This window comes from Amblyomma americanum, chromosome 8, assembly GCF_052857255.1.
Source record: "Amblyomma americanum isolate KBUSLIRL-KWMA chromosome 8, ASM5285725v1, whole genome shotgun sequence".
In the NCBI taxonomy this organism is placed as follows: domain Eukaryota; kingdom Metazoa; phylum Arthropoda; class Arachnida; order Ixodida; family Ixodidae; genus Amblyomma; species Amblyomma americanum.
In genome coordinates this window covers 65,240,812-65,312,715 of record NC_135504.1, presented here as the reverse complement: position 1 = coordinate 65,312,715, position 71,904 = coordinate 65,240,812, and the positions used below count along the sequence as shown (strand labels likewise).

General features: G+C 46.1%; 3 protein-coding genes and 1 non-coding gene across 4 annotated transcripts in view; 2 read left to right on the top strand and 2 right to left on the bottom strand.

The window, feature by feature from the left end:
• LOC144102453 (uncharacterized) overlaps positions 1 to 3,968 on the top strand; it is a 10,356-nt gene extending 6,388 nt beyond the window's left edge. Inside the window, exon 3 of the mRNA XM_077635720.1 lies at positions 3,891 to 3,968. Within this exon, the coding sequence (XP_077491846.1) occupies positions 3,891 to 3,968 (78 nt within the window). The remainder of the gene's footprint in view (positions 1 to 3,890) is intronic.
• Positions 2,554 to 2,627, bottom strand: TRNAS-GCU (transfer RNA serine (anticodon GCU)). The gene has a single exon. It is a non-coding gene; the product is annotated as a tRNA-Ser (tRNA).
• Positions 3,969 to 11,511: 7,543 nt separating the features above from the next.
• On the top strand, positions 11,512 to 56,550 carry LOC144101805 (cytochrome P450 3A8-like). The gene is made up of 14 exons (XM_077635020.1): positions 11,512 to 11,671; positions 24,433 to 24,529; positions 32,353 to 32,405; positions 32,539 to 32,635; positions 33,690 to 33,815; positions 41,328 to 41,565; positions 42,534 to 42,664; positions 44,587 to 44,653; positions 45,598 to 45,670; positions 46,569 to 46,677; positions 48,233 to 48,324; positions 50,773 to 50,913; positions 51,920 to 52,082; positions 56,090 to 56,550. The coding sequence occupies exons 1-14, from the start codon at positions 11,580 to 11,582 to the stop codon at positions 56,165 to 56,167; spliced, it is 1,557 nt and encodes a 518-aa protein (XP_077491146.1). The 5' UTR covers positions 11,512 to 11,579; the 3' UTR covers positions 56,168 to 56,550.
• A 6,071-nt stretch (positions 56,551 to 62,621) lies between these two features.
• On the bottom strand, positions 62,622 to 66,261 carry LOC144100391 (uncharacterized). The gene is made up of 2 exons (XM_077633354.1): positions 66,124 to 66,261; positions 62,622 to 63,132 (listed from the first exon to the last, which is right to left on the bottom strand). Exons 1-2 carry the CDS (start codon positions 66,236 to 66,238, stop codon positions 62,633 to 62,635), a joined length of 615 nt encoding a protein of 204 aa, XP_077489480.1. The 5' UTR covers positions 66,239 to 66,261; the 3' UTR covers positions 62,622 to 62,632.
• Positions 66,262 to 71,904: the final 5,643 nt, after the last annotated feature.

The following is a 71,904-nucleotide window of genomic DNA, read 5'->3' as shown; positions in this document are numbered from 1 at the left end:
GCTTTTGTCAAAAGGCCGCCATTGGTAACAAGTAACCAAAAGGCGGCCTTGGTCGATTGTCACGTAATCACGGACGGTTTATCAGCTTTCAAGGAAAGTTATTTCTGTTATGTTAAAAGAACTAACGGGCGTCCAGCTCGGTCTGAGCCCCGGTACAGTGCATTAGGTCACTGCTCGATGATTATGAAGGTTGCTGTCAAAAAATGCTATCGATTCACATGCCTCTAGAAACAGTTAAAGGTGTCGAGATTCAGACATAAGTGCAGCAAGACTCGTTCATACCCAATATTACGGTCTTCAGAGCTGCAGCACTTTATCACTGCCCGAAGAGAGGCAGGGACATGACCTGTAACATCAACACACCGATAATGACGAGAATAAAATGACTGTCAGGTTCTAGCCAGTCCGGGGATCGAAACCAGGTCCGGGGTTCGAAACCGGGACCACCGCTTCATCACCGCAGCAGTCGCTCTGCCAGCTGAGCTAACCGGGACGGCAAGCGTATGGTAGGGCGAGAGCGAATTGATCAAAAAGTCGAAGTGGGAACACTGTTGGTCAAATGTTTCGCCAACACTGTTCTCACTTCCAGTAATTGATAATTCGCTCTCGCCCTGCCATAAGCTTGCCGTCCCGGTTAGCTCATTTGGTAGAGGTGGTCCCGGGTTCGAACCCCGGACAAGGACGAATTTTTCTTTAACTGCGAAGTTTCCGAGATAGCTGTATAGCTTTTCTTATAGCTGTATGTCTGCGCTTGGGTGGATGCCAATGAATTCTTATTACAAAACTACTCCACATTGGGGGTTTCCTCTTAATTATATGACCACAACTACTGTACAAGACGCTTAGGTCAGGTTACGCAAACAGGCTTTCAGGTAGCGACAGCAAGTGTACGCACCTGTCATGTGCAGCGTTGTGGGGCAAAAATTTTGAAAATTAGAAAATTGTGAGGAACTGTCATGGAAATATTGAAAGTAATAGTCCATTCTCCTGATATGTAGCAAAATTTTTATTTTACAGCGTTTCCACCTATTGCATCGAACAGTAAAGTCTGCCACAGAAAACCAGTGGGCGACGCTTTTCACGATAGCAAAAACGTTAATAGAGAAAAAAATGCAAGAATACGTCCGGTGATCCGCGGATACTTATAGATTGTTATAGTGACATCTAAAATTGAAAAAAAATTGCGTTCACAAACGGTTTCGCGCTCAAGCATGTTTTTGACCAGAATTGTTGAGCATGTCTACAGTTTCAATACTGAAACACACAGGCTAAAATAAAACCACATGAAGTGCTTTCTTCGGCGGTCAGTGACGATTGAAGTGTCAATCTTTGCAGCTTTATTCTCATCAGAGCATCACTGCTGTTAACTTGCGGGATGTCAGAGAAGGAATGTGTTTTAATTTTGCCCAAAAGTTTTTTTCTGTTTCAGTTTACTAGCGCACTATAAGGATAAAAGTAAAAAAGAAAACACAACGTGCTTGCAGCAGCCGCCAAGTTGTGAGAAAATTTTATAGTCCTTGTTCGTCAGTAAGCATAATGTACTTGAAGAACGAAATCATTGAAAGCATACTAGTTTCGGCCGTAGCTCTTCCCATACTTTCGTTTACAATTGCTGCTTACATTTATGATGCCACTGCATTTAACTGATCCACATGCATGTAACATGAGCAAGCACCACCCGAAATTAAAAACCGAGATATAGCCCTAAGTGTTCAGCAAAATAATAAAACATTTCAGATTCTGCCCTGTGTTTCAAAATCTCCACCCATGTGTTAGTGTTGTGTTCGCTTATTTTAAAGGTCTTTCCTCAAAGTTTGGAACATATTTTTAAATTCACCGACGGCATTGTACAGAAATGCATATTCCGGAGCGGAGGCCATCCAAAGAAACATAGCATGTATTTTGGAATTTGTCACCACTCCTTTAATGCCTTCTGCTCTGATTGTTAAATAAACAAAATAAAAATAATGAATACCTCCTGCGCGGTCCCTCGCAGACAAAAGAAACGCCTATTAGGAGAGCAATTCGTGCAATAATTTGATAAAAAATATTACAGGACTATAACTGAAGCTGAGGCGAGAAAGCTGTGATAGCATTTCGATTTATCTTCGATGATTTCTTTGATCCCGTTACTCTTATGAATGACCTTACTCTGAGGCTTCACGCGCACGACAGAATTTTTCAGGAGGGCGATTATGGGCAGAGGAGGATGGCTGTACTGGACGATTGTGGAGGTTGGTTTCGGTAAGATATGGTTAGTGGGTGGTGCTTCTAGCGGGGGATGCCTTGTAGGGGGCGGAGATAGGAGGGTTGGTTATGGGTGGCGGCTCTAGAAGGTAAATTTGGCTAGGTTGGTAGTGGATGGCGGTTTTGGAAGGTGTAAACGGGTGATTGGTTTATGGTTTATGGGAGTTTAACGTCCCAAAGCGACTCAGGCTACGAGAGACGCCGTAGTGAAGGGCTCCGGGAATTTCGACCACCTGGGGTTCTTTAAGGTGCACTGACATCGCACAGCACACGGGCCTCTAGAATTTCGCCTCCATCGAAATTCGACCGCCGCAGCGGGGATCGAACCCGCGACTTTCGGGCCAGCAGCCGAACGCCATAACCACTCAGCCACCGCGGCGGCTGTGTAAACGAGTGAGGGTGGGTTTTGGAGGTTAATGGTGAGTGCTAAGGCTTTCATTTGGGCTAGTTGGTTGAAGCAGTGAAGCATATTGACTAGCGCAAACACAGACAGGGACCAAAGTAAAAGTAAGAGACAAGAATAAGAGACAGGTAAATACCGTCTTTCAAGTAAAAGATCCAGTTGCAAGTCTAGCGTGTGTCCTGCCTCTTACTCTTACTTTGGTCTCTGTCTGTGTTTGCGCTAGTCAATATGTCTCACTAATGGTGAGTGTCGAGAGTTGTGCGCGGGCACTCGCCTGGCTGTGCGGTGGTGGTTCGTGGGACAAGCTTTCGAAGCGTAGAGGGTTCACTGGCCGAGGCTTCACACAGATAACGCCGCTATTTTGTAGCGATGGCATTTCGAGCCTTCAGTGTGGCGGCGCCGCCACCGCCACGGCGCCGCCACGCTGTCACGTGGTTGGTCACGTGGTGCGGAGCAGCTGCCGGCGGCGCGGCGCCGTGACTGATCCCGTGGTTGGTCACGTGACCAAGTTCCACTCGGCCAGCTGTAGCTATCGCGTCACTCCAGGTTTAACCAGAGCTAAACCACCGCCAATTTTTTTTCCCAAGTACCGCGCTTACTGCTACCGCACAAAACAAGCATGAAGTTAAATACGCGTAAACTTTACATAACAAAGAAAATCGCTCGGGTTCAACGTGATTTGAACCCATTTATACGAGCAAAAAGGCCTGTTAAGAATGGTCTCCACTGTCTCAAATCAAACTTCAAGATCAAGGTCAAAGGTCAAGGTCAGATACCCAATGGTCATAGCTGTGTGATAACGTGGTTTTACTACCATAGCTTGAGCTATACCGCCACGCAGTTAAGTTCGGTTTGAATTTGTGAGGCGTTGAAGGTCATTGTCGATGTGGTGCGCACTGTCTCAATTCAAATGTCGAGGCCAAAGGTCAAGGTCAGGTGCCTAATGGTCATAGTCATATGATCACGTGGTCATACTACCATAGACTGGGTCATACAACCACGCAGTTAAGTTCTGTTTGACCTTGTGAGGTACTGAAGGTCACTGCCTCATCAACATCGAAATCTAAAGAGGACGAGAATTAGAGCTCTCACTCAAACTATAAACCAATGCGTACAGTAGCATTAGAGCTATTACCAATGAAGGCAAGATTACTGCTCTGTTGCATGATACACGCACTATGGGAGTGAGTCTTCGATGATGAAGCAACATTTTCTCGTTCACGTTTTTCTCCTTTTTCAGGACCGCATGATCATGAGCTACTATGCCATGGTCTCCTCACCAGGCGACGGTCCGTACATCATGTTCCACCGGCTGTGACCCGACCACATACGCATCGCGAGAAAAGGGGATCACTTGTACAAGCGACCTGAGTTGGAGCCAGTTGAAAGTATTTATCGTTAGGACGGACGTCACTCATCACTCATAAACTGAATGGCAGTTTTCCTTTCGAATTCCTCGAAACATGCGCGAAAAAGTTAAAAGCGGAGCCTTAGTAGAAACGTCTCTCTAAACGTGCGAAGAACTCCATAGCATTGCTACACCGAAAAGACAAGTGGCACATGAAAGGAAGAAAAAAGCGCGCAGTGTTGCCCTGAACTTACTCAGCCAGTGCACTTTTGCGGCTTTGCCGTAATATTGCATTGCACAAAACTAGCCATACTTTCGGCATTTAGGTATAGAGAACAACGCGCTACTCGTGGCTCTGAGACCATCTGGGTCACTCCTGGCTCTCAGGTCTGACTTACTGATTGACAGTTTACTGCATCGTATTGTTCGCCTTTACACCGATGAAGAGAACGATTAAGATAAAGGGGAGTTTCAAAATCAAAAGGTTTCGATTTCAAGTCTCTAACTGAGCTTCCGCACACGGACTTTAAAGCGCGTGTAACTGCCCAATGAAAAAAGACAAACTTGCAGTCGACTTAGGTCCACACTCAGTAATTATGTCTTCTTCTTCTCAGCTGCTTCGACTAAAGTAGTTCATACATTTTTCGCCCTTACCGGTGTGTCTGGACATACGGTGTGCGAAATAGCAGCTTATATTGCATGATTCCATTTAATATGGCTGTATTTGTAAAAAAAAAAAACGTAAAATTATCCAATATGAGTGTCCGCTCACGCATACCTTCCAATATCGGCGACTCCAGTAGACTTCGTCAATAGGCCTAGGAAATGTTAATTCTACGGAGGCAACATAAAAGCTAAGCTTGCCACATGTTTTTGCCTGGTTACCGAGACAACTTTAAGCTAATCGAAACATTGTAACACCATTGCCGTAAAGAAAGCGTAACCCGGCGTGGATACGCCGGTGCTGAAAATTTATAGTGAAGTGAATACAGTCGAGCCCGGATATATCGAACCTGGTTATATTTAATTATTTTTATATGGGATAGTCAGAACATCCCCTTGAAGATCTCATGCAAAAGCATGGCACTGTTCTTCGCGTATATCAAAGTCGCGTTCGGCGGAGCTATCGATGTATTATAGAACTGTGCGCCACTCTCCTGAAATGCTGCTTCTTGTAACGGCACTCTCTGAACCATTTTTACACGCTGAGACGAATCGATTTCGCAATCTTGGGCTGCTGCTTTGAAACCTTGGGCAGTCTGAGGTCAGTGCGAAAAATATGCCAAATGTAAACTACAGACAGCGAACACCGCACGAGACACACAAGGCGCACTAACAACTGGCCGGTTATTTCGTGCTGCGCATAATGCTTGCAAGCGATAAACATACATAAAATATATGCCGACTTGCACGCCAGACAAAAAACCGGCCATACAGCACACTTTTATGTTTACGCACTGAACCTGCGGAGCCGTGTTTGTCTCGCCCCGTTTTCCTTTTATCTCCGTATTTCGCTCTGTAGAATTATAGAATCGAAACAACTTGCCCAAATTTGTACTCAAAGTACGCCAGCTCCGTCGCCAATAGACATTTTGGGATCGATGGCACATCATTCACCACGCGTTTCTGCTTCCAAGGCCTGTAATATTTTTCTCGTTAACTGATTCTCAGCCCTTTCCAGAACGGAAGTGTTTAGTCTGGTGCCCATTTATGTGCCCCACAGTGGGTACTTACGTTTCCCGAAAGTTGAATTTCATTTTTGTAACAATGCTCATACCACCAGTCATTTAAATATTTGCCTGGTTTTTTTTTCCAGCGTAGGTTGTGCCACATGTCAGCGGAGCTGAATAAATTGCTTTCTTTACGGAGCTAACATGCTTCTGGCCGAGTTTCTCAACACAAATCTGTTTTCTTTTTTTACGTTATGAGCTCAACTTTGCAAGCATCATTCCAAGACAGTTCGGAGCGGACAATAAAACTGCGACGCCAGCTTGTGCTCCCACCTTTTTTAAATCGTGGGATATGGAATGAATGTAGGGAACGCCAGAAAATTTGGTCCCAGACGTGCTTGCTTGTAAAGGATCAACGCTTTTGGGCTCCTTGAGTTTTCTGAGCAATATCCTTACCATGGCAACATCTCTCGCAGGGGAAACGCCCAGAATGCTCAAGGAACACGAACTTAGAATAAATTATAACCTTCTGCTCGTGTCAAACTAAATTGTACACATAATGACGTCGGCGAAGTATTTCGCAGAATGGAAGATGACGAGAACCGCAAATGTGCCATGGTAGAGCGGTCTTCCTCATCATCATCATCAGCCTGACTGCACCCACTGCAGTATAATGGCTTCTAACATGTCTCTCCAAATAACCCTTTCTTTCGCCAGTGACGCCCACCCTATGCCCGCAAACTTCTTAATCTCATCCGCCCACCTAGCCTTCTGCCGCCCCCTGCTACGCTAGCCTTCTCACGGAATCCACTCAAAAAATATGCCAAACTTGAAAAAATATGCGCCCGCTGAGTGTTATACTTTACGCATGCATACACAGTTGATGTACTTATGCGCGATGTCAAAATCAGTTAGCCCCGGGCTGTCGCCAGTATGACCGTTTTGTAAGCAGGGCGGAGAACCCTCCACGACTACAATGCATTTGACGGCACAGAAGCAGCCACATAACACACACAGTGTTCTGTGTTCAGCGCTTCTTGTGTCGTGTCTCTTTTTCTTGTGCCTTCTTCTGTGCTGTCAAATGCGCTTGAGTTATGGAAGTCGAAAACCTATTCGCCCAACGGATTGTATCGAAGAATACGGCTGGCTTTTTCTGACCTTTTTTCATGACAGGTGTGCTCCTTAGAACCTATCTGCTTAAATAAAAAGGTGTTGGGAGAGGTCACTTGTGTGTCGGGTGTACAAGAATCGGGGTTTGTGCCTTTTTTTTTCCTCTGTATACTCAAGGAGGACATTGTCTATTCTTGTAATTTGCCATACTGATCATTACATAATAAAATAGTTATTCTCTGTTCTTCAATTCAGACAAAGCAACAGAATTTCGGTCACCATTCTTCGCCCCTGTTGAGAATGGCGATACTGTTGAAATATTGAAATTTCGTTTTAAGCATTCTTGTCCAGCCGCATGGCTGTTTCCCCGGAACCAGTATCACTCTGATCAAATGGAGTATAATGGTTGGTTTTCTCCGCAATGCCCGTTTCACCTCTTGAGTAGGGCAATGGTGTGGAACCCCGAGGATTTTGTCAATAATTTCCTACTGCTGAAATTCGCCAAATGCTGCACCTACCCAGGCTTTTTCGCGGCTGTGTGATTTACCTCTGCAAAGCGGGACGTCACAGCTGTCGGATGACGTCCGCGACGGATGCACTAGAATAAAAGATGTCGGTGTAGATGGGTGCTCTGTACTACACCAAACGTCACCAGGAATAATGACAGGAACTCCCATTGATACTTGATATCCAAGTGGCTGTTATTTAGATTGATTGGCAATAGCTGTTGACAAAGTGACTAATAATTTTTCTTTGCAGTCTTGAAGAGCACAAACACTGGTTATATATTGCTTAAAGGCACAGCACTATGTTACAAAACGTCCACTGCAAGACGGATCGTTTCTATAAAAAGCTTACCAAACCTATTCCGCTTAAATAATCGGTTAGACAGGGCAGCCCGCTTTCGCCTTTGTTATTCGCGTTTTATCTTGAGCTCCTATGCCTGAGTACCAAAAAAACACAATTGTTGACTTCTGACTATCGCAATGTGAAATCAAAATTTTGGCTTATGCTGATGACGTTGCCGTTTTCTCTTCTGATAAAACAAATGTGCTCGAGATTTTGCATGTAACTGAGCAGTTTTTTGGTAGTTTGAGTGGGGCTCTTAACCTTGTTAAATCAAAGGTGTTTTGGCTAGAATACTAGAGCACGAAATCATGCCTTTTTGTGTTATCAGGCGCGACTCCGAAGACACAGTATTTGGGCTTTCCCTTGGAACAGTATCGCAATAGTGTGCCTCACTGGGATTATGAAGTATCGTCCTTCAGACGACAAACACAGCTCATCTACGTAATGCAAATGTTTGTCCATCAGCTTATTTTAAGGCTCTTTTTTTAACACGGCAAACCATTCCGTTCTCGTAGTTGTGCTTAACAGAAGAATAGGTGCCCACTTGACTATTAGGGGCCTTAGTGAGGTTTTCTAAAGAAAGTTGAAATAAATTGGTTTTTGGGGGAAGGAAATGGCGCAGTATCTGTCTCACATATCGGCGGACACCTGAACGGCACCGTAAGGGAAGAGATCAAGGAGGGAATTAGAGAGGAAAGGAAGAAGAGGGGTCGTAGTGGAGGTATCCGGATAATTTCGACCACCTGGGGATCTTTAACGTGCACTGACATCGCACAGCACACGGCCGCCTTAGCGTTTCGCTTCCATCGAAACGCGACCACCGTGGTCGGCTTCAAACCCGGGTACTCCGGATTAGTAGCCGAGTGCTCAAACCACTGAGCCACCGCGGCGGCTAAGAAAGTTGCCGACGCATTCCATATCCTGACTGCATGTTTTCCCCCAAAGTACCCGTACATTTCCTCCAGAAGACAGATGACACAAGCTCTGATTGAGAGGTTATTTCCTGTACCGAAGTATTGGCAACATTACCTCACCACTTTAGACAACATCGTGTCGAAGTAGGTGCCACAGAACTGTGTTCAATCGGTTGCGGACACTATTTTTTAAACTTCACACGTCGACCTTAGCTCTGAGAACGCAACTTCGTGCTCAGTGAACGCCTGTGATAGGGTTCATTGAACAGCCACCTGTGTCAGCAGCAAGAGGCTATTGATAATTGCGTTGTGTTTTGTCCTGATGCGGTGTCCTTTCGAGGCATTCATCAACAGACTTTCGAAAAGGACATTAAGTTCACGCCCTATACATAAGATTCTTGCCGGCAGTGGAAGGTTCTAAAGTTTCATGTGATCTTTTTGTGCTCATGGGCCCTCTTTTCCTGTGAAAGAGCCACAGACAACTCTACGCGGAGCCGCCATGTGCTCGAAGTCTCTATTCAGAGGGCATTGTGCGCTGCCTTTACTCGATGCATGTGTGTGCATCTTTAAATTTTGATATCTGGTAGGGTGATAGCAGGATGTTGGTGCGACTACGTATAACTGATTCGCAAGATACGGCCTGTATTAAGTAAGGCTAGAAGCCTGTCAGCTGCCGCGGTGGTTCAGTAGTTATGGCGCTCGGCTGCTGACCCGAAAAAGCAGGTTCGATCGCGGCCGCGGCATTCGCATTTTGATTGAGGCGAAATGCTAAACACCCGTGCACTACGCGATGTCAGTGCACGTTAAAGAACCTTAGCTGCTCGAAATTTCCGGAGCCCTTCACTACGGCGTCTCTCATAGCCTGAGTCGCTTTGGGAAGTTAAACTTTATAAACCAAACCAGAACCCTCTCAGTGCTGTACCTCCACGAAATGAAGAAAGAAAAAAAGAGGGGGGGGGGGGTCTTCATGGGCTATAGACAGCGTGCCCGTCTCGCAATCCGAAGGTCCCGGGCTAAATTCCCACCCGAACCCAAATCTTCCCAATTTTTTCCAGGCCAGTTTTATGAATCTTTTCCTTCCATCGGGATTTTTCACTAACGGCTAACGACGACTCTGATTTTGCTGCAGCGCAGGATTCTTGACAGCGTCGCGTCAAAAATCGTACGTTCCCCTCAACATAACTGTTGGCAGAGCGATAGTATTAGTAGCTTTTTATGCATTTATAATGATGTCAGTTTCTTCTCGCCGATATAAATTATCCGATCCGGTAACGTCACTTCCCTTCCCTTTTATGACCAACGTCTGCTGTCAAGGCTCTGGCCCTCACCCATCGCACCCTTCCCACGCATTCTTACAGCTGTTCAGGTGCCTCGACCAGTCCCAGCCTACCGGTGCCACTGACAGCAGCAAGAGCCCACTGACAGCAGCCCGCTTCAGACGTCATAGCGCGACACTGCCATGAAGGCACAGGTTCTTGCGTCCGGCCTAACTCCAAGGTTGTGTCCCCTCGGGTGATCCTTCAGGCGGGCCTTCGCCAGATAACGCATGTAGTGCGACGTTTCTTCTGTTATTTTCGCACGGGTATCAGCTTCTTTTCGAAAAAGGCTCAATATATCGATGCGTAATAAAAAGATTGCATGTAGGGGCTCCAAGATAGAGCTACTGAGGGAGCCAAGAGAATGCGGCTGAGGGCGTAAGCCAGGTAGAGGGCAATGCGTCTTTTATGTCCTCCTTAATGAAACGAAGCACACTTTAGATTTAAAATATATCAGCGCACTCAGGCACGGGATAGCCACTTATCTAGGAACGCAGTAGCATAAGAGTTCGATTGTTATCCTACCACATTTCTATTCTTTTCTTCCGTTGTCATTGGCTGAAGTGACAGCCCTATGCCAAGCTCCCGCTAGAGTAGAATGCAAGCTGAACAACTTTCATGAGCCGAAACCGCGACAAAAACTCAAAAGACAGCAGAACAAAGAAAAAGCGCTTATGTATCGAAACAACGCACTGAAACCCACTGAGCACTATGTAGAAGAGCAAGCGTAAATTGCACATACTACGTGTGCAACAAGAATACCTCCCCCCCCCCGGACCGCCGCACAATGGGGTCGAAGTTATCATTTCAGTATCTGAAGACTCTGCCTTTCTGTCTTCATTTTTGGGCAAGCTCGCTGTTTCTGCTGCAATAGTGTTTAGCTAGGAAAAAAAAACATTAATAAAAACGCAGAAATGTTGAAGATATTTCCTGGTCGCAGAAACTGCCACCTGTTACTTGAAGAACTCATCAGTAGCCGGCAGAAATAAAAGAATATTACTATTACGCGCAAGGATTCCATCCACGCATTCACTCAAATTGAGTAGAATTGAAGATAACTATGCGCTCCGTTGTCGAGTCGGAATTTCAGTCTCTATACTATCAGGGAAAAAAGATTGCGGGACGCGACTTCTTGGACAAACGCTTAATTTAGCTCCACCTCGCTACCCAGTTGCCTGATATAGTTGGCAGAGGAAGGAGCGTTTGAGCCTTTAATGCTTTCACACATTATCAGGTGACTGGGTTGCGAGATGGAGCTACAATAAACGTTTTTTCAAGAACTCGCGTCCCGCAAACTTTTGTCCCCGATAGTACGCAGAATTCACTGTAGTGTATTGCATACACCATGAAAACCTTCTGTGGTATGTCTGGCACAAACAAAGAACACCACACCTTAGACAGTCGGCGTGCTGTGTCTGGAACGGCAGCAAACCTTGACACAATAGACGGCGCGCTCTGTTGAAACTGTGGGCACATACAGTTGCTATCAGTCAGATCTTATCAGGGTGAATACGACGCTACCGGCTGCCGGAGCGAGTAATCGAAGGCTAACGGTGTATGCTCATGGCGATAGGAAGAAGCCATAGAAATACAAATAATAAGGACAAAATGCGGAGAAACAGATAAAACGCCTTGTCAGTTAAAGCACGCAGGTCGAGAGAGACCGCGCATATTATCGATTCACTTCCACTCTTTCTCCGCAGTCGGATCGAAACGGTAGACATGGCTGAGCAGATCCTCCTGTTCAACTTCCAGACGTATGTCTGGACGGCGTCTGTGGCTCTCATCGTCTGCGTGCTCTTCAAGCTCGTCAGGTATGTGTTTGCTGTATGGGCAGGCGAAAGTGTGCACAGCCGTGTCTAACGTCGTCGAGCTGTGAAGTTCATGCGAAGGTGCTGCTAAGTCTTTGAGGCTCCAGTACCCTCTGAATGCAAACTGTGTGTAATTTTTTTGGCTGTGATATAAATAAAGAATAACTGTTAGGCTCCGAGGCAGCGCTACGCGCTATGGGGCACGTCGTAGTGGATGGTTTACAGTATGTGGCAAAAAAAAACGCAGTAAGCACTGAGCCTCCAAGCCAGGTCTTCTGAGGCTGTAGCCATTCTGATGAGCGGTTAGCGGAAGGCTAGAACAGGTTCCTGATTACGGTGACCGATATTATTGCTTAAAACTGTGCCCTCGTCCCATGCCGCTTCACTCTATTCATCTAATAAATATTGATAATGGCCTAGCCCTGATAGGCCAGGATATACGTAGCGTAAGCGCGGCGACATCTGGTTCGGAAGAGTTAATATATGAAAGGCGCGTATTCACTCATCATCATCATCATCGCCATCATAACCATCATCAGCCCGACTACGCCCACTGCAGGGCAAAGGCCTACGATGTCTCTGCAATTAAGCCTGTCCTTTGCCAGTGGCATCCACCCTATGCCTGCAAACTTCCTCATCGCATCCGCCAACCTAACCTTCTGCCGTTCCCTGCTACGCTTGCCTTCTCTTGGAATCCACACCGTTGCCCTTGAGGACCAGCCGTTATCTTGCCTTCGTATCACATGCCCTGCCCAAGCTCATTTCGTCCTCTTGATTTTGACTATGATGTCATTAAAACGCGTTTGTTCCCTCAACCACTCGGCCCGCTTCCGGCCTTTTAACGTTTCACCTATCATTTTCATTTCCATGGCTCGCTGCATTTGCTGTCCTTAACTTAAGAGCCATTTTCGTTAGCCTCCACGTTTTTGCCCCGTAAGTGAGTACCGGTAGGATACAGCTGTTTTACACTTTTCACTTGAGGAATATTGGTAACCTGCTTTTCATGATCTGAGAGAACCTACCATATGCGCTTCACCCCCATTCGGCTACTTCGGCTACTTTAACTATCTTATCCATATTGCTAATGACATTGCCATCATTTTCTCTTAACGCATACATCTGGTTTTTTTTACTATGCCTAGTTTCCTCTTTACCGCTTTTAACTACCTCCGTTCCTTAGAGCATGCTCGATTCTGTTCATATTAAACTTCCTCATGTCGGATACCTTGCGCTTATTTATTTTGCGCCTTTATTCACGGTTAAAAATTAAACACGGTTAAACGATTAAAGGGGGTCTTTCTTTGCCACACTTGCACCTAAGGCAGGTGCTGTCAAGATTTGTTTCTTCGAGATCAACGCGATCCTTTCCTGCTGACTTTTATTCAAATGAGACTTTCTCCGGCTTTGCCAAACTATGTTATTTCCACTGTAGACGGGATGCGACACAATGCAAGTAGAGTTTTTAAAGAAGTGGTCTTTGCTTTCCGGTTCCTAAATGCTCGGTTCAGTTTGGAATACCTTTCAAATGTCACGCGTAAGAAGTTGCTAAAAGTTTTGCTTGACTGTGTCTTCCCTGAGCCAATATATCGATCTCTGTCAAGTGGAGGCCAAGGAGGAAATGTTTTAAAAGAGTAAGGAAAATGGTGGTGCCAGCGGGTTTGAAGACGTTTTTCTTCAAGTTGCACACTGGTACGTTTCCGATTAAACCATGGATGGAGGAGAAGGGATTGTTTTTACCATGTGGTGCTGACTGCTTGTAATGTCACAAACCAGAGTCGATAGAACACGTCTTTATTGATTGCTGGGATGCGCTGCTCTTTTGGGACGTGCTCCAGCGTACAATAAAGACTTACCCGGGACGCCGTATGGGATACGATTCCGGGACGTTGAGCCGGATCTTTAGAAATACGATGTAGTTTTCCTTCTTGGCCTGCACAGCATTTGGCGAAGCAGGATGGCTTTACGACACTGCGGTGAAGATGCGCGCTCTTTCCGAGATTACTTCAAAGAAAACATATTTAAGCTGCGTGAATTGTGTACAAGAAGCTATGTCTTGAAGATGAAGTTATCGAGTTGATGGGGGAGTTGTGTTCTTTGAAACAGTTTTGATTTTCTCACGCGAGTGAAACGCGTGTCCGCTCTTGATGTTTGAGAATGTAGCGCAGAACATGTTCGTGATCTGTTGTAAACTGTCGAAACAGGCAATAAAGACAAAAAAACGCCGTCGTGGTGGAGTGGTAGCGTCTACACCTCTAACGCCAAAGGCCCTGGTTCGACACAGGGTTTTTTTAAATTCATCTTTGTGACGTCACTGCTCTTCGCGCAAGCGCAGGACGGCTCTCCAGGATGCACGCGAAACTGGTCAAACTCGGCCAGTGTAGCTTACGCTATAATATTTCTGAATTGCACTGTCACATCTGCCAGGACTATTTTGGACTCGCAAAAATCTCACAGCTAGTGAGAATGTAAAGATGGGCCATGAGTTCGGTCATTTTGAAGTGAAAGCTACACTGGCCACTAACTCGCATTTCCACCGTGGTCGCACCGCACCACGTGACCAACCGCGTTACGAACCAAGGGACCAGCCACGGCACCGGAAGCTGCTCCGCACCACGTGACCAATCGCGTGGTCGGTGGCGGGAGCCACTGAAACCCCCGCACACTACCTGCATAAGAAACCCTATGTCGAGGCTGAGAATGGAACCAGGGCCTTTAAGGCGGAGACGCTACCACTGCGCCACGACGGCGCATCTAGCGAATGCACGGGTTTCACATCCCCCCCACTCCGCCCCCCCCCCCCCCCCGTCAGAAATCTTCAAGCCACAGCGTTCAATTCTCGAGAAATGATCGAATGTCACAAAAATGTTCTTTGTAGAGGATAATTCAAAGCACAAGTTAAGCAGAAATCTTCTCTATCACGAGAGTAAACCTTCTGCTAGCATTGCAAGGCTCTTTGGTCTTTAATGGTGCCCTGATGGCAGCATTATGTGCCTCAGGCGAAAAGGCTTTGGCCTGAAGACTTCTGACCAAGTCTGTGCCGCGCAAGATGTCCGAAAGTATCCCGAAGTCACCTGCAGCGTGGCTGGTTGTCGCCTTTCATCAGACTGCTCGTGGTTGTTACAGCTAGATTATCGAGAAAGCTGTTTGGAGAAAGAAATGATGGCATATTTGGTTCGGCCCGCGGCCCCTATGAGTGTGGCCAAGCTACAAAGGCAGCGTGTGTGTTCGAGATTATGTTTGCTTTACCTCCCGTTATCCCGTGGCGACATTTGAAAGGAGCACCGCGTATAGACCGTTTTCGCCACGAGGAGGAAAACAGCGCCGAACTCGTAGGGTGCCTGGATGCCCGCTCGCCTTCGCTTTTAGGGTGGGGACACCCTTTGTACGACAACGCGCCGCCGTTTCCCCCTCGCAGCTGCATGTTGGGTCCCACGCGTCAGCCGCGTGCAGTGCGCTATGCGTGTGGCATGGTTTGTATGCGGCTGCGTAGCGACTGAAATAGTGCGACTGAATTGCAAATAGGCAGTGAACAGTTGTTTCGCTCGTGGAAATAGTATTCTGGCACTCTTGAGTGTATATTAAGCATGGTGCAGGCGCTCTAACTACACGGCAATCGAAAAATTATGATGGGCTGCTGTGTTCCCAACTCAATGCTTGCATCAAAAAGGACAGCGGTTATTTAGTGTTGCTTCGTAGTTGTAACAGAGTATAAGCTAGGTCGCCAAATTCAGCAGAAGATGGATTTGTTGTTCGAACGTAAGGACTTTTCACAAGGCGCCAATTTTCTCGGGTATACGCGTAGGATTCCATGCCAAATACGGCTATTTCTGCATAGTTAACAACCGCCTTTGCAACGTTTTCTGAGATCCCTTTTCCTTATTACTGCCACATATGTGGATAATTCCAAGCGCTAATGGCAAATTTTTCTTCCAAACGGTCCGTCGCCACGCAGCTGTGAGGTGTATAGCTGTGGCACATCTGAAACCTAATGATCACACTTTCTCAACTGCTTCCCTTAGTGGCTTGTTCCGAAAAAGCATCATGCAGACGGTTGGGTTTCGCTCTAAACGGTGTTGACTACTTCTAGATTGATGATACGATGCGACGACGTTTTGCTGATTCCTAGCTGCCAAGTAGCCTTTTTAGAGGACAAACTTAACTGATAAGATTAATTTTTCTTTTGATAACTTGCAGAAAAGAACCATCAAAAGCGACTGATTCCCAAAGAAACGTAAAAAAATCAGCCCCTACTAACGAATTCATTTGAATCCAATTATCCCTGCCAAGTTAAACTAAGGAAGGGGAGTCGGAGCAATGCGGGCCGCCTCCCTCGCTTCCTCAGAAACGTCTGCTCCAGTTTTAAAAATACGCTGGCTTGTCGCCTCATTCAGTCGGGCAAGGCAGTAGATCTGGGTTAGGGGGGTTTAACGTCCCAAAGCAACTCAGTCTATGAGAGACGCCGTAGTGAAGGGCTCAGGAAATTTCGACCACCTGGGGTTCTTTCACCTGTACTGGCATCGCACAATACACGGGCCTCTAGAATTTCGCCTCCATCGAAATTCGACCGCCGCGGCCGGGATCGAACCCGAGTCTTCCGGGCCGGCCGCCGAGCGCCATAACCTCTCAGCCACCGCGCCGGCCCTAAAGGCAGTAGACCTCTCACAAAAGTATCTGGGTCTGGGCTATTTGGAAAACCGCGTTTGACGTGAAGCACGCAGAAAGACTCGCACGAGTGAACTCGACAGACAAGCTCTTATCCCCGCAGCTGTCATCAAAAGCGGGAAAAAAAACTAAACTCTCGGAAATGTCTGCTCAGAAACACGCTTGACGAATTTTGCTGATGTGGCTGCTTGACGCCAACGAAAGGAGCCTTTCTCTCCCCTTCTGGTGGAGAAAAGAGGCTCCCTTCGTTGCGCGTCACGCAGCCACAACTTCTTTGCTTACTGACGCAAAGAATGCATGCATAAGAAGGCGAATATAAAAATGGAGCTCGAAATAAGCAATCTTGTTTGTTCGAAAAATATTGAAATGTAAAGTATCCGGGTCGACAGATTCCACCGGAGTATGCTACGCCCATTGTCGGGAAGTAACGACTCTTCAAGGCCTCCGAGTTTCTCGGCATATCAGCTGCGAAAGAAGATATATTTTTGCTTAAGTAACATTGATTCACTTTTTAAACTATCTATGGTACCGCCCTGTCTTGTGAGGACATCAGGTTCGCGGAATATCACGTGGTAGAGGCAGTTTTCTGTTCGAAACAGCCCGCCGCCGCAGTGCTCCTAACGTTGTTGAACGGGAGAATGGGACCCAAAATGGCACCGTCGAGAGCGGTGTCCTCACCCTGAAACCGGCCCTGGTACCCTAGAACTCGGCGTTCGCAGCGCCGCTCCACCTCTCCGGTATGTGCCGGCGGCAGGGGCACCAAGGCGTAGTGCAGGGTATACGAGTGTGCTGCGCGGTCTTTTGTGCCACGAAGGAGTTGAAAAGCGTTTTGCGTCGGTAGACATCGCGACGAATCGAGTCCCAGGGTCGTCGGGCTACCACTGTGTTGTTGCCGGCTGTAGTAACAACTATCGGAAGCGTGAGAAATGACCTCTGGAACAGTGCGAAGAGCATTGACAGCCCCGGCATGTGCGCGGGTGCAGGCTGCTTAATTTGCACCGCTTCGTAGATGAGGGGCGTTTTTGCGTTGCAAGCATCAACCAAACGATTTTCATCCTGTAGGTCACATCTCATGCGTGCTCTCGGCACTTTGTTGATGAGAGCGAATGTTCAAGAACGTAATTGCACGGAAAGAACAATTGGCAGCAGAAGTTTGCGTGAAGAGTGTGAGCGGAAAAAATATTTTGGTGCAGTCACACAAGCTGATCGCCTAGAATTTATGAACATATGAGAACATGCATGTTCCACCCTTGCTAATAATACAAGACGACTTGGTCGCAAGGCAGCGCTAGAACATTTCTTTTCCGAGAACAACTGCCCTGTTCATTTCTGCTGCAGATTCTACGTGCGCATGCGGGTATGTGAAAAAAAAAACAGTCATCCGTTCTCACACGGGAATTTGTCTGCATCAAATTCGCAAGAAAATCACCGTGCATGAAGGTAACTTTCACGGAGATCAAAATTTGCAGGAGGCGTATCTGGAGAGCTGACTACATACTGACAAAAAAGAGGAAGAAGACGCCTTGACCTTGGTTTGTTTTTCTTATGTGAAGGCGCCGTGCTCTTAATGATGTGTTTGTATGAAACATTTCGGTGCGCTTTTTCGTCACTTCAAAATTGTGCCACAGTGTTCAGATCCAAAACCACTGGGCTTAGAGCTCACTGCCGTGTATTGCCTGTCAGTCGCTGATACATCTTAAATAACACACTTGTATCCCCTGCCTAGCGCTATATATGTCAATATTTTCGTTATTCGGGCGATAATCGATTCGTGACCGCAGGATGTTCCAGTCTAAGTGTGATGGCAAAAGCGGAAAATTCGCTTCTCAGATATTTACGTCAGCCGTCAAAAACTTCATCACCTTTAGCGTTTCGGACAGTAGACTGAGTGTACACACACTAGACCTACTTGACAAATAAAATGCGACCAACATCACACTTAAAACAGTCGTCAAGAAATGACTAGCTTCGCTAGCTTCCAACAATATTCCTAGCTAGTTAACCTAATCTCTCTCTCAAGGTCAGTCAAATATCACGGAAAGTCGCTTAAGAGTTGCCCTGCATCACTCCCTCGACCGCCTTCACCACGTAGGTTACACCAAACTCATCATATTTCTTTTCACTTAAGGGAGTCGCCATCCCGATGGAAGAAGCTCCTGCGACGCCATAATCCACTGGTGTTCCGGCCATTTCTTGACGGAAGGACATCACTGCTGCTTGAAAAGCTTTTTCTACCAGTGCGCAATTTTAAAGCGTGGAAAAAATGAATGCGGAAGCTCCGCATTGCCGACTTGTGCCACCTACGTCCTTTTTGCTATGTGCACCGCGAATGCGATCGCACATACCAGCATGGCGGTCGTTTCCAGGCTAGACACTAGAGGGCGCCAGCTTCCCTATATGGCGGCGCCCATGAGAAAATAGTCTGAGTCGGCGGGCATCAGACCTTTACCGTTTGGTCGAACAGACGCTAAATATTCTGCGCGGCCTAACAAGAAATCCAGGGACGGTTCCTTTGAGAATTGGAATTACATGATGTAGGCAGTTCTAGGTCGCACTGAAGGTGCTCCAAGCAAAGCGAATGCGGAGTCAGGCAACGGCATCGGCATCTTGCATGCGGATATATATGTGAATGGAAGAAATTTTTAATGTACAGTACAACTCGGAATCGGTCCTGTGGCCTCCACTTACCTTTGGCACTCTCTGTGGCATGTTTTGTTAACTTGGTTAGCTGGTGGTTATAAACTGCTTTATAACCACTACATTCGTTATAAAAGATCGGAGACACTGGTTCTGTGCTTCTAGTGTAGTCATTTCTTGGCCAAATGAATGTTGTACACAGTGCTGACACACTTTACCAGCATTAGTAAGCTCTCTCAAAAGAAGCTGCCTCTTGTTTGAAATAGCCTTTCCCGTAAATCGGCGTGTTTTATGTTGTTATTTCTATAGTCAATCTGAATATATTATCGGAAATATAATGAAGTAATGGCATGCCACTCTAAACTGGCACCCACTTTAGAGGCTGCTTCTTGTCAGCCTTCGCCGCAACTGAGCAATGACCTTGGACGGTTGCATGTTTGTTTTTTCAGTTGCATACAGTTATCACTGACCGCCACAGTGCACTGACCCTTCAAACAATGGTGCAGGTCGTGTGCATATGCAAACAAGAGATCCAAGAGGGTAAATACCTTCGAGGTTGCTCCCAACCCTCAGCTTTCCACATAGTGGCGTCAAGTAAAAAGAATACAGTGCAATACGGTGCTTATGTCAAAAGGGCGCCATTGGTAACAAGTAAACAATAGGCGGCCATGGTCGATTGTCACGTGATCGCTGATAGTTTATGAGCTTTCAAAGAAAGCTATACACGGTATGTTAAGAGAACTAATGGGCGTCTAGCCCGCGGTCTGAGCCCCTGTACAGTGCATCTGGTCACTGCTCGACGATTATGAAAGTTGCTGGCAAAAAAGGTCAATTCACTTGCCTCTGGGACAAAGGAGATGAGATTCAGACATCATTGCTGCCAGAATAGTCGTCTGGCTCGTTCATACCCAATATTACGGTCTTCGGTGGTGCAGCGCTTCATCACTGCCCGACGAGAGGCGCAGCTACTACGATCTGCGGTAAGCGCTTCATCGCTACTTAGCGCTGATGAAGCTGAAGTCGTGGCTCTGACCAGGCAGATGACACGCAGCATCAACACAGCGATAATGATCTGAATAAAATGAATCAGTTCCTAGCCACAAAGGTCCTGATGCAGTGCGCAAAGATATCGCAGCTTGGAACACCGCAACTTGGTTTGCAGTAAAAAAAAATTATAATATTGTCTCAGAGAAAAATAAGCGTAGGCACTACCACCCTCCACCGCGTAAAGCCCCAACTGTTGTATGTGGCCTAGTAAGAGCCGTTCTGTTGGGGTAGTGTAGATTTTTCTACCCAATGAGAACGCTATAACGGTTTGTACTCAGAACGCTAATATTTCTATCTGAGCTTTCCCAGGTTGGCATGCCTATGCAATGTGCAGGCACAACAGCAGATATGCCGCCTTGAAAAACCCAGTTTCTCTACGCTTACACCTGTCTTCGCGTTTCCTCAAATATATTACTTAAAAACGCACTCTTTAAACGCTTTCTAAAACGAAAACGATCGACAATCTTGAAAAGTTCAAGGCTGCAAGAAATAGAGCTAATAGCATCAAGTGTCCAGCAAAAAGAACTTAACATGAGTAGCGTATTTAACGAGTAAGTAATCAAGCACTCTGATATTCTCTGGAAACGACTTCATAACTTGCTTTACCTAAAACAGAAGACTGGAATTCATGAATTAATTGTAGATGGCATTCACCTGTCCGGTTCTCAGCTTGCAGACGCTTTTAATAATTACTTTGTGTATATTGCAGACGACACCCACTCTAACCAATCTCTAAGCAATACGAATCAAATAGTTAGCGAAAGCGCATTTTTGGACCCTGTTACAACCATTGAGGTTCTGTCGGTCTTACTCTTTAAGAAAAATAGTAAAAATAAGGACATTGACGACGTCCAAATATTACCGGCAAAATACACATCTTACATACTCGCACCAATATTAGAACATATTGTAAACCTGGCATTTTCCCAGGAACCTTTCCAGAAAGGCTACAGATTGCTAAGGTTATGGTTATTTTTAAAGGAGGTGACGAAAATAATTTTTCTAATTACCGACCTATATCTATCCTTCCAGTTGCTTTTAAATGTTTTGAGAAAATTTTATAGGTTCGTATTAATAGCTTTATCAAGAAACATAAAATTCTTTCTGATTCTCAGTTTCGTTTTGTCAAGCGAAAATCAACCGAATCAGCGTTATTAACCCTGAAGGAATTATTTTAGTGTCATTTGAAAAAAAAAAAAACGTATCACTCTTGGAGTCTTGGGGTGTTTGTGGAGTTCTCATAAGCTTTCGATTCCATTAATCACAAAATTTTATTCATAAAACTTGAGCACTATGGTTTCCGCGTCAATTTCCTTCAGCTTATATAAAACGTATCTCGAGTACCGCCGGTAGCTGGTTATGGTTAGCAATTATTCATCATGCTTAAAATCAATTCATTACGGCGTACCACAAGGCAATGTTCTTGGACCCACACTGTTTAACATCTACATTAACGACGTCGCGAACATTGACAATAGTGTTAAATATGCCATGCATGCAGATGACATGAGCCTATTTTTCACAGCTAATACAGTACGCGATTTGACATCAAGAGCAAACGACACATTGCGCAGGCTGGTCCCATGGAGTACACAGTCTTCACTCATGATAAACGCTACAAAAACGAAAGCGGTGTGCTGTGCGATGTCAGTGCACGTTAAAAATACCCAGGTGGTCGAAATTATTCCGGAGCCCTCCACTACGGCACCTCTTTCTTCTTTTCTTCTCTCAGTCTCTCCTTTATCCCTTCCCTAACGACGCGGTTCGGGTGTCCAACGATATATGAGACAGATACTGCGTCATTTCCTTTCTCCAAAAAAGAATTATTATTATTTTCAGAGCAAAGAACAAACCGTTAGAATATTTACCTAATCTTACGATTGGTTCACAATGTATTGAAATAGTTTATTCGGTAAAGTGCATGGGTGTGATAATGCAGAGTAATTTGTCCTGGGACCTGCACATCAATAATCGTGTTAACAAACTCGCCAGAAACACAGGCATGTTATGCAAGGTTCGTTTCTTAATACCACTCAGTGTTAGGGTTCTAATTTATAATGTACTATTTCTGTCAAACATTTCATACTGTCACCTGGTGTGGAGCATGACAACATGGTCAAACACTGATAGGTTGCAGGAAATACAAAAAAGTCGTTCGTATTATTGCTAATGCACCTTTTAAAGCTCATACTCAACCTCTTTTCACGTCACTCAAAATAACACCAGTTAGTGGCCTCTACAATGTATTGTTAAAGAAACGCTGCGAAAGAAAACGAAAAAATCGCGACACATTTTTGATGACCTATATAACTTACAGCTGAAAACCAATCATTACTCAACACGTTACAATAAAATCTGGTACGTCCTATCCTTTCGCATGAACTAGGGCCGTCAAATGCTTGAGTGTATCATTCCAAACCCGCTTAATTCGCATTGGGAGTGTTGAGCGCCTGATTATGCAGTGTAGCATGCTGCGCATGTTCTGCAAAAAATTCCTGCTACTTTTTATACCTATTTTGCTTTTAATTGGCTGTGTTCATGCATTCTTATCATCTTTTGTTCACCGTTATGACTTTTTTTGCTTTCCTGACGTGTTATCACTTACGAGAGAATCTGCAGCTATGTCTAATAGTCATTTCCCCTAACATCAACGGTGTTGAAAATAAAGGTATAAAGGTATTTGTATGCGCGGCACAGGCACACGCGGACTGTAAAGTTCCACGGTAGGCGATAGCGACTGCTACTGCCATATTCCGTAATACTGCTGTACTTAGCAACGTTGCAATGTTCCAAATCAGGCGCTAACATCGCTACCATTTTGTTTAACTTCGAAGCCATTTTTTTTTCACTTAAAGATGCACGAAAGAGGATTTTGAAGCTCACCTTTTCACCGCGGGAACTCGTTCTAGGGCTGCAAGCATTCTTAAGAACTTCGAATTGTGGTCCCTTGTGGCCGATTTCCCAATTAAATCAGATTAAACGTCCAGTCTACCGCCTATTTATTTTTTGAACTCACCCCCGAAAGTAGGAGGAACGCCAACCAAGGCATGGAGTTCCTTTCATCCATTTGCGTGGAGACTTGCCGTAAGCGGAGTGATACGTAAAGCAATCAGTCCACGCGAATTTCTATTTCCGTCGACTTAATTTGCGGCTATGTCGTTTGCGACAGAAGCTATTTATTCACAGGAACTTAAAAAACAAAATAAAAGCGAAAGCGACGCCGCCACGAGAATGACCGAAAGAAACTCCACGCGCTGGTTGACTTCTCCTCCTACTTAGGAGGCGAGTTCAAAAAGGAAAAGGCGGAAGCCGGGACGCTTAATCTGATTTAATGCAAAATCGGCCTCACAGGACTATACTTCGAAGTTTCTAAGAATGCTTGGAGCGTGTAGTTTCGAGTTCCCGCGGTGAAAAGACGAGCTCAGAATCCTCTTTAGTGGACCTTTAACCTCCTAGGCGGAGTACACATTAAGCAATAGTATGGTTCATCTCATGCCCAGCGCCATCGATGTCAGTGTCCTGAGAAAAGCATTACGAAAAGGCTTACAGGCCAGGCTTTGCCAATTCCTTTCTCCGCATCTCATATGGCTCACCGCAAGCGGCTCTGCCCTCCATCAAACGAGCGCGCGGACTTGTCCCAAGGTGTCGGATGGCCAGTCAAAAATAATATACGACGTATGCTATTAACCACCATGGCACTACCAACAGGATGGCCGCCGCGGTGGCTGAGTGGTTATGGCGCTCGGCTGCGGTTCGATGCCGGCCGCGGCGGTTGAATTTCGATGGAGGCGAAATCCTAGAGGCCCGTGTGCTGTGCGATGTCAGTGCACGTTAAAGAACCCCAGTTGGTCTAAATTTCCGGAGCCCTTCACTACGGCGTCCCACATAGCCTGAGTTGCTTTGGGACGTTAAATCCCCATAAACCATAAACCATAAACCATAAACCAAACTACCCACACGATGATGCGCACTGACGCTGTGCTACTGGGCTCCTGAGCGGTTGTTGCTGAGCCTCGCCATGCCTTGCCCGCTGAGAAAAGTACTCCCAGTGAATGCACTTCGGAATATTCGGGTTCGTTTATGTTCGTGTGTTTGAAATATTCTAAATGCTTATGTGACCGATATTTCGGACGAAATGCGAATATTCAAGTACTATATTCAAATATCGGATTCGAAAATTTCAATATTCGTTCACGCATTCTAAAGCAATAGTCTATAGCCTGTAAAAAGTGCAGAAGTTCGCGACAGGTAGCGATCGGCATTGAAAGTGGTAAGGAAATGCACTTGTCCGCGTCAAGTATGCACAATGACCGCAGAACCAAGATCAAATGTGAAATTATTTGTTTCCGATCCACGCAGGTACCATTTTTAGTATTGCGTGGCATTACTATATCAACACTTTTTTTTATTCTGCGCAGATCCCGCCAGAAAACGTTCAGCTACTTCAAGGACATCGGTGTGCCAGGCCCCGAACCAAGCCTTCTGTGGGGCAACTTGGCCGAGTATCACACAAAGGTGCAAACAGCGCAACTTTCGTGGCTCTAGTTTTGTGCACCTGACAACCTAAACATGGGCCATAGATTTTCTAGGCATAGCTGGAAAATTGAAAAGGCAAACTCACCTCATATTTTCGTCAGCTGAATTCCGCATAACACTTCTAAATAGCGTAACGTTAAGAAACCGGAAGCGGGCAGAGTGGGTGAGGGAACAAACGCGGGTTAATGACATCCTAGTCGAAATCAAGCGGAAGAAATGGGCTTGGGCAGGGCATGTAATGCGAGGGCAAGATAACCGCTGGCCATTAAGGGTAACGGAGTGGATTCCGAGAGAAGGCGAGCGTAGCAGGAGGTGGCACAAAGTTAAGTGGCCGGATTAGGCCAAGATATTTGCGGGGATAGGGTGGCCCCAGCTGGCACAGGCAGTGTTAACATGAGAGACATGGGAGAGACCTTTGTCCTGCAGTGGGCGTAGTCAGATTGATGATGATGATCAATCATTCCACGTTGTGATTCACCTAATCTCTGTAGTTCTTTTTTGTGGTTGTCGTTAATGCTTCAGCACCTGACAGTGAAATTCTGCACAAGTTTATTTCCTGGCTTTCCAACATTAATTCACAGATGCCGGGCGAAAGTTGCTGTTGAAATCGCTGCCACACTGCCATGTGCTAGCCGTCCCGGTTAGCTTAGTTGGTTGAGCAACTGCTTATGTAAGGCGGTGGTCCCGGATTTGAACTCCGAACCTGGACAAATTTTTCATCCTTTAACTACGCAGTTTCTACGGAAGCTGTGTAGTTTTTCGTTGAGTCCATACGGCTGCGCTCGGGTGGATGGTAAAACGTAATTACTATCTCGTTATAAATAACTGATAACACCTTGAAATTGCAAGCAGATGTATCATCACGTGAACACTACAGCTCCGCGTCAAAAAATAGCATCATCTTTGACCGCTGAGGTTGCGCAGAAAATATTCGGTCAAACCATGTCAATCACGGAAGTTCCACGTAAGTTTCAGTCACTAACAGGAACTTATGGGGCACCAGATTAAGAGCGCTATAGGAAGAGAGGGCGAGTTTCTGTTCTGTGACTCCCGTTTCATTGTGAAAAAAAAAAATGTTGCGGAGTATAAAAAGGATCAAAATACGCAAAATTTCGAGCACAAATTAGGGTTCGTGAATACTCCCGGCTCTAGACCGTTTTTCTTTCAAGCCAGAAAATACATTCCATGCCTACCCGCTTATACCCATCTTCAGTCTACTCCGCTGCATTTACATTTTTCCTGCCCCAGAATGCACCTGGAGATTGGAATCACAGCACGTATCTTTTCTCTCTTTTTTTTCTTTTATTTATTTTTTTCTTAGACATTTGTTAACAGAGGGCTGAGACTAAAGGTTTGGTATCGCCTGACGAGGCCTCAGCCCCCTGGGCATGACAGAGGCAAGAATTTATACATACATACATACATACATACATACATACATACATACATACATACATACATACATACATACATACATACATACATACATACATACATACATACATACATACATACATACATACATACATACATACATACATACATATAACAGTGCGGTTGGGCGGCACACAAACAATATCATTGGTCAAAACACAAACGCATACACTGCATACAAGATACACAAATATACATCTGTAAAAGGAAAGGGCACTCAACGATAAAATTGCACTATAATTGTAGATTGGGTACAACATAAAAATGATAAGAGTTATGATACATATGCAACATAATACACTAAATCAGAGATTTTTCCTCATTTTTCCCCTTTCCTCTTCCCCTTCAAGCACAGAAAGAAAATATGGCTATGAACAAATATTCGCACATATACAAACAGTACAGGCATCGCAAGTAAGAAAATGGGAGATGGCAAAGGGAACATGATCAATTGCAAAAGAGACAAAACATCTATACACTACACTTCCACGGAAAAGATATTAGTGAGAAGAGTAGACAACATCACTGAACAAAAGAGCTCTCTTACAATCCTTTTTGAATGCAGGGAACGGTTTATTGTAATTAACGGGAATGTCTCTTCTATTGAGCATTTTGGTAACCTGAAAGGGTAGTGTTTGCCTGCCATAGTTTGTTCTAACTATTGGCATTCTTATTTTCGGATCTCTGATGTCGTACGGGCTTACACTCTCCGTAGGTACCTTATGCAGTCTGTTCTTATGTATCCATTGTAGCAGCTTAAAGTAGTATACCTGGTCTGCCCTCAGAATATTGTACTTACTAAAAAGTGGGTGAGTTCTTAGTTTTCGTTTATCCTCACAGTAAGTTTCGCATATGCGTAGCACTTTCTTCTGCAAAGTAATTAATTTGTTGTAATTTGAGTCAGTTGCTGTGCCCGAAACTAGTATACAGTAGCTTATTCTAGAGTAGAACAGAGAATAATATAATGTCAGCTTCAACCAAGATGGAATTAAGTGTTGAATTCGGTAGAGGCAGCCTGTAAACCATGATAATTCGGACTTAAGGCTATCTACGTGGTTGTTCCATGAGAGATCACCACTGAACCATATCCCCAAGAACTTTTGCTCGGCGACTTCCGCCAGCGGGTTGCCGTCGTACCTGATGTTGATGGGACTGTCATCTCGCTCGTTTGTGGGTTTGAAAATTACATATTTAGATTTTGCTATATTTAGGCTTATACGATTGGCTTGCAGCCACGTAGATAGTTTTAGTAAGTATTCATTTACAGATTTTTTTAAGCATGCTTTTGTTGCTCCCGTAAAGAATATATTAGTGTCATCTGCGTACATGATTAATTGAGGAGATCCTGGTATCATAGTTATATTGTTCACGTATATAAGAAATAGTAAAGGCCTAAGAATGTATCCTTGAGGGACTCCGTACTGTAACTCCATTTCACTAGACATACAGTTGTTTATAATTACATACTGGGACCTACCCTTCAGATATGGTTCAAGTAATCTGAGCGCTACGCCCCAAATCCCACAAATCTCTAGCTTCATTAATAATATATCGTGTTGTACAGTATCAAACGCTTTCCTAAGATCTATAAATAGACCCAGTGTTAGGAGCTTTTTTTCTATGTTTTCAATAATTTTATCTTTTATATGCAGAAGAGCCTGTTCTGTAGATTTTTTGCTTGAAAGCCATACTGAGCGTCAGCTATTATTCCGTGTTTCTGAAAAAAACTAGTGAGTCTGTCATTGACAACGCGCTCAAATATTTTCGAGAAAATAGTCAAGACGGAAATTGGCCTATAGTTATTAATATTGGCTGCACCGCCGCCTTTATACACGGGAACTACTTTTGCTGTCTTTAGATCTGCAGGAAAAACCACTAAGAAGCATCAGATTAACTATATATGACAACACGTGACTTATGTGGCTTGCGATATGTTCAATTGGCAAAGCTTTTATCCCGTCATCAGATGATACATCGTTTTTGAAACTCTTAATTATTCCGTAACTTTTTGATGGAGTGCTAGGAGAAAGCGAGATGGAGCCTATTGGACCATTGGTATGTGTCGGCTCGTACGTGCTAGCAAGTGGACCAGTACACTTTCCAAAGCTAATGAAACTAAGATTCATTTCTTCCGCAAGCTGCGCATCAGGGAGACGCCCCCCCCCCCCCCCCCATTCACAGTAATAGCTGTTACGCAGGGATTCGGTCGTTTTCTCTTCATTAAATTATTAACCATCTCCCATAGCCTTTTATTGTCATTACGAACCCGAAGAATTTCAGCCTCAAAGTTCAATTTGTTCCTGAAGGTTTTAAACTCGGCAAATAGATGCAGATCGCGAGATTTAAGAAAAGCATGAAACTTCTTTTTTTTCTTTTATGCGCTTGAATAACTCTACGGTCATCCAAGGTTTACGCATACATTTTTTCTTTGTTTTATGCTCACACAAAGGAAAAGCTGCATCATAGCACCACAGAAGTCTTTTCAGAAATATTCTATATGCGGTTGTAGCATTCTGTTCCATGTAAACGTCATCCCAGCTTTCGTTCTCTATTAGGGTGCAAAAAGGCGTCACATTTTCATCATTTATATTACGATGCCAGGTCTTTTCCTTATTATCTCTGTGTCTGCTGGAAACAGGGGGACCCAAACAGAACAAGGGAAGGTGATCACTGAGGTCACATGTTATAACACCAGCGGCGACATCGTCATATTTCATATTTGTAACGCAGATGTCAAGACACGTTGCGGTGTCAGTGGTCACTCTTGTTGTACGTTCGTACAAGCATAGAGATGAATAAGGTCACGAAATTCATTTGCATTCGAGCTGTCCGATATTGTATCAATGTTGACATCTCCAAGAATTATAAACTATTTTGTAACAGACCCTAGAAAACTCAGTGTATTTTCAAAGAAGTCGCTAAATTCAGATACACAGCTAGATGGCGGCCTGTATATTGCTCCAATCACAGTACCAGATAATTTGATGAACAAACTTTCGACGTTTTGGTCAATCCTCGTGAAATTATCTATAACTTCGTAACACATAATTTACTCAAGATATACTGCAATTCCGCCTCCTTTTTTGCTTCTCTGCATATACTTTCACACCTGTAACCTGGCAGGTAAGGTGGTATGTCGTCCTTTGTTAACCAGGTTTTTGTTAGAACTAGGGCTTTAAATTTAATAGTCAAGGACTGAAGGAATATTACTAGATCACCGACCTTGTTTTTTATGCTGCACATGTTTAAATGCATAGTTGTAGGCTGTCGTACACTAGACTTATATGTTTTATTGAAAGTTGCGTAGTCATAATAGCAACATCCAGCTATGTCCATTGCAAGGGTTCAATGAGCGTTGGAAACATTCCTGCTAGTGTCTATTGTATGGCTATTTTTTCCACATCAGACACATTCGCTTTTCTGATAACATCTGCAGTCTCGTCCCTGCGTGCATAGATTTTTTCGTGGGAGGTCCAAACGAACTTCCGTCCCATTGCTTTCTTTCGGGCAGTAGCTTTTTCTTTGACCCCGTTGAATACTCATGAACGAACACAGGGTTGTTTTTCCCGCCGAAGTCAATGTCCTTAGTGGTCAGCCGCTTTTTCCTGAATTTCTGCAGAACCTTGTCCCGTTTAGTGCGATGCACAAAACGAACAACTGTTTTTTTTCTTCTTTGTTGAATGTCAAGACGCGGTGACATACATCAATGTCCGAGTCAGTTATCGGTTCATCTATAAAAGCTCCAATTCTTTTCACAGCGTCGCATGGGTCGCCAGCATCGGGAACACCTTTTATTTCAAGGTTATTAGCTCTCTGGTATTATTGCTCCAGTTCTTCTATCCTCTCGCTTAACCGGTGGTTTTCTACCGTCAGCTCGTCGTTTTTTTTAGACATCTTAACTTCCTTTCTCAGCTCTTTTATGTAATTCTTGATTTCATTTACGCCATCACAGGTGTTATTGCAGTTTTTTACGCTAACTTCTAGCGTTCTAAGGTCAGCTATCAGTTCGCGTTTCAGATCTTCAAGCGCCTTGCCGATTTCTTTAACATCTTTGCTCATGACTAACACAGCAGTCTGAAACACAGCTTAACGCCACGTTCACAACACTTATCAATACAAATATAAAGCAGATCAAGCAGTTCAACACTCAGCGTTGTGTTCGGCAGCGGCGCATAGGCAGTTTTTGGATCGCAGAACAAACAACTAAGTCTCACCTGCAACAGCAAACAAAGTGCTTTAAAGTGCCTTAGACGCGCACCGCGCCGAACTGAAGCCTGGGTTTGCAGCGGCGTTCTTTATAAGGCGGATTCCACTCTTCGACGACGCCCCCTCGTGGGTCAATTCCATCCCACGTTGATAATGCGCTGCAGGATGACGAGACAGTCACGGGAGGTGGCAATCGTGCGTTGCTTCTTGGGCGACGGAATCAGCACGCTTCCAGAACTGCAACAGCACACAAAATGCTTGAAAGTGCCTTAGACGCGCGCCGCGCCGAACAGATATAGACCCACGCACATAACAACTACACGCGTTCAGATCCATTCTGGCATACCAATCGGCTTAATTCACTGCCCGCAGAAGCAAGCAGACCTTGGAAGCGTACACGCCGCAACGGGAATGCGGGAACTGTAAGCGAGCCAGCAAAGGCATAAGAACAAAATTACTAATGTGTACGGCACTTGAAAAGGCTTTTGAAAAGTGTGCGTACTGCGTATAATTGAGAGCGAGTATTCTCTATCGCAAGCGACTTTTGCATATTACAAGTCTCGTACACAAATGCGACGCTTCCATCGATTTAGTCAGGAAGCCTGCGATAGTGCAGACATCGCGTCGAGACATTTCGCTAATTTTCTCCTTTGCCGCTGACCGGATGAACAATAGTGGACTTCAAATTCCTACTTAGCCACCTGCCGTGAAAATCGAAACATGCACAGCAGGAACACACCGGGGAAATTAGTTTCGTCATTGTGAAATCGTGCATGCTCAGTATACTCAGTGGCAGCGGATTTCCTGCAACTTATCAACATATATACGCACGAAGAAACAAAACTCACAGCGAGTCATCTCAATGTTTGTTTCAGGAACTGAAAGTCACCTGACCTCTCGCTTTTACACCATGCTATTGCAAAACTTCGCTCATGACCTCAGCGTTTCGGTGAGGTGTATCTCCACCCTGGGATCGACCGAGATTGTAACTAGCGAATATCATCTGTCTGATGAATACTGATCGATGCCTATCGCAGGTTGCATCGCTTCTCTCCTTGCACACTGAGCCTCCAGAAGCGCATACTCTGTCATTACCACGGAAACAATTTGTTGCACTACAGTAACAATTTTAGTTCATGGCTGACGTCACCAAAGCGCTTCACTTCTCATTCTTGGTGCGGAAACACGCTAAGTTATCACTAAGTTTCCAAGCCCCGATCAGCGGTCTACTGCTACAGCCGGGTACAACTCCAGAACACAGCCCCAATTACCCCTCACATGATGCCCTCCAGCTAATTGCGCCGACCGATTGTAATGATATGGTGGTTAATCCGTACTTAATTTCCGTGCACCTGTCAGCACCCTGCGATGTCCCACGGGCAGTTGCAAGGGGATCGCGCCGCCATGACTGTCGGTCGACGCCTCTGGATGGAAGGCTTCATTTGAGGGGCGTTTCCCGCTGATATCTTGAGTTGTAATCGATTATACCAACATCAGCAATTGCTCAAAACTTATTTTGAAGCGTCTCAGTGCACCAGCATTGGATCCAGGCGCTATAAATGGCTGCCAGATACCAACAACCCTTAGAAAAATATCTTTAGACAGTCTAAAGACTTTCCATTGATTTCTGTCGTTGAAGTATATAGATTCGCTATAGACAGACCCTAGAGAATAGTCTATAGGCAATACAAATTCTAGGGAAAGCTTATAGACAATCTATAGATTTATGGCCATACACTTTTAGCACACTTTTGTCCATAGACAGTGTATAGAATATGAATAGACAAAAAGAAATATCTATAGGAAGGCAATGCAGTCTATAAGAAGTCTATAGACTCTCTATAGACCATTTGTGTAAGGGAGTAGTTGCCCACTTTGCTGCCGACTGTAAACGTGTAACTACTTCTCCCCCTTGTTCATCTGAAACGTCTGTACAGTTTTGGCCAAAATATGTTCACTTAGTAGAACCAGCGAGCGAACACGAGTGCCAAGCCAGTGAGGGTCAGCAATGTTTTGCTAAATGCGCTGTGGAACAGCGTTCATGACAATGCGTGCCACGACTTGTCTTCGAATATCTGTGCCGTAGTTTTCGTTGTCCAATGCACGCCTGCACACAGGAGCTCAAAGCACGCGTCTTCAGCTTACGTTCAACGTACTTGCAGGGTTTTGTCCACGCGCTCACCGACTGGTGTAAGGAATATGGAGACCTATTTGGGTGAGTGTAATGTTTCATTCTTCGCAGGCCTTTCTCGTCAATGCGAATGTATCCGAATATTTTTTCTTGATTTCATTGCAACATGAACGTTGTTTACCTCCGGACACCATACTGAATATATTTTTTTTTGCAGATTCTACAATGGTGATCTGCCTATGTTGGTCGTCAGGGATTTGGACTTTCTGTCGTATATCTTCATAAAAAACTTCCAGAACTTTACGGACAGAGGCGTACGTATCCACGCTATAGCCGCTGCCACTGGTCCCAACACATTGTATACGGTTTTGAAGGACGTGACAATGTTTTCTGCACTAAGCACTGTATGAGCGGAGAGAACGTAAACTTAACTCAAGAAACGGACCAAGTGCTAAGTGTTTGAAGTAATTAGCTTCTGCAAGTTGTTTCACTATGCTTTGCATATAGCTTACTTCCTTTTAGAGAGGTCCCTATTGCAGGCTTCGAAAAGTCCGTCTCTGGAGTCGCCTTTTACACAGCCATCGAATTTGAAGCACTTTCTTTCAAAGGATTGTACAAAGTGATCACAGATGACGAGAACAACTTACAATGATGTAAAATATGTAGAAGTGACCAGAAAAACACTTTGGTAGAGAGAGGGCAGGCAGATGATTTTTGACGCACACAAAGTGACCAAGGCAGGGGAAAGCCTCAGGGTGCTTGCCAACGATTCGACAAGTGGACTTGTCTTTGTCTTTGAAGACAGACTTTGTGTGTAGAAATGCACTTTGCCAGGCTGATGACAGCCTTAATTGCTTCGCGGCAGTAAATCCTACTTATATACTAACGAAGGTTCACAGGAGGGCTGTTGAGCGATCAGATTGTTCGCAAGGAAGAAACCGCAATAATGCAACATGTTCCACAATCTCGGACAAAAATTTGAAATTTGAAAAATTGTGATGCTCTGATTAAAAAATATTGAAGACAATGGTCAATTTTTCTTATATGTAGCAAAATCATTCTTTTAAAGTGTTTCCATCGAGCACATCGAGCAATTAGGACTGCCATAGAAAACCAATGGGAAACGCTTTTTAACGATAGCAAAAACGTTAACTGAAAAAAAAATAGGAGACTGCGGTGGGGTGATCTGCGGATATGTTGAGTGTTATAGTGAAATATTACATGACATGAAAAAATTGTTTTCATAAACGGTGTCCCGCTCAAAAATGCTTTCTTGCAGAATTGTAGAGTATGGGTGCGACTTTAGATTTGCAGCATCAGCTCTGCTGCACTTGTGTAGAGAACGTGTTCGTCTGCGCTCTTCTTCAGATCATCATGCGCACTGACCAGGAGCACAGCATGCTAGGCCAGAGCATCATCCACGCCAAGGGCGCGCACTGGAAACGAACGCGCGGCTGCCTCTCGCAGGCGTTCACATCCAACAAGCTCAAGCAAGTGCGTGGACTCAGTTTGTCGAGTTATTCTTCTTCGAAATTCAAAAGCATATGGTAAATTCAAGAGCCCATGACCAAGCCCATGGCCAATCTCACCGAAAAATGCTCTCTAACTGTCGGACTAACGACAGGCGACACGCATGATTGCACTCGTTGCAGCCGTCATCGTACACGGCACTAAGATCTGCAGTGCATTACAAACGCCCCTTATATGCCTCATATACAGGGCGTTTAATTTTATTCAATGCACATAATTGACAATCTAAAATGAGGAGGTTCACAAAAACAGGCTAATCGTAAACCTTTTATTCACAGATAGGCTCGAATGACGTGCTCGCATGGACAGATCATCTTACATGAAATGTGGTACTTTGCATAAATTACAATATTTCGTTGACATACTTTGTATATTAAAGGAAACTCTAAGGGGTATTGATACAATAAGACTTGCATGCACACAATACGACTTTGATTTAGAGTACACTGCATAAAAATATGTTAGAAAGCGGATGCCGGCGTGACCGAGTTAAAAGAATGGATGATCAACCAGGAGTAACAGTGAATGACCAAGGTGTTTTGAAGCGCGAAAGCCAACATGGCGGCTGTGGAACGCGCCATCATAGAGGTATCCAACCCACGACTAATAAAGGCCAGTACTGATTCGTGCAGCACCATACCTTGTTTCAGCAGCGTTCTTACGAGGAACTGTGAGCGGTATTAGAGAACAGGAGTTACGGAAACCTTCAACCGCTGTTTTGCAGTCTACATAACTTTTATGGTTCCATTCAGTTGAGCCTTCAGGAACCTTTCTCGCGTTCTAGTTGGAACCAGAACACATTAAACCTTCATACAAGCGTCGTGTTTGTAAATAAAGGAGCAACTGCGGCCTGGGTCGACAAGGTGTGAAGAGAAAAAAAACACCCACTGGCGATAATTCCCCACAAACATTATACCGCCTGTGTTCGAACCGAAGCCGTAAGCGAACCGAAGCCGTAAGCAGTGGCTTAAGAAAATTACAGCATTGCACTTAACTCTGTTTAAGAGCGGAAAAGCGGAAGCCTTTCCCTGTCCTCTTTCACTCCCTGTTTTTGATTTTTTCTTTTTTTAAGCTTTATTTTTTATTTTGATCTTCATATTTTCCTTTTTCGGTTTTGTTAACCACATTACATATATGCTGCTTACTGATTGTTTTCTTAATCAACTTTTACATTTTATTTTATTTACCACGCAACTCGTGATCGACAGTTCGTGCTGAAAACTTCCGTCCACAGACTTCCGTCCACAAACTTCCGTCCACGCCACTCAGGAGCCAAGGAAGGCTTACGTCTTAAAAGCGCGGCATGCCTACCCTCCTCCAAGCCACGCTGCTTTCGAACCCAACCCGCGTGTGCGTTGCTTGAGGCTAAAAACATTTTCTTTTATGTTCGCAAGGGTAGCTCTGCGCTTTTCCAGCCAGATCAGCCGAAGGGATCACCAGGCGGAGTTCTCCTCGCCTTTCCTCTCCACTCCTATTGGCAGCCACGGTAGGCGGGTGAGCGTCGACTGATTAAATGGAACCGAGAAAGCGATAGGTATGGGCAGCAAACAATCGGCTACAGCTCGGAACTTCGTTGTCGATAAAACTTACCCGATTCATAGTGCATGCAAGGAGGAGGATGACGCAATGGACGACGCGAAGCTCCCGTTGTGCAAAAAATCCGGCGTCGTCGGCGTTCTGAGTGAAAAATTGCCGGAGGAGCACTCAGGTGGACCACCTCGGTCACGTGACCTCGTGGCGCCGTCACAACCCGCCCACCGGATTGTGAGCAAACTGACCACATTGGCAAGTGGGCCGCTATGTTCAGGATTGCTCACTTAGAGAGATCAGCCTGGTTCGCACAAGCCCCACCTATGGCAGACCTGCCATGTCAGGGCAGTGGCGCATCGCTTAACTGTTGCACCACTGTGCCAGCAGAAGCATAATGATTCCCAGGGATCTATGTAAAGTCGAGAGTGGCAAAATTCCGCATATACTGGCTTTAATGAACTCATTAACGCTATCGCGTCATGCTTTTAAGGTAGGGCTTTAGTGTGCCCTCCAATTTTTTCAGAACACGAAGCTTGTGATGCGCATCCTATTGTCTGCTGACTCCACTCCGGAGGACGGTGAAAATTATTGGAAACTTTAGTCATACACTTACCTCCAATAAGGCAACACCAATCTATCTCTAATCCTTGCAACTTTTTCGGGTGCCCTGTCTAGATAACTTGCATTATCCTGCCTAATGAAAGAGTAGTTTGTCGCAGGAGTCGAGGTCTCACTTTACCGATTATGTCCACAAGAATGCTCTCTTGTTACTCTCATGGCTTCGGGAGAGCTGCACAATTGCATACAAAAACGTTTTCCTCGAGATTCAAGCGAAAATTACTTTCACTGTTCTGAGCTAGATATTTAAAGTTATTCGGCTTCTTGTAGCTTAAAACTTGTATTCAAGTGCGCGCCTCATTGTGCTTGACCAGAGTGGCTTTCGGTGTAATATTTTGAGTGAGTTTCTGGACGGCCTGTACAGGAAAAAATTTCAATAAACTGGGAAGTAACAGTGGGTGATTGCCGAGATCCAACCTGAAGATCTCGAAAGTGAGATAGAGGGGAAAAGAAAATGGCGGTGGCTTAGCTCTGGTTAAACCTGGAGTGACGCGATAGCTACAGCTGGCCGAGTGGAACTTGCTCACGTGACGAACAACGTGATCAGCCATGCAGCCGGCAGCTGCTCCGCGTCACGTGACCAACCAGGTGCCAGTGTGGCGGAGAAGCCACTGTAGCCACGGCGTGGCGCCGCCGCCATGCTGAAGGTAGGGTGCCTCGATGCCAGCGCAGCCGGGGTGGAGACAACTTCAGCGGCGCCACCATACTGAATCACACGGGATCAGCGGCGCTAGCGTCTGTAACGGCGCCGTTCATGCTCTCGGCGCGCTTCAAAGTGCTTTAACTTGAACGGCCTTTTGCAGCGGGAGCTACACTGGGCTACCAGTCGAGCATTTCGCGGTACATGGGAGAGGCAAGTTGTGATTCAATATGGCGGCGTCACTTAAGTTGTCTCCACCCGGCGCTGGCATTGAGGCACCCTAGCTGAAGGCTCGAAATGTTGTCTTAATGTAGCTATCGCTACGAAAATGGCTGCGGCTTAAACCCTGTTTAACCACGTGGTTCGTTGCGCGTGCCGCACTGCGAGAACTCTCTTCCAGCGGCTGGCCAGTCTCCGCTGCGGCTGCTTCCAAGGCAAGTCCCTGTCTTTCGGTACTTTTCGTTGGCCGTTGAGCCAGGCGAAGCTCCAGCTCTTCATCGGTTTCGACTGCCCGTTTCGCGCGTTTACACTCCCTGTCGATTGCTAAATCCCTCGCATGATTGATAATGTCTACCGGGTGGTCAGACTCGGCCCGCCGTCTGCGAGTACCGTCCCTCGAGGACGTCGGCTACGGCTAACTTGCTTCGTCCATAGCGACACAATGGGTAGGCAGCGCGCAGCGGCCGCGGCGACGGCGGAGCGCGCGACTGCAGCTGCTGCGAGTAACGTGGAATGTCACGTGGTTACTTACGCAGCTCCATTCCTCTTTTTCAAGGTCATTCGAGCAGACACAGCGAAATTGACGCCGCTACGCTAGTGAAACTTTCGCTTTAAAAATTACGCTTCGTGATACTTCCCACGTCCGGTGCTGCTTCCGCAACGTCACGCTTTACAGCTCATTGTGAACGCTGATGGTGACAGTCCTCAGCAAATGAGTAGCTCTTCTGTGCGCGAAGAGATGCTCGGCTTGTAGTGGGGGTAAATGGGGTGTGACAACGGCCCCCCTGCGCTCGGCGCAAAAATCGTGCGCACACTGAATATCGCGAGTGAACTTCCCTTGCTGATAACACTACAGACCATAAACGAGTGACACAGATTTGTCGATCCATGAAGGAGCAACCATGATGACTAAAAGCCCCAAAGTGATCAGATTTCAACGCAGAAATGCAATGCTAGCCGTGAAGCCGATCTGTTGACAACAAAAAAAGTTGCAACAAGTTGCAACAAAATCTATAGTTCTTGACTTTACTGTACGCGTTTTACATATTGGCAAAAGAATGACGACAACGCGATAAGAGCTCTTGCACTTGTCCCGGTAAGGTTAAGAGCGTAAACTGTTGGTAACTTTTTCTTCTCCTTCATTTCTTTCGATCTCTTTATGATTGGATTAACGTAATTTTGCCTTGTTTCCATGCATCCCCTTTTCTGAGAAATTGCGACATGGCATGCGACCGTTGTGTGTTTTCTGGATTTCGTGTTTTTGGCGGCACAACAGTAGTAATAACAGTGGCGATGCAACGGATTGTTTTTGTAACACTTGTTTGACTGCTTTTTTCCACTCGTAGAGTAGGGAGTAAAAAAGATAAGCGCCTGACAGAAAGATGGAGGCCGGAAAAAGTACAGAAAAATAAAATTCTTTGCAGACGATGAATTTCTGCTGAGCCTCCCGACAGTCTGAGGATTGGGGAAGGCCTGACATTCTTGGTAATGGCGTTTTTTTTTTTACACTGTAGCGCCTCGAGTGGAGCATATTTCGCACAAGTGATGAATCTATTGCACTCGTCTTTTTACTCTCGAATGTACATTCACGCAACTTGAGGGTGCGCGTCATGAGCGATCGAAATTTGCAACCACTCGAGCGCGGAGCCGCTGAAGCCTGTTTCACAAGCAAATGAAAGCGCTCTCGAATTCTGCCCCCGCGGTGCAAAAACCTGTTTCGAGCTGTCGCGGCGGATAGACGGCCAGTGCGAGGAGGTTGCAACAAGTTGAAATTTTTAAGGCGCAAGCCTTTCTAAGCTCATGAGTGGCTTGTTTGTGGACGGAAGTTCTGGATGGAAGTTTGTGGAGGGAAGCTGTGGACAGAAGTTGTGGGAGGAAGTTGTGGGCGAACGTTGTTGGCGAAAGTTGTGGGCGAAAGTTGTAGAAGGAAGTTTGCGGACGGAAGTTTGTGGACGGAAGTTTGTGGACGAAAGTTCTGAACAGAAGTTTGTGAAGGGAAGTTGATGACAGAAGTTCTGGAAGGAAGTTGTGGGCGAAAGTTGTGGTCGAAAGTTGTAGCCGGAAGTTTGCGGACGGAAGTTTGTGGACGGAAGTTCTGGACAGAAGTTTGTGGAGGAAAGTTGTGGGCAGAAGTTCTGGACAGAAGTTGTGGGCGAAAGTTGTAGACAGAAGTTTGCGGACGGAAGTTGTGGACTGAAGTTTGTGGACGAAAGTTCTGGACGGAAGTTTGTGGAGGGAAGTTGATGACAGAAGTTCTGGAAGGAAGTTGTGGGCGAAAGTTGTAGCCGGAAGTTTGCGGACGGAAGTTTTTGGACGGAAGTTCTGGACAGAAGTTTGTGGAGGAAAGTTGTGGGCAGAAGTTCTGCACAGAAATTGTGGAAGGAAGTTGTGGGCGGAAATTGTGGGCGAACGTTGTGGGCGAAAGTTGTGGGCGAAAGTTGTAGACAGAAGTTTGCGGACGGAAGTTTGTGGAGGGAAGTTGTGGGCAGAAGTTGTGGAAGGAAGTTGTGGGCGAAAGTTGCAGACGGAAGTTTGCGGACAGAAGTTTGTGGACGGAAGTTTGTGGACGGAAGTTTGTGGAGGGAAGTTGTGGACAGAAGTTGTGGACAGAAGTTGTGGGCGAACGTTGTGGGCGAAAGTTGTAGACGGAAGTTTGCGGACGGAAGTTTGTGGACGGAAGTTCTGGACGGAAGTTTTTGGAGGGAAGTTGTGGACAGAAGTTGTGGAAGGAAGTTGTGGGCGAAAGTTATGGGCGAACGTTGTGGGCGAACGTTGTGGGCGAAAGTTGTAGACGGAAGTTTGCAGACGGAAGTTTCTGGACGGAAGTTTGGGGACGGAAGTTCTGGACGAAAGTTTGTGTAGGGAAGTTGTGGACAGAAGTTGTGGAAGGAAGTTGTGGGCGAACGTTGTGGGCTAAAGTTGTGGGCGAATGTTGCAGACGAAAGTTTGCGAGTTTGCGAACTGAAGTATGTGGAGGGAAGTTGTGGGCGAAAGTTGTGGGCGAAAGTTGTAGACGGTAGTTTGCGGACGGAAGTTTGTGGACCGAAGTTCTGGAAGAAAGTTCGTGCAGGGAAGTTGCGGACAGAAGTTGTGGAAGGAAGTTGTGGGCGAAAGTTGTAGACGGAAGTTTGTGGACAGAAGTTCTGGACGTAAGTTTGTGGAGGGAAGTTGTGGACAGAAGTTGTGGCCAGAAGTTGTGGAAGGAAGTTGTGGGCGGCTGTTGTGGCCGAAAGTTGTGGCCGAACATTGTGGCGAAAGTAGTGGGCGAAAGTTGTAGACGGAAGTTTGCGGACGGAAGTTTGTGGACGGAAGTTCTGGACGGAAGTTTGTGGAGGGAAGTTGTGGACAGAGATTGTGGACAGAAGTTGTGGAAGGAAGTTGTGGGCGAAAGATGTGGGCGAAAGTTGTGGGCGAAAGTTGTGAGTGAAAGTTGTGGGCGAAAGTTATAGACGGAAGTTTGCGGACGGAAGTTTGTGGACGGAAGTTCTGGACGGAAGTTTCTGGTGGGAAGTTGTGGACAGAAGTTGTGGAAGGAATTTGTGGAAGGAAGTTGTGGGCGAAAGATGTGGGCGAACGTTGTGGGCGAAAGTTGTGGGCGAAAGTTGTAGACGAAAATTTGCGGACGGATGTTTGTGAACGGAAGTTTGCGGATGGAAGTTGTGGATGGATGTTGTTCGCACGAACTGACAATCAAAAGTTTATTGTAAGAAAAATAAAATGTGAGAATTATTAAGCAACAGTTGATAAGTACTATATGTGTAACGAAATAAAAACAAAAACAACAAACACACAAAAAATAAGCAAACAAAAAGGAGATAAATTGAACAAAAAATACGAAATGCCCCGCCGTGGAGGCTCAGTGGCTAGGGCGCTCGACTACTGATTCGGAGTTCCCGGGTTCGAACCCGACCGTGGCGGCTGCGTTTTTATGGAGGAAAAACGCTAAGGCGCCCGTGTGCTGTGCGATGTCAGTGCACGTTAAAGATCCCCAGGTGGTCGAAATTATTCCGGAGCCCTCCACTACGGCACCTATTCTTCCTTTCTTCTTTCACTCCCTCCTTCATCCCTTCCCTTACGGCGCGGTTCAGGTGTCCAACGATATATGAGACAGATACTGCGCCGTTTCCTTTCCCCAAAAACCAATTAAAAAAAATAATAATGGAAGGAGATAGAGAGGACAGGGAAAGCCATTCGCATTTTCGCTCTTAAGCAGATTTAAGTGCAGTCCTTTGCGCCGCTGGTGCTGCCGCAGATTTGTACATGTTTACGGGAAAAGGATCGAGCAAAGCTCCTTCTCGCATTCCAATTGGCTGATGGCGAGTTACCTGTTTTTTTCGCCACCCGGAATCCATTCTGCACCGGTAGCACCTTGCACCTGTCTTTCTATTAGAACGTGAGCAGCCAGCGGTGTTCTTTCTCGCTCTTCCAAGGTGTTAACTTAGCATCATAAAACGATTGCCCTCATGCAGACGATTCCTGCACTGAGCGAATCGGCTGACCTGTTCATGGAGTTGGTGGCCGAGAAGGCGAACGCCGGGGTCGAGTGGTGCGTGGCGGAACCGTTCCAAGGACTCGCCATGGACTACGTCGGCCGTGGGGAGTTCGGCTTCGACTGCTGTTTCCAGAGGAACCTGTCGCACCCGTTCCTAAACGCCGCGCGCAACGTCCTGCATGGTATCATGTCCGGACCTTTCCACATATTCGCACGTAAGTCTATGGGGCTAATGCGCAGCAAGCGTCTGGACGTGCCAAATGGCAGAGCTGAATGATGCTCCATAGTGATGCTCCATGCTCCAAAGAAATCCATAATTCTAGCCTTAAAGATTCTGGGATGGTGTGGAATGCCGATGAAATTAGGGCGGCTTTAGTACGAGTAGCTCTGGGTGGGGGCCTGTGATGTCTGCTGGGTTTAAACCGCCGAACTCTCATTAGCGCCAGGTAAGTTCTAGTGAAGTCAGGAGAGACGTCATAATGTTCCCACAAATCATCGTGGTAGGTTATCTTAACGTCATGCGTGACATCACTGACGTCACTATTTTGATCAGGCAGCGTCACACGTTCCACTTGGTACATTGCACCAACGTCACGTAAACGAGAATCCTGGCCACAACAGCTCTCGCTGTAAACGGCTAATAGTCTCGCGCTCGGACTAGCGGTGGAACCGAACAGCCGCCGACAGGAATTGATCAAACAGAAAAATTTGAAGGGACCAAGTGGAATTATGGGATGGAAATGATATAGCATTGTTCTTCCACTCATCAGTCTATTCCAAGCATGGTTCTATTCCAATTCTGAATCCATTGTCTTTCACTCCTTAATCTACTGCAATTGGGCTTCTGTTTCAATTCTGACAGACAGTCTGGCAGACAGACAGACAGTTTTGCAGACAGACAGACAGACAGCCTGGCAGACATACATACAGACATACAGACAGACAGTCTGGCCGACAGACAGCCTGTCTGTATGTCTGTAGTGGCCTGCCTGCCCATCGTGTCAGGCAGCAGCTCATTAAATCATGAGAGGCTGATGTGTTCCCATGTCCTCTTTTCACTTTTGCTTGAAACAACACAGACACCAACAACCACCTTAGCCTAGCAGAGCTGTGCAGCACTGAAGCATATCATGCTAACGCACATATCCGCACTTCGCCTAATTTTTTATCTGTCTCTTTGCAGACTCCACAACGACTTTGTCTAATGTGGTAGCCCCGATCTTATGGCTGAACGAAAAGCTCGGCTCTTTCAGCTACAGCGCATTCAACAAAGAAACCACAAGGGTCGTGGATCTTAGACTTAGAGACCTCAAGGTGAGCGAGCAGAGTTTATTTCCACTAGACCAGGAGTTGCTTCACCCATGAGTGTTGACAGCTGGAAAAAAACTTTTTGTAGTCGCGGGCTGTAGAAAACTGTAACCATGGGACTGTCCTTAGGGACCGCACATAAGCATGGCAATGGAGGAAAAACGCGCTGTTCAGCATAGATCATCATGCGAAACTCTGAGAATACTATACGAGGCAGAGCCGTTGAATATACGTTTAAAAACAAATACGCTTAATTAAGAATGTGTTTGACAAAGAAGGAGCGGCTTGATGGTGCAGATCGAGGAATTGCGTGTGGATATCCATGCAGACCGAATGGACCTCGTGAGCAAAATGCTACGCGCTGCACTGCTACCGGTCTCAATACACTGAGCGTAGCTGGTCGAAACATCCTCCCTGATCGCTAGTTAAGATACCAATTACAAGCCCGAATACAACGGACGCAGACTGCACCACTGGAAATCCACACCGCATGTGACTCGAACGGGCGCAGGTCACTCAGGCATCTGATCTACAACGTTATCGCTATAGATTACCAAAGGTCAAGGAACTTAAACCTGTCGTAAAACATACCCAGCAATTCTGGACAAAAGCATTTTTGAGCGGGAAACCGTTTATGAACGCAATTTTTTCATATAATGCAAGATTTCACTACAACAATCAATATATCTGTAGATCACCTGAGGGCAGTCTTGTATTTCTAGGCACCTTGAGCATACTGTGTAACGTGTTACTGTTACCGGAGTACCGGGAGCCCGCCCACCGCCGGTGAGCACGCACTTATTGGTCCCGCACTGCGTGGTCCCAATGCTGCACACTTACGTGCGGCTGCCGGGTAGCTGGCGCCATCTGGCGCTGTCAAGGCAATTTGCGCATGCGCATTGGTTGCGCGCGGGATCCCGGCACTCCAGTACCGGTAACGATAACACGGTACACGGAATGCTAATGACGTCTTTTTTTATTAACGTTTTTGCTGTCGTCAGTCAAAAGCGTTCCCCGTTGGTTTTCGATGGCAGTCTTAACTGTTCGATACGGCCGATGGAAACACATTAAAAGAAAGGCTTTGCTACATATCAGAAGAGTGGACCATTAGCTGAATATTTCAATAACAGTGTCTTGCAATAATCTAATTTTCAATACTTTTGCCCCAAAATGCTCGACATGGGAAGGTAAAAGAAAGCGAGTCCCCATTACGTCGGAATAGGAAGTGGCATTGGGGACAAGTGGCGTTAGAATAGATGTTTTGTAGACGGAGCGCCGCATTTCAGTGGTCGGTTCCTCGGCCACACGTCGAAACCGCTGGCATCAAGCGGCCGACATTTGAAGTAAATGAAAGAAACGTTGCGTGGCAGCAAATAATGTTTGAAGTTGCGAAAAAAATTGCATAAATATGCTTGCATAACACCGGTGTGAAGGAAGCGGGTACAAAAATGTTCGTACGCTTGTGTCCAATAGGCTATGAGCCACTCGCTATTGCAGCTATAAGCATATGTTCAAGAAAAGCAGCGTCTAAAAGACGTCAGAACTTCACTGCTGCACCCCTGAAGGTTAGTCATTATCATCTGTCCGACTACATCCACTGCACCTCAATAGGCCTCACCAGTATCTCTCCAGTTAACCATGTCCTGTGCCAGCTGCGGCCACCCGATCCCCGCAAACTCCTTAATCTCGTCCTAAGGTTGGTTAGAGCCAAATTGCAGAAGCAGGAAGGAAACGTCCTTCTCGTAGATGCAGTCCTTACTTTCCAATCCTAAGAGTTCTTGCTCCCGCTGTAATTGCGACTGACACTTCATATAGCATGAGTGAATGGCATATGTAAGTTCCGTGCGAAGAATTCCGCCAATATGTCTCTGACCATGTCTCTGACCAAAGGTGCCACGGCAGCTATAATGGTTTCCTTCCGTGTTCAGGCAAGAAAACCAGACCTGCTGCAGGTCATGCTCGACGCGCATCAAGAAGATACCCAGAAAAAGCAAGGTAATTATTGTTATTTATCACGCCGAAAGCTATTTGACATTTTAGCCACAAACTCAAGATCAGATTTACCCTGTAGATACCAGTGTTGAAATCTCGTCCACAATGCTGTCGAATAAACAAACAAAAATATCTTCGCATTCGTTGTACCTTCTTTCTAAATGCGAACGATTTATGGGGCTAAGTACGGTACAGCTCAGCTATCCACTGTAGCCTCGAAAGTATGTCTGATCGAAGAATAAAATAGGACGATCTGGAGCGACAAAAAAAAAAGCCTCTACCGGATAAAATAGCATCAGCAGGAGCTCCGGTTCGAACGAATATTTTTTTTTTCATTTGATGGCTTGCTTTTGGAAAGAATACCCAAATATAAATCCCTCGGACTGGGGCTTTTCATATGCAGCACATCTTCGTCGAAACATTGCACTCTAACCTGAGCAAAGCACACCAAATACATTTTGTATCTGCAAAGTACATATTCATGTTGTATAACTCGTCTCGTTTCGCAAAACTTAAGACCCATGCTAGTTTTTCCAAACCACCAACCACATAGAACATCATTGTACTAAATATTCTTCTTATTTTCTCATGTACTGTTACTGTTAGGCACAGGGTATTCCCAACAATCATTGAAAGCTGGAACTCTTTGCCCTGTACTGCAATTGCAGCAATTGCGTGGATGCCATTGAAAGTCGTAGATGTCTGTGCATTGTGTATTTGTATTGTGGCTTTCTTGTAGGCGTAATTAAAGTTGCTCGTGATGCTCATGCATGTCTTATCGTTTCTTCTGCAGCAACTTCTGCGGGGCTGCAATATGTACAAAGGAATAACATAAATACGCCCTTAAATTTATGCTGGCAACTGTTGTCTCTTTTTTTCATTGACCACTCCAGTATTTCACTGCCAAATGTCACACCAAAAAAACTTTCTCTTTTCCCAAAATGCAGCCAATGGGAAGATCACGAACGGCATGAGTGTGCTGGAAGTCGAAGTCAACACGGCCGTGACAATGCTGGCCGCGTAAGTGTTATGGTGACTAGCAGTCTGTGTTGACTTATCTTGGGCGAAACACGTCGCTGAGGTGGGTGAAATATTTTTAATATGTCACATAACGAAAAGAATAGCGGTTGCTAGAGCCATGCGTCGGTGTAAGCTCATAATTTTTGTTTTTCACGTAACTGATTATGAGAGTAACCGGTAATTGTGATATTTCCATTTGTCTCAAAGCAAGAGCGCTGTTTTGTATATCTTACAGTAATCGCTGACGCTTGGCATAGATTAGGTAGCCTGCACCAATCTTGTCAATCTTTCTCTTTTGTACTGTGCACTCAAGCGAAGTGTTTTTGTGTCAGCTAATTGGGTTTCATGTCCTTAGACAAGCATGAATGCCAGAGCTAGCGATGCATTTTCGGTAGGAAAACATTTCATAGATATTTTAATTCCTACCAACGCTTTATTTACCAACCGCTGAATGTCGCAGCGTTCCCGACGTGCCAAAATCAGCGTTTTCATAGAGGCAAAAACATCCTCCAGCTTTTAGAGCGAAAGCTCTACTTCTCCCCTATACAAAGCGGAAGGTCATGCGGCCATGAAATTTGACCTTCAAACCAGGAGGAGCGGAGGCTTGGCTCTGACGCCCTGCCACGTGACTCGCCACGCCTCGCCACAGCTCCACGCGTTAAGCTGACGGCGCTTGCTCGACTCGCAACTATCGAATCACGTGACTCGCTGCGCCTCGCCACAGCTGCGTATGCGGAGCCGACTGCACCCTCGCAACGGCCGGAAATCGTCTGAAGCGCCGTTCGCTGTACAAAAGCGTGTGGCGTGTTCTTACCTTAATAGAGCTTTCGCTTGTCTTACTAGGTTCAGCCAGGTTGAACCACGCCTAATTTAAGTAGTTCTATCTTTTTTATAATAGGTTTGAAACGACGTCAACGTCGTTGGCTTACGTCTCTTACGTTCTCGCCAAGTACCAAGACGTACAAGACAAGGCCAGGGACGAACTCACCTCAGTCATCAACCAATATGTAAGTACGTTCAAAAGTGTCAACTAAGAAGTGCTCCGAAAGCAGTTACCCACTTCCTGCGGAAGCCTTACATCTCACATGCTGTGCCTAGGTGTTGGTAACTCATTTCAAATGAACATCACGACGAAACTTCCTCGTGCACCAACCTTATACCCACACCTATAGCTGCGGCGCGTTTGAGATGCCAGCTTTATCCCTCTACGCTCCCCTGAAAACCACAAGCCCTTTGAGGCAGAGCTCCTCCACCCGGATTTGTCCCAATTAGTCATTCAGCAATGAGTTATAACATGATTAGCAGTGTACACACCACTGTGCGCAGGGAAATGATGGATAGCCAGCTTATGCCCCGATGATGGCTGCGGCCTACCGCTGTGTTAGGCTGCCTAATAGCGCGGTAGCTCTCCCCAAAGCAAAAGTCGCTCACCATACCACGCCTGATTTGACCTTGGTTTGACATTGAAAAGCGCAGAAAAGCAACAGATTTGACTTTGACAGACTGACAGGTTAGCCTTCGCCGATTTGGACTAAATCGATGTCCAACCATAACTGACCGAGCCCGACACGATGGCGACCTCCAAATTTGGCCCTGGTCATTTCCGGAAGTTTGGTCCGGCCGACCCTCGAAATTTGATCGAGAGCCATTTTGACCCAAACCTATGTCCAAAGATAATGAGCGTGCCCAACAAGATGGCGACATCCAGATTTGGTCCGGCCACCCCAAATTTGGATTTGGTCGATTTGGACCTAAATCGATGTCCAGCAACAACTGAGCGTGCCCGACATGATGGCCACCTCCAAATTTGGCTCGGGTCACTTCCAGAAGTTTGGCCCGGCCCACCCTCGAAATTGGACCTTGACGGATTTGGACCCAAACCTATGTCCAACGATAATTGAGCGTGCCCGACGCGATGACGACCTTCAGATTTGGTCCGGCCACCCCCAAATTTGACCTTGGTCGATTTGGACCTAAACCGATGTCTAGCCATAACTGAGTGTGCCCGACACGATGGCGACCTACAAATTTGGCTCAGGTAATTTACAAAATGCTATTGTTCGACCTTTCGGTATAGCCGTGGATAAACCCTGCCTAACTTTTTTTCGTGCCTCATGTGACCCAAAGTTCAACTGACATGACAGCCATTGTGCGGTTCGTGAAACAAACCGAAACAGCATTACATAAGAACACCAATTGAAGTTATTTGGCGGTCGAAGGCGAACACCACGGGATTATCCATGTATTCTACGGTTTAAGGCACCATTTGAAAAATGAAAACACGCAATAAAATAATGTGTCTGTGGCCGTTTCGAAGCCCCTCCGTACAGGGCCAAAGTTTTTGGTTCGCCTTATGTATAACCAAATAAATGAATAAATAGTAGATTCAAGAATAAAGCACCACCGAAACAGCACCTTCCATGCTACTCATCTAGTGGCGAATTAAAGATCTGACCCGCTTTGAAGGAATGTAAGCATGCAAATATAACAAGCGCGGGGCCTGTAGGCCTCGGTACTCTCTTCGAAAGTATACAGGATATTAACTGCTATTTTATCCAACAGGGAAAACTGGATTACACGGCGGTCATGCAGGGAATGAAGTACACGAGAAACGTGGTGCAAGAAACTATGAGGATCTATTCACCAGGCACAGTGTAAGTACTGGGATGTTTTTGACTACACCTGACACATAACACAAAAATTGGCAGTGGCTCAACTTGGGTAACCCTGGAAATAGCGAAAAGCTGCACACATGGTTACTCATCACGTGGTTTCACATCACCCCATCGGATGTTCTTAAGGTCAAAGGTCAACCCAAAGGTCACCCAATACCAAAGTTCAACTAAATGGCATGGGTCAAGGTTAGGCGTAAAGGGTTCGACACCATAACTGTACCGCATATGGTAATACATGGTTATCCTTGGTTGGACTGAAGGTCGTTCAAGGTCGTTGTGGTGCCTACCCGAAGACTGCTTTATCTAGCGTAGCGAAGCTCTTCGCTTCAAAAAATTTGCTCATATGAAAGCTAATGGAAGGCCATTTCTCAATGCGGCTGCCAAAACATTGCCCTAACTTCGTTCCTTGCAACGTGAGCGAGCTTTTGTTTATAAAAATACCTGGTGCATTCTGGGAGCTGCGCACGGAATTCAGCGTCACTACCAATTATTTCGCAAGCGCCGCTTTTCTTTATATGTGTAATGTAAGATACTAAATTCAATAATTTTAAAGGGTATTACATTGTCATTGTCAATATTTTGACAACAAATTAATTAACTTTAGCTTTGAAAGTGATGCCCGGTGTCAACCTGCATTCATATGACGCGAGCTGTCAATTAGAACATCTGCGTACAATAACCTATGCACAACATATTACCGTTAGGTTGTGCACGTACCGCTTTTAGCCCATATTGAATGATGCAACTTTGGTTTAGCAGTGACTTGTGCCTGATACTACTTCCCTTTTGTTGGAGTGCACTTGGCGAATACTACCACGTCGTTAGTACCAGCTTAGCAGTATTCCTCCACAGGAAACTTTATAACACTCGTATCTTTCAACTGTTCACCAATGCGGCGGAAACTTGGAGTGCAATGAAAAGGCATGAGATTAGGCTGAGGACAGCGTAGCCAGCTATGGAAAGTCTTATGCGGAACGTTAAGAGGCAGGAAGAGAGCAGAATGAGACTCAGAACAAAGTCTGGCTAATTCCCTCACAGAATTTTCTGGGGCAGTCTATAGATTGTCCACAGAGTTCTGTGTGTAGACATTTTGTTAAGAAATCTATAGACAGCCTATATGCAATCAATAGATTTGTGACCACACACTTTTAGTAGAATTTTCCATGGACAGTCTATAGGCTATGCATAGACAAGCAAATATATTTAAGAAGGCAGTAGAGATTACCATCTGTGTCCGATACTGGGCCGATTACCTGTGCTGCTTGGGAACCCTGTCCTGTGCCATCTGTGGCCACTCTATTCAGCAAAAGTCCTAATCTGATCCCTCTACATGACACTCTGCCACACCCCGCTACTCTTTCCATACCTTAGACTCCACTCCGTTACTGTCTTTTCACACCTTGTCAATGCTCATTTCTTGTTCTTGTTGCCAACTAGGAGATTACTCTTACAAAATGGCCTACAGACTTTATATAGACTTCTTATAACGTATACTAAGAAGTCCATACAAAGTATATAGCCATTCTATAAGGGTAATCTCCTAGTAGTAATCTCCTAAGACAGCAACGGAGTGAAGTGGAAGGTACGGAAAGTGTAGCGTGGTGTGGCAGAGTGTCATGTAGAATGATCAGATTAGGACTTTTGCTGAATACAGTGGCAACAGACAGCACAGACAGGGTTCCCAAGCAGCACAGGTAATCGGCCCAGTATTGGATAGAGATGTTTTCACTTTGGTATTTTCCAATACATTTCTAATATTGGGCCGAACAGCTGTGCTGCTGGGATTAATGAAGCGGTGTGGAAGAGTTTTTCCTAGAGTGCCCCATCAAAAAAATGGACAGAATCATGCCCTAAATGCGACAAAAATTTCTATCGTTTTGTAGTAGTTTTTTTCCAGCATATTAATACAGTTGTGTCGCTACGACAACAGACAGCGCACTAATACAGAAAATCCTGCTGTTATTACAAAAATTTGTTATCATTAGTTCCTTACCAAAAATACCACAAAAACTTGCTGTGATGTCAAAGCTTTGTCTTGCGTTTTTCTAGAAGGTGAACGGGGTTAAGCTGCTCCTGCTGATCATTATTAGTACAATGCTTATAATCATAATGTATGTCATAGACTTCTACCGATGTGGCTTAAATTCCCAGTCAAAAAAGGAACCACTGATTCGGGCCCAAACAGGCCGACAAAATATTATGTTCCCTGTTCTAAGAACATGTTTTTCTGTAGTACTGTACTATTATTTTTTCTAGTTCTGTCGTAACGAAAAAAGGTAGCGCAGTACTATTGAAAATTATGTTGTTATTCGAGAAATATTTGTTGTTACTATAAGCAAACTACTACTGAAAATGTGTTGTTATGACAGAAAATTTTCTGTTGTGTTTACGTATAAACACTCTCTGAATATCGTTCGCACTGCGCAGATTCACCACAAGGCGGGCCGTAGGCGACTTCGAATACAACGGCATCAAGTACAAGGCTGGCACATCTATCCTGGCTCCGACAATGCAGATCCACATGGATCCTCGTTACTGGCCCGAGCCTGAAAAGTTCGACCCAGACAGGTGCGTGAACAAACATTTGGCAATGGTTCGGCTCATCTAAACCTAGTAAGACAGAGCGAAAGCTCCATTACACTTGGCTACGCCTGGTTAGGCGCTTGAAACGGAGGCGTTTCGGGCGCACTGTAAGCCGCGCTCTCATCCATGGCGAAACTGCATGCGTGAGCGGCGCCGCCTCCTTAAGCGAACGCAAAGTCACGTGCATAATCACGTGAACACATCTGCAGAAGCGGCGGTCGGCGCACCGCGGTTAGAGCAGCGGCGCGGCGGCTGCGCTGTGTCACGGGGTCTGATGTCACAGCCACACCTCCGGCGCTCCTCCTGCTGAAGGTCAAACTGCAACACCCGATGACCATGGCGAAACACGGAGTAGTGGAGCTCTCGCTCCAAAATGTCGCTCAATACCTGGTGCGCAGTGTAGTCGTAGACAAATTAGGCGGCGTGTCTCCTCGAATCTTTAGGAGGGCTCGCAGGCGGACCGAGTCATTTCTATACAGAAACTGCCACGCGAATGAGTAAACTGCTCGCGCTGTGCGCAGAACCCTACAGATGAGCTTTGCGCAGCGCTGGACCGCTCCGCTGAGTCACGTGAGCTAAGGTTATCGGAGCTGAACATTAACTGTTCGGTCTGCTGTGTGGCCTCGAGAAGTGAGGCTAGATTTCTAGAACCACACATAAAACCAGTGTCACATGCTTCTATGCAGGACTAAATGAAGCGCTAAATTACATGAACGATGACACTGAGGTCAACCGAGGACTAAATGAAGCGCGAAATTACATGGACGATAACACTGAGGTCGACCGGATGGTCTCTTTCAGACGTCAGTATGCGCAAACTAGCCAAGTATTGAGCAAGTACACATGCTGTGGACAGGAGGCTGATTAGCATGATCACATTTTGTTGCGTCTGATTAATTATTTTACTTGTTTATTGATCGAATGACTGATTTATATATTGACTGCTTCGTTGAATAATTCCCCATTGATAGATCGCATATTTTTTATTTAGGTTCCTGCCAGAAAATTCATCAGCCAGACCATCTATCGCTTACCAACCCTTCGGTGCGGGGCCCAGAAACTGCATCGGCGAGCGCCTAGCACTGCTGGAAATCATGTATACAATGGCGAGGATCCTTGAGAAGTATAGAATAACCCTCGGGGAGTCACAAAAGGTAAGAAGTCCACACTGTACCTCTGCTCAAGCCTCATGCAGCTCATCAGTAATAAGAAAATTGTCATCGTTTAGATTCGGAATACTAGTTGATTGTCTGCAGTTTGTTTTAAAACACTTCCACATTTCTTTCTTGTTCTTTTTCAACTTCGAACCTAATTCTAAAAAATATTTCTCTTTTGCAGCCCTGTTTCCTATTTTTATATCCTTCCAGAGACAACGTAACATTTCACGTATTCTAGAAATGCGATGTTTCCTGTAGCTATTTAGGAAGCGATGTCTCTTATTAATCAATCGCTTAACCTCCGGAGTAACTCAAGGTTTATTTATCTCTGCGTCTTTTTGCTTTCAAAACTTTGGAAGGAACGTGCTAGTCAATTTGTCAGTTAGTTGCTTTAGGGTGTAGCTGAATGTCTCCCACAAGCGACTACAATCAAAGGAATGACTTAAATGGCTGAACTAAGCAGAAAATTGTCAACCTCATCTGATAGTGAAGCATAATCGCCTTTATCAAAAAGGTAAACCTTCCTCTGCCGAACGTGTGGGCATGAAAACAACATGGTTCGAACATGGGCAACAACGCAGTCCTGGTCGTTGATACCAGGAATGACGGAGTTGTCAGGCACAAGCGACGCCTGGTCTGAAAAAGCAGGTCTAGGACAGAAGAGCTGTTACCAGGCCTAGCAGAATCAGCAACATACTCGTAAAGATCATTTGCAACTACTAACTCGTGAAAGGCTGAAGAAAGTGCTGATAAGCTAATCAGGACAGGCTTATTGCAGCCACTAACTGAACGTCAGACATATTGAAGTCACCGCCGATACTATGGTCATTATTTATTGTGGACAGATAATTAGACAGTAATCTATATGACTCAGTGGAAGTGAAAGCAGGATGATGGTAAAAAAAAACACCTGTCAGAAACCGCCAATTGTGAAAAGGATATTGCACCAAACAGATTCAGTGCATTGAGTTGGAATTACCAGAGCAGGTGAATGTAGGCACGATTCGACGAGAAGAAAGACATCACCGCCACGTATATGGCGATTGAAACGGTAAACGTGAGAGCCACGTGGAAAAACTACAGAACTGAGAATAGGATCATCAAGCAATGACTCTGTGCCTATAATCGCCTGTGGTTTAATGGAAGAGACAAGAGTAGCGAATTCATCGTTCTTGTTTTTAATGCTCCTGCAGTTTACGACCAAAAAATATAAGCTCAGAAATATGGCGAGCTGAACACCCTTTATGCTGACTTCACACTAAATACCGATTGCACAGGCGCCTCACCCGTTGCTATTCTTAAAATTCGACATTCATGTCTCGAGCAGAATCGTATATGGAGCATCTCTTATTGAAGAGTAGCTTAGTTAGTTTAAAAGAGCATTTCATGGCATGTACTAGTTTAGATCGTGAACTTCTGACGGCACACGTGAAGTCTTCACGGATTGCAAAGCTAGTATCCTTAAGTTTGATACCGCGGGATAGAATGCGCTCCTCATCCTTGACACTACAGAACTTCATAATGATAGGGCAGTTTTTGCTTTTCTGAATTTACCAAGCCGGTGAGTAAGCTCAATGCATTCGGAAGTAAGGTGTTCACCCAGTTGCGTTTGGCAGAAAGCTAGCCTATTTTATTCTGATTCGCACCAAGTTTCAGTGGAGGATTCATCAAGGCCAAAAATAAGAGAGTTGTTTCTTCTAGATCTGTTGCTCGCATCGTCAAGCGACACTCTAAAGTTTTGCCAAATCTTGTCTCAACACGTCAATAGCACCTGGAGCGTTGGCTACCCCATTAGTTTCAATTTGTCTCGGTGAATGCATATCACTTTCCAGGACAGCCCTTCTGCTAGAGAGACCTTGCACTGACGCGTTCAGTGCATTTTGCTGTTCTTTTACAGCTTCCACTTCTTGAAAGAATGCAGCCTCATTCAGTTCCAAACGTTTAACCACTGCGCAAATTTCGGAAATATCGACACTGTCGGAATCCGTACAGGCTGCGTTTACTGCGGGATAAGAGCCAGGGTTCCTTTCGGCATGTCCACAAAGCATCAACAGATCATCACGCAGTGAAGCAAAAACGGTATTCAACAGAGCACGACATTTTCGCAAGGTATAGAAGAAGTCAGTGGGGCATGACCCTGCTATTTAGAAGGTTGTTGATAACTGACCTGTGCGTAGAACTGGTGTGAGCGCATGGCCAAAGCGATGTCGTGCCCCGGAAGCTTCGCTGGGAAGTGCCGTTCAAATAGCCGGCCCTCAGATAATGTGCCGCAGATAATGTGCCGCAACGTGGGCCAACGGGCCCACGTTGCCACATGAGATTAGATGCCGCCGTCAAGCTTGGGTGTGGGTGAAGAAATGCCGAAAAGCGATGAAACGGAGACGGTGCATTTTTGTCGCTGGCCGGCGCCAGCGGTGGCCAAATGGCCGGCAGGGCTTAGTCCTCCAATCGAGCGCATGGCCTAAGCGATGTCTTGCCATGTCGTGCCAATTTAGTTAAATTTTGTGAATATAAATGAAAATAGCTTTCTTTGCCGCAACCCACCTTAAACATTCCTTTAAGTGTTCGCGGTTGAAACATGGCAAGGACCCGCTTGTGTGGGGAAAATAGAGACTTGCGCAAAAAGCAAATTTGAATTTGCGTAAAATTAAAACGCACCCCTTCAAGTAAATCATATTATGTCTAAAAAAACAGACCGTGTCCTACACCCTGGGTCCTTACACTAATCCCCTACCTACAGCTACCCAAGAAACCTTCCTGATAGTCGCCAATATGCAAGACGTCTCCCAAGCACCCGCTAACCCGTCCGGCTGTGCCATATACGCCCATTGCAAGAATTGTCTATGTACCCTCAATTCATATAGGTCGTGTTCCTGCGCAACTAAGAGATGATCTACAAGGAACTCTCACGAATTTTCGTCCCTATTCAGTCACACTGAAGTGGATTGCTCAGCGAACTTCAAAAGCAAGGTTCCCGAGATCCCCTGGCCTTTAGCACAAACGTGGGACACTACTCTCAGTCACAAACGACAAGTAAAACCTACCCTGTGACAACATCAGAGAAACATTTCGCGTCTCTCCTGTTCATGACGTTTCTCTCTTCCCCCCCCCCCCCCCACTAAATATCCTTGCGCCCACCCATTTAAATGCACTCCTCAAGCCTGTCTGTTCCTTCCTCTATCGTTGCGGACACCCTGCGCACCTAAATTGTCGCTAACCATATCCTAATCTGTGACATTTCCTGTTTTTATGCCCCTTTGCCATTCATCGGCACCATTACCCATACCTTTCTTCCCACAACGTAATGGGCGTGGCTGACATTTGACCAGCAGACGCACAAGCTGGCTTCGGTCACCCTTCATCATCAGCAGCCTGACTACACCAACTGCAGAGCAAAGGCCTCTCTCATGTCTCTCCAATTAATCCTGTCCTCTGCCAGCTACGGCCACAGTATGCCCGCAAACTTCTCAATATCATCCGCCCACCTAAGTTTCTGCCGCCCCCTGCTACGCTTGCGTTCTCATGGAATCCACTCCGTTACCATTAAGAACCAGCGGTTATCTTGTCTACGCATTACATGCCCTGCCCAAGCCGATTTCTTTATTTTGATCTCGACTAGAATGCTATTAAACCGTGTTTGTTCCCTCACCCACTCTGCCCGCTTGCGGTCTCTTAACGTTGCATCTAACATTTTTCTTTCCATAGCTCGCTTGCTTAGCGCATTCTCGACCCTTAATGCTGCGTCGTAATAAAGTTGTTTCTCTCGCTCTCTCTGAATCAGCAAAACAACGTGTCTAGAGAGGTGTAGGTTCAACGTATCGCCTTAGAAATGGTGTTTGTAGCGCTGAAAGGCAAACAGCTAGTGTGAAAAAAAAGCAACACGAAAAGAGTCCTTGTGCATTACAAGGGCACCGCATCTCGTTATTTATTTGGACGTCGGATACAGCGCCCGCACGAAATGTCCAGTCCACAGCATGATTGTGTGTCCTTTCAATTCATTGCAGAACGAGTTGGAGCTTTGTTTTCACGCTACAGTCTCAGCGCCACGGCACGGTCCTTACATAAAGTTCGGAAAGATCTGAAGATGTCACGTCCTCAAATCGGAATTGCATTCGACTCATCGGCTGTGCGTCCTTGCAGCATCGCAGGATGCTGTTAACAACGTCGCTTCACTGTACAGAATAATATCCCATCTAGCCACACCTCGTTGTGAGGAGAGATCTGGTCAGATAAAATTCGCCACCTAATTATTCTCCTGCTCACATTATGCCTGCGTTCCTACCACCTAAACATTTTTGGAAACCGTTGTAAAGTTTCAATAAAATTGGACTTCACTATGAAGGTCCACTAAATCATTCGGATGAAGCGTGCGTGCACTGCTGGCTGTGCTGTTGAAACTAGGTCAGTAGCAAATACTTCCAACCTTATATCCTAAGTTAATGACAGCCCAACCAAGACACTGGCGTAACCATCGCTTCTGCGTACCATGCAATTTCCTGGAGAAGCCAGTAATTTTGATCACAGCGTCGCAGACAATTACACTAAGGAAAATTTAATGTGCTTCTATTGACTACTGTGAAGCGGTCACGAACTGGTCGCTAACCCAGCAGCTGCAGCGCATTAACATTCGGAGAGATCACTTTGGCTATGCATACAGTGAAGATGTGGTTTTTCTTTATGACAGCCAAAAGCTGGAGCACTGCATCTTCACAATTTTACTTTTGACGAGATTAATGGATTGACAGAAAATGTCCCAAGCACATCACTGAGCTCTTAGGTTATTTCGAGTAAACTAATCTCCACAGATAAAAAAAGTTTAAATAATTCCCAAATGAGGCTCAAAGCAACAAAAACATTCATCACAAGCTGACCAAATACTAATGTCACTTCATAATAACACGAGTTTTGAAAAACACCAGCGCAAGAACGTGAAGCATAGCCGTTGTCCACGTACAAGCATGGTGTCAGCCATCGCATTGAACAATAATCTAACACAGATCACAAGTCTCTCCGCTCGCAATCGGGTGCTGCTAAAGCTAAATGGAAAGTTCCGAAAAGAACAACGGTATTCTTCACTAATGCGACAGGGTCGATGTCGTATGCTGAGCCCCGATGCTGTAAGTCCTTCGGCTCAGAAAAACAGGCACTTGTGGGTAGTCACACCGCTCACACGACAGGAAAATGCCTGGGCGAAGGCCGAGGCGTTGGCCGCCAGGTTGCACATGGCGCGTGCCTGGTTGTGCGGCTGCTCTTCGCAGAAGTGGCTGCAGTAGCTCACGTAGAAGGTCTGCGTGACACTCAGCCCTTCCAGAGACTTCAGCTGCAGCGGCGACTCGTCAACGGCCGCCGCGGAGTTCATGGCCACCAGGGACAGGTCCAGGGCAAAAAGGTCTGTCAAGAATCGCTGCTCGGCCGAAGTGTTCGCCTTGGACACCCGACACTCCCGACTCTGCAGTAGTAAGGCGCGGGCACGTTTCGATTTCAAAGTCACGTGACGCAAGACAGCACAGAAACCACGCACATTTTTTTTTCTAGAGCGAGAGCTCTGCTCCTCGGTGTACAGTTTCTGATTTCGAGGTGGATGAGACAATGACCTTCAGTGCCTCACAAGGTCAAACCGAAATTAACTGCGTGATGGTATGGCCCAAGCTATGGTAGTATAACCACATGATCATACGACTATAGAGCACTGGGTACCTGACCTTGACCATGGCCTTGATATTTGATTTGAGACAGTGGGCAGCACATAGACAATGACCATCAATGCATCACAAGGTCAAACCGAAATTAACTCCGTGGTGGTATGGCCGAAGCTATTGTAGTATACCGACGTGATCATATGACTATAGACCGCTGGATGCCTGACCTTGACCCATGACCTTGACATTTGATTTGAGACAGTGGGCACCACATAGACAATGACCTTCAATGCCTCACGAAGTCAAACAGAACTTAACTGCGTGGTGATATGGCCCAAGCTATGGTAGTATGATCACGTGATCATATGACTATGACCATTGGGTACCTGTCTTCAATTGACCCTTGACCTTGCCATCTTATTTGAGAGAGTGGGCACTACTATGTAGACAATGACCTTCAATGCCTCACAAGGTCAAACCAAACTTAACTGCGTGGTGAAATGGCCCAAGCTATGCTTGTATGACCCCGTGATCATGTGACTGACAGTTGGGTACCTAACCTTGATCTTTCACCTTTACCCTTGACCTTGACATTTGATTTGAGACAGCGGAGACCATGCTTAACAGATCTTCCGATCGTATAACTAGGTTCAAGCCACGTTGAACCCCGAGCATCCGCGGTGGCTGAGTGGTTAGGCGCTCGGCTGCTGGCCCGAATGACGTGGGTTCGATCGCGGCTGGTGCAGTCGAATGTCGATGGAGGCGAAATTCTGGACATCCATGTACTGTGCGATGACAGTGCACGTTAAAGAACCCCCGGTGGACGAAATTTCCGGAGCCCTTCACTACGGCGTCCTTTATAGCCTGAGTCGCTTTGGGACGTTAAATCCCCTTTAAACTAAACTAAACTACATACGTTGAGCCCCAGCCATTTTAGCTGGTTAACAGCTCTAGTAACAACATGACAAATAGAAAGGATAATAAGGACGCGGACCTTTAACAAATGCCTTTCAAAGTCCAACCATCAATAGATACACGCATTCTTGATTGTGTTCTGTCCTTACGTGTATTCTATTTTTGTACTTATTTTCGTTTTCCTGGCCCCGCACCAACTGCGGTTTGCAAAAGGAAAAGACAACTGATGCCCAGCACTCGTGTTGTGCTCCCCTTGGCCCTGTGGCAAGCGGCGTTACCTGCTATATAAACACTTTCCGCCAAGGAGACCAAGCCACACCTTTGTACAGTCATGGACAAAAGTTTGCGGTGTGCAGACTTGGGCAAAAAGATTTATTACGGTGCGGTCAAGCACAGCATGTAACAGAAATGCGTAGATTTGCGGAGACATGCATTTTTCATAAGCTAGACTAATGCCATCTGATTGGCTGGCAAGGTGACAAATAATTTTTTTTTCTATTTACGAATGCGCTTCCAGCAAATTTTTTTTTCATGCATACACGTCAGTCGATTAATTGCTATTGGTAGACGGTGTCCGAGAGTGGATGCGTAAAGCGGTAGGTGCGAAGCATTCATAACGACGACCAAATGAACACTGTGGAGAAGGCTGAGCAGTCCATCTGAATGCTGCTAAGTGGCGTGGCAGTCATCTAACCACACTCCCGGACCATTCACAGTGCCGCGCATTGATACATCAGGCGCTTCTAAACTGGCATGCTCACAAAGCTCCCTGGTATACGCACGGTGGTGCCAATCTTGGTGCGCCAGATGAGGGGGCGGCCGGCGTGGTCGCGGCTTCGTCCCCTCTCGTCCACGGCGCGTGCGAGCTGCCGCGCCAGCTGGAAGCCCAGGCCCGCGTACGTCATCACGTGCGACCCTCGGCTCAGGTACGAGGGCGGAAACACTGTAGCCAGCCCCAAGAGCACCAGGTTCAGCGCGTAAAGGTAGATGACCCGCGCCGAACGCCACCGGTATCTGGAACGCCGGACCGGATGCCGCAGGTTTTGACGACTGAAGACCCATTTGAAAGGATGCGTATGCACAGCAGCAAAATAAAATCTTCAAATCGTGTCTGTGGTGATTAGCCTGTAAGCCGGCATCACTCATGATAGTGAATTTTTATGGCGCAAGGGAAACTGCGGTCAAAGAGCGCCATCGCACAAGGTATTTTTCGTTTGCTCAAGATGGGTACAAAGCCCCATTTCTCAAGCCTCTCACCCTAAGGAAGCCGAGCTCCAGGCCAGTTGAAGCTTTTACCCATTGTATCACCTATGGGTACCTGGCGGCATTGGGGATAGAACCCCGCACCTCCCGCATAGGGATGTTCAACCACCAGGCTACCGCTGCAGTCAACTGGTCATCACTATCATCTTCATCTCTGCTTAGCTATGAAACTCGAGAACTAAAAAGCTTGAAAATTTTCTATCACCTGCACTGACACCTTCGAGAGTAAGAGCTGCAGCTGATGGCTTTAGAGGCTGATGGTTGAAGTGTTCCTAGCACAGCCAGCCCTGTATGCTCTTTCTTGGGTTTTATGATCGGATGGCCCCTGGCCGTTGCAAATGTGGTGATAGACTACGTGAATGTGCACAAAAAACTTGGTACTACCGAAGTATGGTCATTTTGCTTCCCTTTAGATTATGTCGCCATAGAAACGATTAAGCCCACCAACATGTTCTCATGACCAAGACGTCGGAGCAACCGCTCAAATGCGAAAGCGGAAGCGTCACGAGTACATGCAGTGTAGCAGGAGTTACTGAAGTCCCCATGCCCTGTGCAAAGCCAGCAAGCTCCACTGAGCGCACATACTAGCGAGCTAAAGTTCCGGAGCCACATACTTGGCCAACATGAGGCTCCCGTAGTAAAGGTTTCCCGTAGAAGACCGGAGGGCCTTGCGCGACTCCAGCCACGCGGCAAAGAACGAGCGGGTGTCACTCGGGAACTCCCTGTACAGCAGATCGAGCACCTACGAAAAGTTAGGCGAAAGTCAGTCGCCGGTCACAAATGTGGTCTCGTCCAGTCTGGCGCTACTTTCGCACAGACTTCGTCCGAGTTGCGGTCCCCGATTGGAAACGTTACAGCAATTTTCATAGTAATTGAATAACACCATTGTTAAGACACTTCGATCTGTAACGAATTAGTGATTTTTTTGCAGAACTTGTTGGCCCGGTTAGGACAAGGAACCCCATCCACGGTGGAATGGGCTAGTTCCGCACTCACTACATAGAGGCCATTCAATCGGTCCCAATCGAGCTTTAATGTGTGCCAGTAACTATTCCATTTTCACCAGCGGATGAGTCCAAATGTTCCGTGTGACAAGAGAAGGCCACAATTTCATTGTAGGTCCCTGTTTCTCAACGGTCGTTGTTCGCGCTGAACACCAATAGTTCAGGCCGCCCCAGAGTTAATTTACTTTGCGGTTCAGTGACCGGCATCGTGAGACATCAAGCGCCTCTAACCTCTAACTGTACGAATGGCTCCGGCGGCCAGAAACTCCTGTACAGATGCACGGCAATCTTGAGCATCGCGTCTCTCTTGGTTTCCGTCGCGATGACACTGGAACCGCGCAGAAGGTTCGTCAATGCCTCGGCCGTCCGGTTGAGCACGGCCACCACTCGACCCCGTTCCTCAGCGCGGAAAGTTTCCAGGAACACGGGAGCAGCCTGCACAAATACAGTTGTCAGTCAGCACGCAGATCCCTCAAGCGAGCCGTGTGTGATGACGCGTCCGAACTACAGATGCAGAGGGGCGTCAGTTAGATCGGGAAACAAGCACCTTCCTGTCAGCAGCCTAACAGCGGAAAGTCACTGCAACTTGTTCAACAAGACCTTTGCAAATCTACGGCATGGATAGCAGCAGTGTATCTTGGACTGCAAGACCCAAGGCAAAACAGTAGACACAAAATTTGAGGCTCTACAAATAAGAGCGACACGCGAAGAATTCAGGTGAAGCTTTGGGGTAATCTTAATCGGACTGACAAATGACCAAAATGTGTCAATGTTGTGATGAAAATAAGATGTTGCCTCGTACTGAAAGGATTAAGCACTGAAATTACGACGACAAGAAAATTTATGACTTTAAATTGCATAGAACAAACTGAGGCACCACCTTGGTCTACAATCTTGTCATTATCAGTGTATCCCGCACCCGTGAAAATATTGTGGTTTGTTGTTAAGGGGAAGCTAAACGCTTTTTTCAGAGTTCGGTAAACGACAAGGTTTGGGATGTATCAAAGTTTGGAGGTGAAGCATACCATATTGTTTTGCGTTAGTGTTTAAAATGGTCACGTAATCACCGATTAAAGTAGAGACGAATTTCACGCTTCTTGTAAAGCCATCGAAGGCGTACGGACAAGCTAGACGATGACGTCATCGTTTGCGACGTTACAAAGTTCCGTTGCCTTCGCCCACATCCTACCGTGCATTGAGCGAGCGTCGCAGCCTTCACCATCGGCGGCATTGGCTTCCTTCAACAAGCAAACAATTCTATGTTGGAAATATACCGCCCCGGTCGATGACGTCATCATCGGGCTGCCCGCCCGTGTGTGCTGCGGAGAAACCTACGCTTGGCAAGCTTGCAGTTTTCGCATGACGCTTTACCTGCAGCCTTCATACATCCGGGCCGTTTAAGCTCCAAGGATTCGAGCAATTGCCCTTTAAGCGCATGGCGTTCTGTTTTAGATTACGCTGTCTCCAGAGCGCCCTTCGATAAAAACAACGCTCCCTTCGAATTGCATATGATGTGTTTTTTTTTGTTACTTGTCACTAAATGGCGCCCCAGTGCTTTGCATTTTTGGATGAAGCTGTAACCATAGCTCACTAAAAATTTCGTCGACGAGCCGTACTGCAGTTCCACATGCCTGGGAATGTGGTCCATTAGGATCAATTGCTCATTGGTTGCAGGTGAACGCGCATATTGTCGCACACGACGTACAACGCCCACAGCCAACAGTTATTAACTAGCTCCCACAAAAGTCATTTCAACAACCCAGCTCCAGTCACGAACCATAGTGATGCCGTGGGACTCGTGCACGGCCAGGAAGCACAGGGCGTGCGACGTGAAGTCTTCGGAGCTCGGCGCGGCGCCCCACTCTTCGAACGTGTCCAGGGCCGGGTCGACGATCCAGGCGTAGGCGTAGGCGAGCGTCCAGCCCACCACCCGCAGCAGCCTGTCGGGCGGCACACGGTTCAGGGCGATGGCCAGCGCCTTGAGCCGAAGCCGCTGTACCACGAGGATCGCGACGTTCGAGGCGGCCGAAAAGCCACTAGCGGCGAGGTACTTGCTGACCAAAGCCGTCCACTCGTCAGCCGACACGTTCCACTCAAGGTGAGGGCCGTGAGCGGCCAGCCAGTCGTCTTGCTCGTCTGGGTCGTCGGTGGACAGAACGACGTTCCTGATGGCCGACTCGTCTGAGCGGAGCTCGCTGATGGCGCCGTCTCGAAGCTGTGCTTTGCCTGCGTGCCAGAAAACCTATTCTATGGTATGGTGGGGGATAGTGGGCATGGCATGGGATAGTATCCATTGCCACGAATCTTTGTAACGTTTGTTCATTCTTCAAAGCTGCCGCCGCGCCGTTTTATCACTTTGCTTGTGGATGCAAGACGCGACCAGATTAATCTCTTCTGATTGCATCCAGGCGGAGCCAATTCTACCTTGTTCCACAATGTTCTAGTAACTTTGCACGCTTTATTTCGAAAGTTCACTATCAGCTTTAACTTGAGCACGGCCGACAACGGCGGACATTGTTCGACGGCCGCCGAGCACGCTTTTTGCCACGCCGCCGCCGAGTGATTCTGTAGAATTGTGGGCGCAAGTCAGCCAAAATACAGTTTTGTTTAGAGGCCATTTTTCGCTGTCTTCGTGCTCTCCGGATTCCAGTCACCGCCACGTATATAGTATATAGTATGCTATGGTATGGTATGGTATGGTATGTTATGGTTTGGCATGGTATGACATGATATGGCATGGTATGGTATATATGGTATGGTGTGCTATGGTATGGTAAGGTTCAGTAAGCTACAGTAGGGTATTGGCTTCAGTTTGGTTTAACCACGCCAAATCATCCGTCATTTTTCTTTCTTTCTCGTTCATATGGCACCCGCCGCCTGGGGTTCATTTTTGGCATCAGCCAACATGTTGTGCGCGTCTCCCGGCGCTCGCTTTGTAATTACGCACCACATATACCACGTTTTTTTTTCCTAATTGGCATTCGACTTCAAAACACATTATTGGTTTCCTTTTCTTTCGTCCAATTCACTGGTTTTGATTTGTTTAAGCCTCTGTAGCTACACAGGGGCAGGCATTCCCCCATATTATTAGTATTTATTATTTATTTATCAAGTGCTGCTGGCCTCAGTGCGAGGCCTTGGGCAGGAGTGCTTTATATGGTAGCCACAACACGTAACAATTCATTTTTGAATACAAGAATACAACAAAAAGCATAAAACAGTACAAACAATGCATGGGCGAAATATAAATTCAAATGTGTAGTTTACAACACTGAAATAAGCCAACAATCATTGCGGAATGTGCAAAGTAAGAAAATTAGTGACTTTTAATACTGACTAGAGGAAGAGCGAAAGACGTCATTGCAGCGAACTAGCACCCGCACAAGAACTAAACACCGATCACAGCAGTGATTCAGACTTTGAGGCAGGCGCAAACAGTGGTGACGGCATGTACGCCCGTGTATCGTATATATATATATATATATATATATATATATATATATATATATATATATATATATATATATATATATATATATATATATATATATATATATATGCCATAGGTAGCATAAGAGGGTTCTCGCACAGTTTCCGCCCTCGCCGTTAGATGACGTTCTACGTCACACTCGCGGTATTACAGGACGTGCTACGTCCACCGCTATGGTCGAGGGTGGCGCTGGTGAACACTCTCAACGTTCGCTTGCACGCAGTAAACATAAATACCCACGAAAGCAGCAGTTTGGACAGCTGTCGCCGTAGCTCAGTTGGTAAGAGCATCGGACGCGATATTCGGAGGTCGTGGGTTCGGATCCCACCGGCGGCATGGTTGTTTTTTCTGCTGCTTTACTTAAAGTAATTTTTTTAAAACCGATTGATTGGCACTACAAATAAAAAAAAAGATTAAAAACATTCCCCTACGCCCCTTGGATTCGGTGACTGTTGGCTTCCGTAATATATATATATATATATATATATATATATATATATATATATATATATATATATATATATATATATATATATATATATATATATATATATATATATATATATATAGAAATCGCTGGTAGCTTCGCTATCGCATTCAAGAACGAAGCAACGTTGGGGGATAACACAGCGTCAGAGGGTAGGGCGTTCCAAGTGCGAGCAAAGAGTGATTTTTGGAGGCAAGTTGTGTTGCTCGAGACTTCTCTTACTTTTTTTGCTACGCTGCTACCTTGTCGATGGTGCGTTCACAAGTTCGATATAGAAGTCTTTCTTTACTCCTAGATTATTGTGGAAGGGCTGATAGAATAATTTTAGCCCTTCTTGAGAGCGCCTGGATTCTAGGGGTTCCAAGCGATCGAGAGCTTTGTCGGAGGGCTGAAGGGGATGTGCGCCTTCTGTAAGCGTGGTTGATTTTCTTTCAACCTTTTCTAGCTTAGTAATTTTTGTTAATGTGTGTGGGTCCCAGACAGGAGCCGTGTATTCTAGTATGTGCCGGACATAAGTTTTCTATGCCCAGAGTTTGGTTTCTTTCGCGCACCTTCCAATTTTTCTGGGTAGAAACCCAAGCGTGCGCATTGCCTTTCTTTGTATGTACTCCATATGTTCATTCCACCCTAAATGAGGTGTAATTATAACTCCCAAATACTTGTAACGATCAACGAGGGATATGCACCTCTGGAAGTCCACGTATTCTATCTAGGCCCTTCTTCTACTACTTCGTCTTAAAATACTCCTTCCAGCGCCACTTGGACAACATCCGTAACCCAGCCTCCCGCCTGCGCGGCCATCTATGTAATGCAGCGGGTCGCCCGTTAGGAAAAGGAACGCGGCAGAGCGGTTGCCGGTCATCGCCTAAAGCGACCGCTGGTGAGAGCCTGGGAAAGTGGGTGTAAGAGGCGCATGCGCAATGCGCCCCACAGGCTTCTCCTTCCACGCCTGTGCCTGGTGCAGCTCATTCTCGCCGGCTATCGGCAGCTCCCGTGTTCCCTTTCCTAGTGAGCGACCCTGTACGCCAACAAAGATGCGAGTACGATTGTTTTAAAGGGATACGCTTTACTCTTGGCTGAGTCTGTACACGCATAGATGGGAGGACTGATGCATGCAAGTTTGCGGACACGTGAAAACGGACATCAGGATAGCGGCCGCTGGAGAAATTGAACATGCGAAACTGATATGCTGCACTAATAATCAACTTGGCTGATCAAAAAATCTGACAGCCAACCGGACCTTTTGTGAGCAAGGCGGCGACTGCGCGAACAAGCTTGCCGTAACTGCCTTCGCCCAGGTCGGACAGCTGCTCCATGCGGTAGAGGGGCACTGGCCCAGCCTCGTCCAGGGTCATCACAAGCCTCCCGTCCGCGCCGAGGTACGAGACACGCACGTCGAACCACAACGCCAGTCGCCAGTTGACGGCCAGGTTGAACAGGGCGTCCAACACCTGCGCCAGCCGAACCTGGCGGGCAAAGGCGCGGCACAGGTCTCAACCTTGGCCAGTTTTGGAGGTTCTAAGAATTGACTATCTGTAGGGGAAGTAAAGGGATCCCAGAAGGATGCTATGCGTGACGAACACCTTTACGCGGAGTAAATATCACTCCGACTGGCATCAGCGCTTGGCATCATTCCAGCGGTCACTGAAGTCAGCATTTGCCGCAAGGGTAAAGGTCAACAGATTTTTTTTATACGCCAGAAAAACACGCAATATTGCCGACTATTACGGACGCTGTTGTGGAGGAGTTCAGAACAATTTTAACACCTGTAGTCCTTTGACGGGCACAGGACTCGCAGTACTCAGGCTATTAAGCATTCAGGTTTCCTTCGCGTAAAGTATAGGAACCTCGCGTGCCATCCAAAGTACTGTAGGCTGAAAAAAATCGAAGTCTGCTGAGTCTAAGTGTACCGTTTATTTTATCAAATCCTCGTATAATGTACCGTCCTCTTAAAAGAGTTCTAACCGCGCTCCTGAGCATCCAAGCGATAGCACAACTCTTAAGAACAGCAAAATACATACAGATGTGGACATCAGTAATCGAAGCAAGTGGCTTGAATGTACGTTCAATCATGGCGATAGTGGCAGGAAGCTATACCTGTTGTGTGCCAGAGGGAAACAACAACAGAGATCAGAAACAACAAACCTGAAATTTGGCCGACTTCGTATGCATTCATTGTACTGGATCAGCGCAACAGTGGCAGGAGATAGACAACGCTTGTCTTGTCAATGTCCTGCCGCTGTTCGGTTTTCCCCTACAACGATCTCTAACAGCCATGCCCATTCCTTGCCTACCAACACTCGTTAGACAACGCGTAAACTGTGTTTGAAGGAAGGAGCCTGTTTCGTGTATTTCTGCCAGTGCTTGTGCTACAGCATAGACCGTACTGAGTTTCGGGCTTATACGTAGCCCGTAAAGCTATGGAAATAAATATTTTTATGGGTAAATGTTTAGGGGGATCCCCCTGGATGGGGCATGTTTTAAATAAAGGAGCGATTACTCAATGGCATCTAGCCAAGAGCAGGCATGCGGCTGCAAGGAAATCTATACAGCTTTCACAGAAACATCGTAGTTGATGAAAAATTCGTCCTGGTCCGGAGTTTTGTAGCCGTATGGCTACGCTTGTATAGACGCTAGTGATTAATTAATCCTTACTGCAAAGGTTGATCGCAGTGTATGCTTTCTGCAAAGTCAGTGTTACTTCAGTGGCATAGCAGGTAGAAAGAAGGGACGGGATAGGACACAAAAGTTAAGAGCTCTGTACGTATCCCGCAGTGTCCTATCCCGTCCCTTCTTCCTACCTGCGCTGCCACTGAAGTCATGTTTAACCAGCTAGCCCAACAAGCATTAATCAGTGCTACGTTTCGTTGATTTTAGGGGTTCCAGGACACTCGTGTTTTGAGCTGTGACGTTACAGCGCCCACACAAAAAAAAACATGAGGCTAGCGAGCAGAGCCCGATGGGGCCCGCGTACTTTTGCCGCGATGTTGGAGGCTTCGGGCCAGCGCAGTCCCCGGTCCCTCATGAAGGCCGCCAGTTGCTCGGGCGACTGGTCGACGTCCCTGCCCGTGCACGCGTCCAGCGTCTTCAGTGCGTTGAAGGCGGCCGTAGACCGGTGCTTCGCGAAAAGCGAGAAGCGGGCGTGGCTCAGCGCCAGTACCAACTCCCGGCCCTGCTGGCGCGCTGTCCGCATCGCCGATAGAACGTCGGCGCCCACAGCCGGTCCCTTGCCACACACGTAAGCGTGGAAGTCTGCGCCGCAGCCAAGACGAGCCATGCGACTAATGCAAGGTTGCGCTGCAACCTTCCGCAGAGTAGATGCACCCCTTTGTGGACACTTAATGGCAACTAAATGATATATCGCGTTGGGCTTCTGAGTGGAAGCCACGTGCCCGGCTGCTGAGAGGTGAGAGATGTGCAACTACAAAATCTTAGTCATTGGGCTGCAAACGTGTCCTAGCCTGGTGGTTGAAGTACCAAATTACGGGATTTAAGCACCAAATCAACACATAATCTGTGCACTGACTATGCATGACGTGCACTGATTTTGCATTGCACACGGGCGCCTTTTTTCGCTTCGCTTCCATCCAACACGGCAGACGCAGACGGAATGAGGTTTCATTTGTTTTTGTTTATTTTTGTTTATTTATGTTTACCCTGGTAACTACGGCGCTTTTTAAATGGGCAGAATTTCATTAAAACTTCCTGTTGGGAGTGTTGGTAGCTCACCTTAATGTAGAGGTGTTTATAGCGCAAAGACAAGGACAAAAGAGACGGTAGCGCTTGTGTGTGTGTATCGTCTCGCTTGTCCTTCCCATCTGCATCAAGATGGGCATTATTGTAGGTGGGGAACAGAAATGTGATACAAATAGTACATCGCAAAATAAAACGCAACGCTGTAAGTGAAATTAATAAAAAAATAATATAATATTGGAAATGCATTCAAACCGGATACTGAAAAAAAACAATCAAAGCAACTTATTCACAAAAATGTGGATATAAGCGCTACATTTGTTTCAATATGTAGATTAAACACACGGAAAGAAGGTTCCATGACACTTACAGAAACACTTTCCTAAAGCTCCGTCAAAACATGCTGGCAATGCGGGCACTATCTCATCCGAGATTTTTTTTTCAATCATGGCCATTTCTTTTTGTAAAAAAGAACGCTGGAATTCACTAGTGATTTGACACTTTTATTCGCACACCTTCCAAGAATGATCAGCTCGGGCAGACCTTTAGGTAGGATCAAAGTTATATGGTTCCTTAAATGCATCGCACCAAGAACAGATTATCTCAGTATCTCAGGTTTATTCTCAAGTCATAATCGTCATAATCAAATCGTGCTGCACGCTTTTAATTGCAATCTATTTCGGCCATACATGTTTTGTCTCATGCCTCCTTGTGCACACCGCGTATGTCTTGTTTCCTTGTTTTCATGCGGTTCTAAGGCATTAGCTTTGCGTTTTCCCAAATAAAGTGCTGTTGATAGCGCTGATCTCTATCTACATTGTCACATCCTTTTCGGTATTTCAAGCATGGCCGTACATTAACAAGCCGAGCATAGTCATCATCATCCCCAGCCTAACAATGCCCACTGTGGGACGATGTCCTATAGTTTACGTTACACTGCATTTACAAACCCCTTACATTCACGTTTGAGTCAAGCGAACAGTCTGTGTTGCAACAACTGCGGCTCAGTACATTCAGTGGAGGATATTTTGAAAGAATTACTAACGTACGCTGAGGTATGTGCACGTTATGAACATCTTATGGAATCACTCACTCAACGGCGGCTAACACTCGACTGTGTATTAGGACCCTTAGCCTGCCATAGGCAGCATAGACGTTCTATGAACTCTTTATTTGATTATTTAAGTGACATTGGTCTCCTGAACAAGCTGTAATCCCTCCTTTCAGCACTCTCACTGTGCTTTATCTATGCAGTGAACATTCCCAAGCAGCAGAATTGGCCCAACATTGGAACTATATTGGCAAAGCTGGCCCTACAAAGGACCAGGATGGGACCATCCTGTTGCAATATTGGGCCGATGACCTGTGCTGCTTGGGTTGTCATCCCTTTTCCTACACTTCTCTCAATCCATCTATCTTTTCCCGAATCCCTTCCCCACGCAGAGTAGCATGTCAGCGAATTTACACATTGGCTGAATTCTGTTTCTCAGTTATAGAGCTCTCTTTCTCTCATTGGTCTCCAATTAGCCATGTCCTTTGCCAGCTGCGGCCACCTTTTCCCCACAAACTTACGAACCGTACAGCCCACTTGAAACTCTTGATGACCTCTGCTACACTTGGAGTCTCTTAATTGACTCAGTTACCTTAAGAGGTCAGCGGTTACCTTGCCTTCGCATTGCATATAACCTGCCGATGCCCACTAGTTTCAATTTCGACTAGGATGACTCAAAAGAAAGCACTCTACAGCGTTCTGTCCGGTACAGAAAGGAATTTAAGTTAGAAAGAACGCCAACCAAAACAAAAAATTAAAAACAAAAACACAACGTTTCTGAGCCTACTTACTTCCTTCATTAGGTGTGACTGCGGGCGAATTGCAGCTTGCCTTTTTAAGCCCTCGTTTAGTAATCCGCCGGATCATTGAGCGTAGGTCGTGGATTCCACTCTTCCGCCGACAAAAACGAGTTTGCATTCACTATGTAAAAGGGATAAGTGAAAGCTTGGATCATATTCTGAGAAAGTAAAGGGTAGAAACGGCACAAAAACCAACTTCCACCGTCGGACGCCTCCTTCCCCGCCCAAAAGACCGTCACCCGAAAGAAAAGGCTCAATGCGTGGTACACAAGATCCTCGGCGACGAAGTGCTCGGCCTCGTACATTGGCGAAACCATGAAATTCGCCGAAATAATGAAGCAACGCAAAGCGGATGTCAAACAAGTGAACAGGGATCGAAGAGCGGTGGCGGAACACTGCGAGGCGTCTGACCACAAGATTGATTTCGAGGATTCCATTGCCTTGGAAACTTAGCCGCCCTCGCGCAAAAGGTTCTTACTTGAGTAATAGTATATTCAGTGGACGCGGACCAATTTTAACTGTTCTTTAGGAACCCTTTCCCCCTGTTACATCCGCGTTATACGTTTAGTAACCTAGCCGATGTCTAGACTAGGTCTTAAAGATTCTAGCTGCAACTCAACCGCAGTCAAATCTGATCAAGGAACCAAGCAGTTTCTGAAACATAGTGTTTTAATGCGACAGCATTAAGAAGCTCGTGTCACAGAAAAGCCGATGTCGTCGGCATCGGCGTCTTTGGCCGTGAGCTAAAAATGGCGCAACACGGTGGTCACCTGAACCGCGCCGTAAGGGAAGAGATTTTAACGCGATAGCGTTAAGCATTGATTGATTGATGGATTGATCGATCGGTTGATTGATCGATCGATCGATCGATTGAATGATCTATCGATTGAATGATCGGTCATTTGATTGATCAGTTGATCGATGGATTGATTGATTGGTCGATTTTTCCTTACGGAGCGATTCTGATGTCCTGCGAGAAATGTGAGACAGGCGTCATTTCCTTTCCTTAAAAGCAATTGTTCATTTCCCTTTCCTTCCCTTACGGCGCGGTTCGGGTGTCCGCCGAGATATGAGACAGGCGTCCTTTCCTTAAATTGTCCAACGGGCTACGCGACTCGCCGAAGCTTAAGACGAAGCTTAAGCGTCCTCCAATATTTTCCTTTTCCCTGACTCAGTCTGATTTCGAAGAACGGCAGATTGGGTGAGTTGGCAATCCGTAACCACCATTTTTCAACAGCGCTGGACAACATGGCATTCAACAACATGGAGACAAACACGGCACTGTGCTTACAACTGGGCTTTATTTGAAGTACGCAAGTAAATCATCGCACATGTGTTAAGTCACAAATGAAAGCGCTCATTAAAAACCAAAATATAAAGTCCATAAAACGCACGTGTTGATCCAGCCTAACATGATACCCTTTGCTAAGCATGCCCCTTTCTCTTGCGGGTAAAACTAAAGATGGTTTGCTAAAGC

Bases quoted from the DNA above. Each gene is read 5' to 3' on its own strand.
- LOC144101805 (XM_077635020.1), top strand. From the start codon at position 11,580: ATGGCTGAGCAGATCCTCCTGTTCAACTTCCAGACGTATGTCTGGACG. The intron at 41,566-42,533 runs GTAAGTCTATGG...GTCTCTTTGCAG, and splicing joins ACCTTTCCACATATTCGCAC to ACTCCACAACGACTTTGTCT. The intron at 46,678-48,232 runs GTAAGTACGTTC...TTTATCCAACAG, and splicing joins CCTCAGTCATCAACCAATAT to GGAAAACTGGATTACACGGC.
- LOC144100391 (XM_077633354.1), bottom strand. From the start codon at position 66,238: ATGACCCTGGACGAGGCTGGGCCAGTGCCCCTCTACCGCATGGAGCAG. The intron at 63,133-66,123 runs GTCCGGTTGGCT...TCTGGCACGCAG, and splicing joins CGCCGCCTTGCTCACAAAAG to GCAAAGCACAGCTTCGAGAC.